At 41.3% G+C, this 51,575-nt stretch overlaps 1 long non-coding RNA gene across 1 annotated transcript; it reads right to left on the bottom strand.

Moving 5' to 3' along the window:
- Positions 1-12,603: 12,603 nt before the first annotated feature.
- On the bottom strand, positions 12,604-24,953 carry LOC138835965 (uncharacterized). Its single transcript, XR_011374824.1, has 3 exons — positions 24,752-24,953; positions 22,083-22,235; positions 12,604-15,141 (listed from the first exon to the last, which is right to left on the bottom strand). It is a non-coding gene; the product is annotated as an uncharacterized lncRNA (long non-coding RNA).
- Between the last annotated feature and the right edge of the window lie 26,622 nt (positions 24,954-51,575).

The following is a 51,575-nucleotide window of genomic DNA, read 5'->3' as shown; positions in this document are numbered from 1 at the left end:
GGAGCAGGGTTGGGATGAAGGTTTTAGGGAGCACTGTGGGATGAAGTGTCATTAAAAACTCAGCTCTGGGGCTGGGAAGTTGGCTCAGTGGTAGAGCGCTTGCCTTGCATGCCTGAGGCCCTGGGTTCGATTCTTCAGCACCACATAAGCAAAATGGAAAGCCGGAAGTGGCGCTGTGGCTCAAGTGGTAGAGCACTAGCCTTGAGCTGAAGAGCTGAGGGACAGGGCACAGGCCCAGAGTTCAGGCCCCACAACCGGACCCTCCCCCCCAAAATAAAACTCTCAGTTCTGACAGCACAGATCAAGTGTATGTTGTGGGAGTCCCCTGTTGTGCTGTGGCAATGCTCTTCCTGTGTATGTCTGCCTAGAGGGGGAGGTGTTTGCTCCTCATTTGTTATTAATTCTAGAGGACAGAGGAGCCCCATGAGTCCAGTAAACAGATGCTTTCTGGCAGCTTCTCACAGTGTTTCCTCCAGGCAGCACCAGCCTCTTTACTTGCTCTGATGAGGCAGCTGCATATGGGTCTGCAGGAATTTCTTGTCAAGAAATTAGAGAGTCATTCATTCATTACTCTAGAACAAAGAGTGGCAATGCCTAACTATAGGTTGCTTTGTTATTCCAATGTGTGTGCTACTGGCACTGGCTTGTCTCTTCAGTCTGCACAGGCTCAAGACAATACTATAGTCAGCTCGGACACACCAGCTTACACCCAGTCACTACTCAGAATGTGATGCCAAAGCTACTCCTGGTAATAGATGACAAGGCTGTTTAAATCAGAATAAGATCACAGCAGAATGCACTACGATATCTTTTTGCTCCTCTGATTTAACAGCTTCTAAGCTAGTGTTTCCTGGCTTCCTATCCTTGTGGCCTAGTATGAGAGCCATCTAGGTTGTTGCAATGCATCAGCCAGGAGAAGGGTGTCTATAGTCAGAGTATGACACAAAACATAGCATCTGTGGTGAGGTTAGACTTGGTGTTGGATTATAATTAAGCTCTTGCTGCAAAGCTGGGAACCATGGAAATGGACTGCCATTGTGAAATGGACATGGGATAATTTAGGAGACAACAAGGATCTGAGTAGCTCTCACCTGTAATCCTAGCTACTCAGGATGCTGTGATCTGAGTACTGAGGTTCAGAGACAACCTAGGCACAAATATCAGATAGTTTCTTTCTTCCAATTAACTAGCAAAAACTGGAACTAGAGCTGTGGCTGAAGTACTAGCCATAAGAAAAAGAGCTAAGGGTCAGCACTGAGCACATGCTAGCATGAAAAAAATGAGAAAGACATAAGAAGGGAAATTACAAGGGAAATTACAAGAAACTTACTGTGAACAATTAGACCTCTAATTATCTTTCTTTTTATTAGCAAGTATTGGTTGTACAAGAAGGAGGTTGTGAAGTTCCCATACATGGATACAATTTATCACAGTCATACCCCCTCCATCACCTACCCAGTCTTATTTCCAGTTAACACTAAAAAGCCAGAAGCAGTGAGGTAGCTCAAGTGGAAGAGTCCCAGCCTTGAGCAAAAAACTGAAGTGACATTACCAGGTCCTGAGTTGAAGCCCTAGTACAAGGACCACCACACCCAACAAAAATAAAACATTCCATGGGAATGAATGTAGATCTTGTAACATACAACTACAGAAAATAGTAATGTCTGGCATTGAGCTCCCTTAAATTATAAATAACATGAGGAAACAAAGGTCCAAAGTCTTTTTGAATAGCATTTTATTTTCTGAGGATAACAGAATAACAAGACATTGTTATTGTCTGTTCTGTCACATGGTGTTAGATATAAGTATGGGATACTCTGCAGGAAGAACCTCTGTGCAACTTCTGAGGAAACAGAAGTTGGCTGTTCTTTTAAGGGTGAAGGAAATACTTTGTATCTTTTGATGGCTGTGAATCTATGCGAAATCATCAACCAATTAAAAAACTAGATATAGTTATAGAATTATATCATCTTATAATAAGAAAGGTCATTAAAGGCACTTTAAAACTAAACAAAGAGGGGCTGGGAAGGTGTCTGAATGGTAGAGTGCTTGCCTCACATGCATGAGGCCCTGGGTTCAATTCCTCAGAACCACATAAGCAGAAAAACAGAAAGTGGTACTGTGGCTCAAGTGGTAGAGCACTAGCCTTGAGCTGAAAAGCTGAGGGACAGCTCCCAGGCCCTTTGTTCAGACCCCATGGCCAACAAAATACATACATACATACATACTTACATAAACTAAGAATAAGAACTTTAAGAGAGTAAACTAATAGAAATGGAATATAACTTAAATAGCAATCTACAAATTTATACTGTTAAATTCATTGAGTATTTAAACAAATGGGGAAATTCAATTCTTTCCCATAATAGATTGTTAACTGAAGAATATAATTTGAGTGAGGGAATTTTGTGTAGATGCCTATTACATATCATCTAATAGAAATGCCATGTAAGCCAGAACACATAAGCCTCCCACAGGACATAGTGCTGTCTGAAAATGAACTCATGGAAAAATGGTACAAAACCTCGTTCAGAAGTCATACTAAACTTTTTCTGTGTATATGCTGATCCTGGGGTTAGAACTGAGGGCTTGGGTGCTGTCTTTGAGCTAATTTTGCTCAGGACTAGTGCTGTGCCACTTGAGTCACAGCACCACTTCCAGGAGTGTTTTAGTAGTTTTTTGGAGATGAGTCTCATGGACTTTCTTTCATGGGCTGGCTTCAAACATTGGTCCTCAGATCTCCACCTCCTGAGCAGCTAAGGCTATAGGCATGATCCAGCAGTGCTGGGCTCCAAACTGACAATTTTCTCTCAAGAAATATCACTTCACACTGAAATAGTGAATCCAAATAGCTCATAATGGAACAAGGAATAATATTTCCAGAGCAACCTATAGTGGATCTATTCGCATATACTGTGACAGATACCAAATGTTCCCAAATCAAATCTACCCTAACCATTTTTCTCTCATAGACCCTTCTTAAAGCAATTTCAGCAGGTTTTGTTAGTTTGTTTTGTGCTTATTCTAGGTCTTGAACTCGGGGCCTGAGTACCATATCTATGCTCCTTTTGCTTAATCTTAGCATGCTACCACATGAGCTACAACCCATTTCCTTTCTTTTGGTAGTTTTTTGGAGATAAGACTCACTGATTTTTCCTGCTTACAACCTTCTGAATAGATAGGATTAAAGTTGTGAGCCACTTTCCCCCACCTTCATTGTTTACTTTTTTAGGAGCACATAAAGTACTTCCACCACATTTGTCCATTTGCCCTTCCCCTCACAATGCTACCCCCACCAAAAACCTTATAATAGCTTTCTTAATCCCTTGATTAAAGTAAACTAAGCAAAGAGACAATTAAAAATGATATGCTATGTCTTAGGTTGCCTTGATCTTAGCAGAGTATCACTTCAAGTTAAAAACTGATTAACAAAAATTAAAGAAAAATACCGAGGAGACTCAAAATTGAACAAAGTAAATCCTAATCTTCAAGTTTCAGGTCTCCAAGTAAAAGGAAAGCAGAAAATGTTGTTGCGAGTTCCAGGTAACCAGTGAGGCTTGATAGTCAAATGTGATGTGTGATCCTGAAGTCTGAGGGGAGTATGAGCAGTACTAATGTATAAGTGTTTAAAATCCCTCACTTCAATGGTTATGCTAGGGTGAAGTTGAGAATATCCTTGTTCAAGGTTTTGGGTATCATCATATTTATGACTTCATGAAATCCCATAACATCATGATGCCTCTTCCTGAAAATTCATTGAGTAATCCTAGCTACTCAGAAGGCTGAGATCTGAGCATCATGGTTCAGTTATCTCCAATTAATCACCAAAAAGATGGAAGTGGAGCTGCAGCTCAAGTGGAAAATCACTAACCTTGAGGGGGAAAAAAAGCAAACAAGAACAGATTCTAAGCCCTGAGTTCAAGCCCTAGGAGTGGGGGTGGGGGGAGTTTGATTGAGAAGGAAGACAAAAGACAGTCAAAGCCAAGAGTAAAGTAGCTCCTAAGAGTTCAGAGATTACAACCTAGAATGCCTTTAACCAAGGATGCTTGTCTTAGTTGGGTTTTTCTTATTGTGATTTTTTTTTTTGGGTCCAGTCGTGGGGCCTGAACTCTGGGCCTGAGCGCTGTCCCTCAGCTCTTCAGCTCAAGGCTAGTGCTCTACCACTTGAGCCACAGCGCCACTTCCGGGTTTTTTTCTTTTTGCTTATGTGGTGCTGAGGAATCGAACCCAGGGCCTCATGCATGCAAGGCAAGTGCTCTACCACTGAGCCAACTTCCTAGCCCCTTATTGTGATTTTTTTAATAGGCAAACAGCATTGAACTGGAGAAAAAAATAGCTTTCTCAACCTAAACAAAATGTCAAAATGAAGAAAAAGCCTATCTTGCGCAAGCCTATAAGGCAGGAGTTACTTGAGGGGAATGAAGAAAGCCTAAAGAAGAGCTCAGCATCCCAGAGAATAGTGTGTCAGACCAGGAAGGCAAAGAGGAGGACCAGGAGCCAGAATCATCATGTGACCTCAATTCTGTGGATATGTGCAAAGTCATGTGTTCACTCACTAACTCTTAGGATTTTGTCATGGCTAGGACACTAAACTTGCTCCTTACTCAAATTTTCCCTTTCATCTGCTTGATCTCAAAACTTCTTAACTTGGGCGGCATTTTTTGTGCTTTTGAAAATTTTATTATTTCTCAAAAACAGCCTTTGAAGTGTTAAAAGGACATCTGGGTGAATAAAGTGGAAATATTCGAGTTTTGTTAAAAAAAAAAAAAAAGAAGACCATGGGAAGAGGTGTAATAAGAATAGTCTCTTCCGTGGGAAAAGTCTTAGCAGTTTTACCTTCAGCTCCATCTGTAAGAAACCATTAACATTCTCTATTAGTAGTTATTATTTGTATAATTAAATTTGCAATTGGCACTTGATGATCCAAATATTAAGTACCATGTCCCCTGAGCAAAGTTTAGGTTGTCTGATATAAAGTTGAAGAGCCTACAAGTTTAAATTTTTCTTTAATATAATAAGTAACAGACTATTTTTCAAAATCTACTTGGTTTGGCAAACTTGAATTGCTAGGCCTGGTAATACTTTTCATTGTAGGAACAACTAGTTTTTCTACATAGCTCTTACCCTATACCCTGATGCCCTACTCTGCTTTGTTAGCCTTGTCCAATACTTTGGGATGTAGTCCTTTGGTTTATTTTTATCATTCTAAAGCTAGTCTCTATCATCATAGATATGTCAGAATTGGCATGTTGGTCTAAATATCTGGGAATAAATCTATTTCTTCCACTGTTCTCCCCACAGACATCTTTAGGTAGAAAAATGTTGTTTCCTGCTCTTTGCCTTAGCACCATCTTCCTAGAAAAAACAGCACCATGAGAGCCAAGTAGAGGAAGTGAATGCGCAGGCTGAAGGGCAAAAGAAGAAAGATGAGGCAGAGGTCTAAGTAAACCAGTCTGTGCACCCATCGAGGCCAGAGGAGCAGGAGGAATAAGGAATGCCATAGGCTGGGACACTGAGATGCTGGACTGCATGCCGCTGTGATTTCCCAGTGGATCCAGAACTTTCATTGCCAAGATCATCTCTGAAAGACACACCTTGCTCATAACCAAGCATCCCCTGATGGTCCTGTGCCCCAGACCTGTGACATTCTGGACTAGTTCTGTTCATAGTTGTGGCCAAGTGTGACACATGTACAATAAACCATCTCTTTTGCTGTTGCAAGAAAAAAAAGGAAAGAAAAATGTTGTTTCCTTATTGAAAATTCACCCATTTCAAATATTTTGTGGAAGTTTCTTTTTTGTTTATTGTTTTTTGTTTTTTGGATTTTGTTTTTTGTTTTGTCAGTCATGGGACTTTAATTCTGGGCCTAAGCACCGTCCCTCGTTCTTCAGCTCAAGGCTAGCACTCTACTACTTGAGCCACAGTGCCACTTCTGGTTTTCTGAGTAGTTTATTGAGATAAGAGTCTCAGGGACTTTCCTGCCTGGGCTGGCTTTGAACCATAATCCTCAGATCTCAACCTCTTGAGTAGCTAGGATTGCAGGCTTGAGCCACCGGTATCTGACTGGAAGATTTTTATATGTGGATTTATGGAGGGGTGTATTTGTTTTCTACTCTTCAAACCATTATTTAATGACCATTATTTTGGTATTGAGCAATTTTATTATTTCAATTTGGGGCATTGCTTTATTTTGTTTTGTTTTTGCCCATAATGGTATTTGAAATCAGGGGCTCATACTCACCTTACTTGAACCACTGCTCAAGTCCAGCTCTTTGCTTGTTGAAGATGGAGTTGCAGACTTTTCTGCCTGGCCTGGCTTTGAATCACCATTCTCCAGATCTTAGCCTCCTAATTAAATTTTATGTGTTCAATAGTGTGGAATGTAAGCCAGGCATGGGAAGCTAACAACTATAATCCTAGCTACTCAGGAGACTGAGATGTGAAGTCAATCCCAAACATAAAAGTTTGTAAGTCTCTCAACTCTAACAAACTTCTCAGAAAAGGCTAGAAGTGGTGCCATGGCTCAGGTGGTAGAATGCTAGCTTTGAGCAGAAGAAGCTCAAGACAGCACCTAATCCCTGAGTTCAAGCCTCTGCCTGTTGGGGTGGGGGGCAGAAGATTGGGTTTCAAACAGTCAATTGGAAACTCTTCTTCCCAACATTTCATGACCAGTCTTCCCTCTCCTCATTCATAAAGGCCACAGTATTACAGGTTTTCTACCAGAGGCATAGAAACTGGTAATATTAAGTGCTTTTTGTTTTACATTCAATTCACTTTGGAACTTTAAAAAACTTCTATAACTTATAATAAAGATTTATACTACTGAAAATTAACTGATTTTTTGAAAAGCATAGAAAAAAAATCTTTGTCAAGGGTCCCAGTGGATACTAAGGAACATTATTGGGAAATTTTTACTTGGTTGCTTGTCTGTTGCATCATTTAAACACATGTGGAATTTGGGGTTTTTCAGCATTTTACCACCAAATCTTCAACAAACTACATTGCCTCATTGGATTTTGCTTCAAAAGTTATAAAATATTTTGACATGTTTTTGGTTTGGTCTTTTGGGGATTTTGGCTTTTGGAGTGCTAGTGGGCCAGTACGTAGGCTTGAACGGAGGTCTGGTATCTTGCTTAGATTATTTTGCTCAATGCAGTCACTGTGTCATTTAAGTCACATTTCCACTTCTGGCTTTTTGCTACTTAATTGAAATAAGAATCTTGAGGATTTGTTTCCTTGGGTTGGCATCAAACTGTGATCTTCAGATCCCACCTTCATGAGCAGCTGAAATTACAAGTATGAGCCAAACCCTGGATATATTGTACTACCTATAAAACCAAAAGATGGACAAAATTCGGAAGCAAGTGTGTATGATATGTATTTTACATAATTATATAGACAAATATAACCATGTAAGTGTGTGTGTGTGTGTGTGTGTGTGTGTGTGTGTGTGTGTGTGTGTGTGATTTTAAATGTGTAGAGGGAAATGAAGATGTATTGAGGAAAGATTTCACCTAGGTTTTTTCACAGACTGGGCTACAATACAGTCATCATCCCATCCATCTGCATCCTTACCTAAGATATGCACATCCTGTGGTGGTATCATGGTTATTTTTTGTGTGTGAGCGCCACTACCGGGGCTTGGATTCAGGGCCTGGATGTTGTCCCTTAACTTTTGTTGTTGTTGCAAGGCTGGTAGTCTGCCTTTTGAACCACAGCTCAGCTTTCTGTCTTTTGCTGGTTAATTGGAGGTAAGGGTCTTTTTGCATGGGTTGGCTTTGAACTGGGATCCTAAGATCTCAGCCTTCTGAGTAGCTAGGATTACAGGCCTGAGCCTCCAGTGTCTAGCTTTTCATTATTACTTTTACAACCTACATACTCATACACATCCCTTGCATCAAAAAATCTGACAGTTCAGGCTAACTGACAAGATGTGAGGAAAGATGGCTGAGTGGATAAGTTTCCAAATGGGCATCTAGCCATATTAATATCATTTTGGTAGGTAACTTATCCTTTAGTGAGCACATATTTCCTCTTTCACTCTTTCTTTAGAAGTCAGTGAAATGTTTTTGATATATCTTTCAAATATTATCTCCCAAACAGGATATAATATTTTAATATATTTGACAATATTTCAGATGGGGGGTCTTGGTTGTCTGAAGCTCTGTGGGAAGAAGGCATCCAGCTGGGCTGTGAGCACAGAGCTGATGTTTCCAATCTGCTGGTTGCAGAGAAAAAGGTTTTCTTCCTGGGCAGGCTTTGAATCCAGACCCTCTGCTTTCAGGCTTCTGAGGATTGCAAGCATATAGCACCACCAACTGGCTCATTTTAGAAGCCTTAGTTGCTTTTCATTCATCCCATTTTTCCTGCAAGGTTGATGTAGGCAGCCTGGTTGTACCTCATGATAAAGTGATTTTTATAATACTTTGCCTCTGCCATTTCTGAAACTTATTTCCTCAGTACTGGGTATATGAAGTTGATCTAAACCCAGTAGCATTTTCCTTCTGAGATGTTAGGTAGCTTATTTAAATCATTTATTCTTTGCTTTGGCAAACAATCAAGATGTTTCTGTAAAACCCAATTTCATGAGAGTATTATAGTTAGAAATTATCATATGCACACTTCAGTATAGTCTATGCTTTTTTATTGATTGATTGATTGATTGATTTAGGTCAGTCATGGGCTTGAACTCTGGGCCTAAGCGCTTTCCTTAAGCTCTTCAGCTCAAGGCTAGTGCTCCACCTCTTGAGCTACAGCACCACTTCCAGTTTTCTGATGGTTTATTGGAGATAAGAGTTTCACGGAGTTACCTTCCCAGGCTGGTTTTAAACCATGATCCCCAGATCTCAGCCTCCTAAGTAGCTAGGATTACAGGCATGAGCCACGAGTGCCCGGCAGTCTCTGCTTTTATAAACTTATAAGATTGGGTGGAAGAATGGTGATTGTTGAATTAATTTAGTAACTATTCTATAGATTTTAATCCTTAAGGCTTATTAACTCAAAAAGGGATTAAATACATTCAGAATAGTGGAATGTGGCAAGTACTGATTTGATGTATGTGGACAAATGATCAGATTTCTTATGATTACTAAAAAGATTTCTTCAAATTTCCAGTGAGAGGCTGCTGTGCTAACTGGGAGGAGACAGTGGTGATGCTGGAGCTCTGAAAACTGGCTATGAAGCAGAATTTCAGACGAGAGCATTTGCTAAGGATATAATTTCCAAGGCTCAGACCAAATATATTGAACTAGATTGCCCAATGATGAACAACGGGGCACATTTTGTTTGTTGGTTTGTCTTGTGAAGATTTAAATTTTGAGCCTGGGTACTGTCCCTTAGTGTTTTTGTTCTAGGCTAATGTTCTACCTCTTGAACCACAGCATCACTTCCAGATTTTTGGTGGTTAATTGAAAGTCAGTCTTACCAAATTTCCTCTTTGGGCTTGCTTCAAACCTCATCCTCAGATATTGGCCTTGGGGGTAGTTAGGATTCCAGGTATGAGCCACCAGTACCCGGCTAGCACCACATTTTAAAAGTATTCTCTAGGTTAGTCCGGTGTGTCTGGTTACAATTTAAGAACATTGGTTCTGGTGGGTCATGTCAGATTTAGAGTAAAATCAGAACTTTTCTTCCTGTAACAAGTAGCACACAATATCTAATTTATTCCTGTCTTCATCTCTGATCTCTTTCTTCTTCCTTGTTCCAGTCCTTCCTTGTTCCATGAACCTCAGCATGTCAGTGCTGTCTTCCTTTTCTTAAACAAGTCAGGTCCGTTCCCACCATTGGGGATGTACTTGCTGTTCTTGCTACCTGGAACATCTGCCCCCAGAAAATTGCATGGATGATGGCCCTGCTTTCAGATCAAATGTCCCCTCCTCAGGGATGTCTCTTCCTATCCCCACTGTGAAATTGTACCCACAATACCACAATGACATTGTGATTATGATTTCTGGTTTTCTTCTCAGCATGAAATAGGCATGGAGGCAGCCACATTCACTTCTTTTTCTCCAACCCCTGCAACAGTGCTCAGGAGCCTTAGCATGGGAATGAGCCTGTCCCAGCTCAAGTAATCCTAGTTACCAGTCAGGACAGCTCATCAAGCTGTAGCCTGGTGTCTAGCAGTCATTTCCTCTCATGCTTTGTGCCTCTCTATGTAACTGAGTCCACCTCAGGGCCAGATCAGTGCCTGAAATTTATCTGCTGCCATGGCAAAAGTATCTGTGATGTCATAGAAGTTATGGCCATTGTTTTGTGAAGCTGTGAGGACACCCACCCCCATAAAAGGTCACCCAGACAGGGATCTCCCATGCCCAGGAGTACATTCAAAAGTTCAGCAACCAAACCATCCCTCGCCCCCTGATGCACTCAGTGTGTTTCCATTCTTTAAAAAAGAAAAGAAAAGAAAAATTCAAGACATGCCTTTGATGATTTGTCACAGAATTATTGAAACATAGTATATAATTTTATGTGAGTATTTGTAAGACTTTGTCCATCTCTGGAGCCATTGGCATATTTATATGTGTTTGCAGCTTGGGAACAAAAATAAGCTTTAATTCAGCATAGTCAGAGACTATAGTTCAGAAGGCTCTTTTGAGACCTTTTTGGAGGGAATGCTATCTTTCCATCTACAGGTGGCCATCTTGGTACAGGAATTGAGTAGATTATCATAGGATAAGAAGCTTGTCCTTATTTCTACTGACTTTTCTCTGGGGTCAGGGAGGGTGATCCCACGGCATATGTGTCTTTGCTATCCTGGAGGGACCCAGACTTCCTCTCAAAGTCTAATGCCATGATGGTAAAAGAGGCTAAAACTCAGAACCCACCTTCCTATACAACTAGGGTTATAGGCCTGGACCTTGTACATACAACTCATAGCTCTTTTTTGGTACATAATGTGGTCAACTTAATTATATTCACTTTGTAGATAGATGCACAAATGTATATACACATGTATTTATTCATCTATTTATAAACAGTGTTATATCTACACACACAAATATATATTTATATAATTATAATCAAAGTTATATCACCACTTTCCCCAATAATGTTTTACACTAGTTTGTGAAAAAATACCCCTGAGACTAAAAATGTTAAATGCTCTTATAGTTTGAAAAAATCATATTCAATCTTATATAATATATTATATATAATATAGTGTAAAGAATATAACATGTATTTACATATAACTAATTTAATTATGGATTTCCTTCCTGATTAATTATGGAACCATGTAGACAACGATAATTATCTAAATCTAAATCTATTTTACTGTTGTCAGGAAATACATTATTATAATAAGGCTTGGAAAATTCACATTGGTGAGTTACAAAGTTTCAATAATTAAAATATACAACTAGGATGATGATAAAAACAAAATAATAGAAAAAGGAAGAATGGGAGCTTGTGGGAAGAAAAAACCTCCACAACCCAAACCTCCACAACCCATGCCTTTTTCCCCCAAAATCTTTAGAGACTTAATATATTGGAATCAACACTTACAAGCTCTACCCAAACAGAAAACAATCACAAATTTAGAATTCAGCTATTCTAGTCTCAATCCATGCCTTCTGTCAGACAAGCAAGTATTCATCAGCAATCTCCTTTTTAAAAAAAAAAAATTCATGTGTATGAATCTTCTCCATTAACAATTTGATATACCAGAATTTGTTCAGAGTAGGTACTTGTGGCTCACACCCGTACTCCTAGCTACTCAAGACTGACATGGAAGGAAAACATTTGGCTTGTCATTCTTTAATGACAGAAGGGAAGCTCAGATGTGTTTAGTATGTAAAAGACCCTTAGTTCGTTACTCAGAAGCATAATAAAGAAATGGAAAAGAAGAAAAAGGGCAGAAATATATGTATATGTTCCATTGGGTAGGTGTGTGTACATATGTGTCTGTCTATATGTACATAGGCATACATATCCTTTAAAATGTGAATTGTATTGAATGTTTCCATTTTAATCCCCCTTTCTATCCTCTCCCTGCCCTGTACCTGCCATTACCTCTGATTTCACTGTTAGTTCCCTACTTTTGTCCATCTGGAGTCTGTCCAACCGCTTTTCTGGTGGACCTCTTGACATCAATCATTCATTTTCCTAAATTTTACAGATATGACATGCAATGTAACTATTTTAGAAATGATAGTGAGGGACAACTTCAAAAAATCAATTTCATGTATGCTGGAGACTCACCTGTAATCTAAGTTCTGAGGATGCTAGGATTCAAAGTCAGCCAGGACAGAAAAGCCTGTATAACTCCATCATATTCGCTTAATCAGTCAAAAACAGGAAATGGAGCAATAGCCAAATTGTAAAAAAAAAAAAATACTGTAAACCGAAGAAGAATCTTATAAGAAAAGCAATATATGCTGACCTCTGCAATTATGGAGTTGGGAGCATTTTGTGAGCCTCCAAGACTTGAGTTCTAATCCCAGTACCAGAGCAACAACAGCAACAAAAACCATTTTCTATTACCAAAATAATCCTGACAATTAATAACCTAAGTTGGTAATGTGTATTTAGTCCAGACGATGCTTAACCAGACTCAAGGGTAAATAGACTGAATTAGGAAAATTGAGTCAGAACTGGAGCTAAGGAAATAATACAAAAATAAAGGACTAAAATCTGAAATTAAAATTTAAACAAAATTATAGCAGTTTGAACAAGAAAAAGATATTTTTTTATGAATAATGGGGTTTTGTGTTTTTTTCTGACCAAGGACTTGTACTCAATGCCTGTGTGCCGTCCATTAGCTTTTTTGCTCAAGACAAGCACTCTAGTGCTTAAACCACAGCTCCACTTCCAGCTTTTTTTTGGATGGTTAGAGCAGATTATTTCTGCCCAGGCTGGCTTTCAATTGTAATCTTCAGAGCTCATCCTGGTATCTACGACTGCAGGTGTGAACCACAAGCACCTGGCTGGAATAATAGTTTGAAAGATTCAGTTTTAGAAGAGTTGGAAGACTAAGCCGAGTGAGCAGGTATGCTGAAGCCAAGAAGCTAGAGGCTTTATTATTTGTTCTGATGTAGGAGAAATTATCTTCAGATTGTTTTAATCCTGGACAAAAACACTGTGGAAAAAATATCCAATGTTGTAAGGAATTTTGTGTTCTCAATTTGGGAATCACTGAGAGAGAGAAAAAAATAAGAAGCTGTCCTGCCATAGAGCTCAGAAGTTTAAGTTGACTAGGCAAGTATTCTATTACTTGACCCCTGCCATAGGCAGGTGGTTTTCAGTTAATTTTCAGACGAGGTGTTCAGTTTTTGCCCTGGGATGGCATTCAGATTTGCCTTTTCAAAAGCTGTGGTTGATTATCAGTATGCAGCTCTACTACCAGATTTACAAACCAACAATTATATAAATGGAACAGTTGTGGAAACAGAAGTAGAAATGTAGAAGTCTTGTAAAACTTTGTGTTCCTTGGAAATGGAGGTATAGATGATGGAGAGCTAATATGTTATAGAAATCTTGCCCATGTAATTGTAACCCCTCTGTACAGTATTTTCACAATAAATTAAAAAAAAAGAAATTTGAATCTCTGGACTCAGAGCCTATAGCACAATTGAACAGTACTTTAGTAGGTCATAAATGTCTGATTTCTACTCCCAAAATGACAATAAATACCACCCAGGATATTAAATTGCCTCAAACTGGCAAATTTCTTTGCTTGTCACATTTAAGTCAGGTTTCAAAACTTTTCTAGGACCTCGTTATATGATTTTGTAGAAACTCAGATTTTTCCAAATATCACTGGCTGGGCACTTATTGATTCCCCTGAACATAGACTGGGGGCATTTTCCATTAGCCCCATGGGTAATACTTTATCCTGCACAACAAAACAAGTGCTGATTTGACTAATTTGGAGCTGATCTAGGTGGATTCTAAACATCAATGGAAGTCATCCTGGATCATGTTCTTCCTTGGTGGTTCATGCAGGTACACCTGCATCACATGTGGGGTTCAGAACCACTGGAATGTGCACAGGACTCAAAACCTGTTTGGGCTTTGCTACCAATGGAACAAACCCCTCTATGTTCACATGCTTTCTGGAGTGCAGGGATGGTTCCAGATCTCCATTGGTCACCATCACCAACATCACTAATAGATTCCTTATCTGGAGTTCAAGAGAAGCTTCTCTACAGTAATGCTAACCTGAGAATGGAAATAAGCACAGGATTTTAGAGTGGACTCTAGAAGTTAAGGTGCAACTAAACTTCCATGAGGATCTAATGGGGGATCAGTATAGTTTGAAGTTGGACTGAACACTGATGAGTGGCTATGTTCATGTATTTTCAAAAAGAAAAATTACCTGGCAGAGAATATCCATAAAAGAACATTTTGCCAAGCCAGGTAGTACTAGGGGCTCTTGGCCATTCAGGCCCATCCCTAGACACCCAGGTTCCATCCCTACTCACAGGCTTTGAGGCATCTAAACAAGGACTTCTTCCCTTTTTCTTGGACTCACTGGTCAAACAATCCTCCAACTTGTCAAGAAGAATATGTAAGGGGAAGACCAGTCTGAAGAGGGCAAGTTGAATTTGCCATACTGTGTAAGTTCTTTCAGGGTGTCATGGTCCTTACGCTCATAGAATTCATCGTTGTATAAGTCCATCCACACAGTGAAGATGAAACAAATGCTGCTGTGGGCAGATTGGTGACAAGGAAAGTGAGAGCCTGACCTCCCAATCTTGAGCCTTCTACCACAGCCCCTTTCTGCCAGGACTCATGCTGTGGCTGTCCATCACATATGCAGACTTGCCTGTTGAGAAAGGAAGGAGACTCCTGGGAGCAGAATGATCATCACAACATACTTCCAGGAGCTTCTGAAAGACAATTCTCCAAAATTCACCCTGTGATAGGCAGTGAGAATGTTGTTTCTGCACAGGATCTGATTTTCTGCACACTGCTTTCCCTGTCATCCACTAGAATCCACAATTGCAACCACATTCACAACTGTGTCATTTGGCATTCACTGAAGTGCCAAGCCTCAACCCTCATAAGTGGTAGACAAACAAACTTGCACTTTGGTTCAGAAGCCTCAAAGATACCCAGTTTTCAGGAACAGAACTTCTTTTTGTGTCAACATCCACTTACTGGTTTACTTGTTCATCTTCCTCCCAGTTATGGTGAAGGGATCTGTACCAATAAGAAGAGAGAAGGAAGTCAACTCTATGGTTCTCCTTTTCTGAACTAAGAGGACACCTATGGGACTGGCTAAGTCCTACATGGTAGTAGAAAAGTGATGGAGAAACTGATGAGATATGTCTCTACAATACTGTGAAAATTCTGTGAAGAGGCTTGTATGCATCTGTCCAAAGTAAATGTCTGTAATCCTAGCTAATATCTGAGGATCACAGTTGGAAGCCAGTCTAGTCAGTAAACTCTAAAGCCACTCATCTTCAATTAATCAGCAAAAGGACAGAATTGGACCTGTGGCTCAAAGGGTAGAGTGCTAGCACTGAGCATCAAAAGGACAGCACTAAGGCCTTGAATTCAAGTTCAAGTTGCAGCCTTTCCTCTACCTACATTACTTCACAGGCCTGCAAGATGGCTATTGAACCCTTATTTATTAATGGGAAATGTGATTTCATAGGGCCTCACTTAGATGAGGGTCATTGTTAGGTGCCACTGGCTCATGCCTGTCATCCTAGCCTCTCAGTAAGCAAACTGCTGAGGCTCCAGTATCTTCTAAGGAAAATGAAATGCCCTGGTGACCCAGTCCTAAGAAACTAGCCAGGGTGTACACTTCTTTGTCTTATGCCAACCTCCCATGAGAATACCCCCAAAAAACAGGAAGTGGAACTGTGACTCAAAGTGGTAGAGTGCTACCCTTGAGCAAAAAAGCTCAGGGACATGACCCAGAGCCTGAGTTAAAACCCCATGACTGACAAAAAAAGATCACATTTATAGAAAGTAGCAGAGCCACAAGTCAAACACAAGATGGTTGAGTGCTGGAGTTGAAGTTCTATAATGTTTTGGGGCATATTGTAAGATGTTATTAATAAGAAGATCAAAACACCACGGAGATAAACAAAAAATCATCAAGTAGTTGCTTACCTTTTTTTGGGTCAACTCCAGCTTTGCCGTGGGTGGTGTGCAGTTCCCCAGAAAAGGAGAAGAAAATACACCATAGAGGATTCCACAGCACAAGCAAGAAGCTATGGCTGGCATATGTGAAGCATGGAGAGCAGAATTTCCATGACTTGAGACAAACAGGACACAGGATACATACTACAGGTGCTCAAAGAAGTCCCAAATTTCATTCCCTAAGAAGGCTCTAGGGGGTGATGAGATTTGAGCTGCACCTTGAGAGACAGACTACAACTGTGTATAAAGAGAATAATAAAACCAGGCACCAGTGGCTCACTCTTATAATCCTACCTACTTAGGAGCTAAGATCTAAGGATCAAGGTTCAAAACCAGCCTGAACAGGAAAGCCTATGAGACTCTTATCTCCAATAAACGACTAAATAAAAAAGTCAGAAGTGCAGCTCAAGTTTTAGAGGACTAGCCTTGCCCCAGAAAGCTCGAGAACAGCACCATGGCCCTAAGTTTAAGCCCCAGGATTGGTACAAAAGAAGGAAGAGGAGGAGGAGGAGAAAGAGAAGATTCTAGTAGACTGGAAGGAAATACAAAGTTGAAATTTTCCAGGTATACACACTGTATAATTGGCCTTTCAAAAACTTAGATTAGTCACCTAAGACTCAGGAGGAAGCAGGCGGTCAGTCACTGCACTACATGTGTAGACGCTGGAAGTGAAAAGCAGAGATGCTATACCCTGGACTCTCAGAAAAGAGAAAACTCAGAAAGAAACTGGAATCTACCTATCCCCCATCTCTGTAGCAACAAGATGAATGAAAAACCTGGAAAAGGAGTGTGTGTGTGACTGTGACCCACACACCACTGTTTTGTTTTGGGCAGAGAAAGTAGGATTCCTGAGGTCTGGACACTCATCCACGAAATGGGACTAAATGTATTTTCCCCCCTAGGGAGATCAAATTAGATAATCCATTTAGAAAGCATTCTAGCCTATGAAACAGAATAACATGAACATTCCCAGGACTGGACAACCTCCTTCTATACAAGTGTATGCATTCTATTTGGGACCAACCTAAATTAAGCTAAAAGCTGTTTCTTGATCTTTTTTTCTTTAATTGTGCATTGATCTTTTTTAAAAAATTGTGTCTATATGCATGTGTGTGTGCACGCACGCGCACAGCACACCACACCACACACACACACACACACACACACACACACACACAGCACATGCACATGCATACTGGAATTATGCTAGAACTCAGGGCCTGGACACTGTCCCCTAGCTTTTGATTTTTTAAATTTTTTTCTCAATGTTGGTGCTCAACCACTTGAGCCACAGCACTACTTCTAGCTTTTTGTTGGTTAATTGGAGATGAGTCTCACAGACTTTCCTACCTGGGCTGTCTACAAACCACTCTCTTCAGATATCAGCCTACTGAGTAGCTGGGATTATAGGTGTGAGTCACCAGTTCCCAGTTTTGCACTGGTTCTGGTTTTATCTTCTCTGCTGCACATAAAAGTATCTATTCTATTTTCATATCTTAGTTCTCCAAGTATTTGCAGCCAATAATTACCACCATTTCCCCTCTCCCAACCAAAGTTCTAGACTATTCAAAACAATCCTTTGCCAGCTGCCAGCGGCTCACAACTGTCACCCAAGCTACTCAGGAGGCTGAGTAGTGGTAGGATTGTGGTTCAAAGTCAGCCCAAGCAGGAAAGCCTCTGAGATTCTCATCTCCAAATAACTATCAAGAAAAAAAGGCAGAAATGGAGCTGTGGCTCAAGTGGTAGAGTGCCAGCCTTGAGCAAAAAAAAAAAAAAAAAAAAGCTCAGACACTGCATCGAGGCCGAGAGTTCAAACCCTAGGTCTGTTCATGTATGTGCACATGCGCGTACACACACACAAGCATACACAAGTATTCCATCTCCTTCTGAGGCTCTTCAGGGTTTCACACAAAGACAGAACACCACCTTCTGTCTGACACTTTCTAGAGTTTTCCATATGATGACCAGTAAGAAACACGAGTTCTAAATGTAACCATACCTAGAAGCTAGTTGATCCTCCTACCGTTAATGGTTCTGAACTACCTTACTTTCCTTCTGTAGTCAATCTAATTCTTGCTGGCTAGCTCAACATTCAGCCCACATCCTTGAATAAATAAAGCTTTTTCTGATGAAAGGTAGTGCTCTACCTCTTGAGCTACAGAACCATTTCTGGCAATTTCTGAGTAGTTTATTGGAGATCAGAGTCTCATGGACTTTTCTGCTCTGAACTTTTCTGACTTTTCTGTTTTGAACTGCAATCTTCAAATCTCAGCCTCCTGAGTAGCTAAGATTACAGGCATGAACCACTGGTACCTGGCTTCAGTCTTTTTTCTTTGCTCCAGAATTCCTCTCATGTTGATCCTCATGCACTAAAAGACAATTCAATGTTACTGTCAACATGATGGCTTTTAAAATCAAATTTCTCTGCATACAGTCTAGACCCTTCTATATCACAAGCCACTAACAAGTTATCTGAGATCTGATCATCCACACAAGGCAGGTGACACTAGTAATATTTAGAAGAATTGTCAAAACTGCAAAACTGAGGATTAAAGAAGTAGTAAGGTGGGCACTAATGGCTTGTGTCTGAAATCCTAGCTATTCAAGAGACTAAGACTGAGAGGATTGTAGTTTGAGGCCTGACTGGGCAAAAATGTCTGCAAAAATCCATCACCAAAATAACCAACAAAAAGCAAGGCTGGAGAAATGGTTCATACAGTAGTGCACTTAGCCATAAGCAGCAAATTCAAGCCCAGTTACTGGTTAAAAAAATAATAATTTTTACTTTTCACTGTACACTTGAACCACTCAAATGCATATCACCAGAGAGCCCAATTTTAAGTGGTTTTCCTAGATAATTAATATATAGACAGGGATGAGAAGCTCTGAAGTAATGACCTTGATACTTAAAAGGTTTTTTTTTAATACATCATCGTTGTTCTATATTTTTAAATAAGAGTAGATTATTAAAACCAGTTAATCAGTGAGGTCTAGCTTTCACTGTCAACTATGTGTAGTTATTTCATTTAGCATAATCCATGAGCTGGACAGTGTTTGGCAGTGTCTTTATATTTCAATTTACATAACTTTCAGTATTTAGCTGTTCTGAGAAACATTATGTATGGGCTTAAGCATGTAAATATCTTCATAGCCACTCAACTGTTTACCTAGGATAAATTCTGAGATGAGGAAGTACTGACTTGGAGGGTAATACACACTTTTCAGACTTTTGAACATGTCAAATTGCTATCCTTAATGGAATGGTCAATAGCATTTGGGGCGCATTAGAGTTACAAATAAGAAAAAAGTACAGTTCAAATTGATTTAAACAATAAAGGGGATTTATAGGCTCATAGAACTGGCAAGTACAGCATTTAAATGAATTTCAAGGCTAGCAGGATTCTGCATTTTAATAATATCATGAAGGATCTGTCTATATCATTTCACCTCTCCCCTTAGCCCTGTGCGGTACCAGACTTTTTTGAGTTAAAATAGCTTTTTCTGTAGCCAGCAATTGCAAATGCCTATACAGGGAGAAAAGGAAGCTCTCTAGAAATGAATGGGCCTGGGGAAAATTATAGTTGTTTTTGTTTCTGTTGGATGGAGGGCTTGAACTTGGGTCTGAGTGCTGTTCCTGAGCTTTTTCTGCTCAAGGCTAGCCTTTGAGCCATAGTGACCAGTTTTCTGGTGGTTCATTGAGGATAAGAGTCTCATGGACCCTCCTGCCTAGGCTGGCTTTGGGCCGTGATCCTCAGATCTCAGCCTCCTAAGTAGCTAGGATTACAGGTGTAAGCCACTGGTGTCAGGCTAAAAAATTATGTTAAAGGAAGTAACTCTGGTCCAGAAAGACAAAAGATCACATGTTCTTTCTCATAGATGGAAGACAGACCTCATTTATAAATATATATAAGCACACACTGAGTCATGTGCATATATATATATATATATACACACACACACACACACACACACACACACACACACACACACACAGATACATACTACAAAAGAATTAACTAAAGTATATGGTATATCATTAACGGAAATAACATGGTATATGCAGGGGAGAATTCTTTGAAAAACTATAACAAAATGGATAACAGGAAGCTGGAACTTGAGGTGGGGGGTAGGTGGATGAGGTGGTACGATGTGGAGGGATGGAGAGAGGAAGGGTTGGAGAATGCAATCATCATATTCAATGTACATCTGTGAAAATGGAACTAGGTAACTTGGGTGGGGTTGAGAGATGGGAAGAATGATGGAAGGAATGGCGTGGATCAAGATGCATTGTACAGCTGATAGCTGATGGCTCTTGCCCATAATCCTAGCTACTCAGGAGGCTGAGATTTGAGGATAAAGGTTCCAAACTGGCCTGAGCAGGAAATTCCATGAGATTATCTCCAAATAACTACAAGAAAACCAGCAGGGGAGCTGTAGCTCAAAGTGGCAGAGGGCTAGCCTTGGGTAAAGAAGCTCAGGGACAGCGACTAGGCTCTGAGTTCAAACCAAAAACCAAATTTTTTTTTCAAAAGATGCCCTGCGCTTCTAAACTGATGTGTTGAATTGAAACCTCTTTGTACAACTACTTAAAGATAGATAAATAAATAAATCCCGGAGGAAGGCTCTTTCTTCCACATTAGGCCTCGCCTGGAATTGACTGATCAGAGATGGGATCATTCTAATTCACTTAAGCTCAAATATAAAGGAGCAGCCAGCTGCTCCTTCCAGACCTTATAGCTTTCAGGGGTGATGTTCAGATGTACTGGGGAAAGGAGAAGGTGACTAGAGGAGGCACCTACAAAGCCCGTACTGGATGAGCAACATGTGAGAAAATAAAAACTTGGTGCTGCTTACATATTTGAAAAAAGAAGGGAAGAAAATGGATTTGTGAGAAATGGGCCTAACATTCAATCAAAAAAGTCTACCGTAGGCCATTTCCACAGGTAGTGAATCCATTAGCAGGCCTTATGCCCAGGAATAGAAAGCACATAGACTATACTGTATGTAGTATGTTACATTCACACAAGTGCTGTGGATGTAAAGAACTGTAGTATTGGGAGCTGGTACGCCTGTAATCATAGCTACTCAGGAAATTGAGATCTAAGGATCAATGCTCCAAGCCAGCTCAGTTCTGTGAGACGCTTATCTCCATTTAACCACCGGAAAACTGGAAGTGGCACTGTCGCTCTAAGTGTAGAGCACTCATATTGAGCAAAAGAGCTCAAGGACAACCCTGAGGCCCTGAGTTCAAGCCCCAGGACTGACAAAAATGAAAAAGAAAAAGAAAGAAAGAAAGAAAGAGATATCTTGGAATAGGTAGATTAGTCAGGCAGAAGAAATCAGGAATAAGCCTGCAAGATTTCTCTTAAAAAAAAAAAAAAGAAAAATAGGGCTGGGAAGGTGGCTTAGTGGTAGAGTGCTTGCCTTGCATGCATGAGATCCTGGGTTTGATTCCTCAACACCCATAAGCAGAAAAGGCCAGAAGTGGTACTGTGGCTCAAGTGGTAGAGTGCTACTCTTGAGCTGAAGAGCTGAGGGATAGCACCCAGGACCAGAGTTAGGCCCCACAACCAACAAAAAAATAAATAAAAGAGAGAGAGAGAGAGAGAGAGAGAGAGAGAGAGAGAGAGAGAGAGAGAGAGAGGATGATCTGAGAAAACTTCCCAAGCATTCTAACTTCCCTTTGACCCAGATAGGTTGGATAAAATGAAAGTAGGATAGTCTTAAATGTCTTTAGGTAATTCCATGCCCCAAGAGCTAAAAGGGAATGACCAATTAAAAATATCATGGGTCGTGACCAATGAGCAAGTCACCTTCCAGCAAATCATTAGCATAAAAGTTAAATGACACCTATATACATTAAAAGAAAAGAACCCACCATAGATTAAACCAGTTAGTTGGCAAACCGCTATCATGACCCCTCTCACCCAGCAAGAACGTTTTCTCTCTCCTCTTCTCACATGCATAAATTGAAAACTTTTAACACTTACTCCTTGCTGTGGATTTCATTCCTTGAGTTCTCCAGGCAGTGACACAGCAAGATCAGGATCTGCTGCAGCTCTAGTGGTGGCCACTGGTGGGGTGAAAGCATTAGCAGGCATGGTTTGTTGCTGGGCTGAAGGCGGTGACATAATTGGGCCTCTCTGGCTATGAAGGAAACAGCAGGTAAGAAAAGTCAGTGTTCTAAGCTGTCAATATTCACGTGGCTAGAACTGGCCTTGTAGCTTTAAGTCTAAGGTTAAAAAACTTCTATGAGAACTTCTTGATGTTTATGGTACCTTGCATATTTCCCTCTTGAAATAGCAATTGCTCTTTCTTTGAGTTTATCATGTGTCAGAATTTTCTAGAAACATACACTTGGGCCCACCCAGTTCTATCCCCTGTTTCCAGGCAAGGTTGTTTAGGCTGTTATTGCCTCCCTTTGAGAAATGTTTCCACTGTGTATAGTTTTTTTTTTTTTTCAGTCCCGGGGCTTGAACTCAGGACCTGGGCCCTGACCCTAAGCTTCTTTATGCTCAACGCTAGTGCTCTGCCACTTGAACCACAGCACAAATCCTGGTTTTTCTGAGCAGTTTATTGGAGATAAGAGTCTTAAAGGACTTTCCTGTGCAAGCTGGCTTTGATCCTCATATCTCAGCCTTCAGAGTAGGTAGGATTACAGGCATGAGCCACCAAACACCTGGCCTATAGTCCTTTTATGACCTCATAGAATAGCTTTAGGTCCAGCTAGCTGCCACTGCTGCAGAGAACAAAGCATTTGCTTTTCCTGTCCCATTTCAAGGGCCTTTGACCAGGTCATTACTAGGTCATTTACATGGCTCAAATACAGCAAAACTCTTTTTTTTTTTTTTGGTCTGGTCATGGGGCCTGAACTCTGGGCCTGGGTGCTGTCCCTCAGCTCTTCAGCTCAAGGCTAGCACTCTACCACTTGAGCCACAGTGCCACTTCCGGCTTTTTCTTTTTGCTTAAGTGGTGCTGGGGAATCGAACCCAGGGCTTCATGCATGCAAGGCAAGCTCTCTAACACTGAGCCACTTTCCCAGTCCCGCAAAACTCTTTATTACACCCCTCCCCTTTCCCTCCCTTCCTTTCTCAGGGCTACTTTCCTATCATGTGTCATTTTAGGTCACATATCACTCAAACACAACAAAGCTCTGCTCTCTCTTTTTTCTCCATCCCTCCTTCCCCACACTCCTTCTCCTTTCTCCAATCCCTCTCTCCATTTCTTTTCTTTTCTTTTTTGCTGGTACTAAGATTTGAACTCAGGGCCGGGTGCTATCTCTTAGCATTTTTTACTCAAGGCTAGTACTCTGTCACTTGAACCACTTCTAGCTCTTTCCTGGTTGATTGGAGATAGGAACATTATAGATTTCCCTGCTGTAGCTGGCTTTGAACCATGATCCTTAGATCTCAGCCTCCTGTTTAGCTAGGATGACAGGAATGAGATGGCTATTTTTTGAAGAACCCTCAGTGCAGTTTCATTAGTACAATTTGATTAATATTCATCTTTTCACCATAGTGTGGGGTTCATAAGGGATCTTTTTAAACTACTGTGTCTTCAGTGTCCTTGACATTGTACTAACACCTGCTTTACTTATATCTTTAAATAAAATAACATTTGACTAAAAAAAAGCAACATATGTTCTTGAATTTTATTTTCATTACAACTGTTTCTCATTTGCAATCATGCTTAAACAAGTTTCTTGAAGTTAGGGAAAACAGGGTTTTGCAATTGCACGTATGAAATTCACTCCCAAATGGTAACAACTCCTCTCATTGCCATGAGTATTTGAGTACAGATTCCTTCGACTCACTTTCAGAGCTAACCAGGTTCACTGGTTCCCATTGATGGACAGGTAGACTTAGGAAAACATTCCCAATTGAGGAACATGTGTTTCTATAGCTGTCAGATGGAAGCCAGTGTGGAGATCCCATTTAAGGAAACATGGTGGACAGAGAAATCACAATAGCCAGGAGAAAATGACCAGGTGCACCAAGAGCAAGAAAGGGACTAAGTGGAAGATGCTCCCAAGATATTCCCCATGTATGCAACTTTCCAACCATGGTCTGTAATAGAGACAACCCATCAACAGGGTCCATGAAAAGGGAGACAGCCAATCAGCAAAATCCCCACTCCACCATACTGGCTCAGTAGCTAGAGCAACAGAACAAAACAGAACAGCAGCAGCAGCAGCAGCAGCAGAGTACTAGTAAAAGCAGCTCTTTTGATTTGTTGTCCATTAGTTTTTGGTATACATTTTTTTTTTGGTGGTATCCTGATGTAGATGCTCAGTTCTCCCATTGTCCTATCTGAGTACATGCTTTTCCCAACCTGGGACTCCAAAAAGAAACAGAAAATGCCACATGTCTGTCTCTGTTGGACGTTGGGCATAGGCATCAGGGAAAGGCCATAGGCTGGTTTGCTTTGAAAAACTTGGGTGGGGTGTGACCAGTTTCTAATTGAATTCCATCCTATCAGGAACGAGATCTTCATCTCTTCTCAGGGTGCCCTTGACTAGCAATTCCCTCTGCTAACATTGCAGTCGGCTACAGTTCTTTCAAACCCTGGGCCCAGAGGAGTCTGGGATGTGAAAGTATTAACCTGTAGATTAATTTCTCATGCCAGTTGTGTTATTGGATTTCTCTCTTTGCCAACTCACTTTAAATGGCTGTAACTACTGAGGTCTCCAGTGAACCTCAAAGTAGAAATGATGTTTGCAGAGAAGGACTGCATCCATTCCATCTACCCTCAGAGCTCCTGCACAGACCCTTTCTCTTCAGCAGAATGGAAGTGCATTTGTAAAGGTGTAAGCGTTTACATTCCCAGGACCTTTAAAGAGTATTAACTTCCTCCAGGTCTCTGAACGAAGCAATTACTTGGCTAGAGATAGAACCATAGTGATACATATGAGACTAGGTTTCCTTCCCTTCTTCTCTCCCTCTAACCCCCTCTTCTTTCCTCCCACCCTTTTTCTTTGTCCTTCTTCCTTCCTCCCTCTTCTTTACTTCCTCCCTCTTCTTTACTTCCTTCCTTCCTCCCTGTCCTTCCTTCCTTTTCTTTTTATTCTAGTACAGAGACTGAACTCCAAGGTCTGGCTGTCCTTTAGTTTTTTTTTTCCCCAAGGCTAGCATTTTACCACTTGAGTAAACTCTACTTTTAGCTTTTTGCTCATTAGTTGGAGATAAGAATCCCATAGATTTTTCTATCTGGGCTGGCTTCAAACCAGTATACTTAGACCTCAGCCTCCTGAGTAGCTAGGATTACAGGTGGGAGCCACTGCCTTTCTGTTCACATCAAATATGCATGGAACTGTTTCCAATCAAGGCCTCTGAAGAGAGAATTGGGAGAATAAATCTTGGGGCTTGCAGTGTGGCTATCCGATGAATGATTCTGAACTACAGAGTAGAGACTAGTTTGTGTGTAATCAATATGGATTTGGTTCCCCATCTTTAAGTGTAAGAAATAGCAAAGCAGTTCATTGCTCTATATCCAACTAAATGCAGTTCTGAGTCTCAATTTTCTAGTTGCCAAGTGTTGGAGTTTCCCTCCCTTTCTTTCCCAGGGAGCAGGGTATCCTATGTGACTCTGGACGCATGGGCAATAATGTCCACAAAGTGCAGCTGGTGATGGGGCTCCCTCTTCAAGCTTTAGAGTCCATCAGAAGAAGGCCATGGTGTCTCTGTGGACTGAGTACAGGTCTGGCCACCCCTGGGGAAAGTCATGAAATCACTCACAGGAGAACAGGCTCTTTTTCTGAGCACACCTAATGCTATTGTTTTCAATTTTGATGGCTGATTTGAGCATACAGTGACAAGCAGATGACAAAAAACACTCAAGAGTTAGATACAAGCTGGGCACTGGTGACTCACACCTGTAAATGTAGCTACTCAAGAGGCTGAGATCTGGGAACTGTGTTTCAAAGCCAGACTGGACAGGAAAGTCTGTGAGATTTATATCATCTCGAATTAACAATCAGAAAAACTGAATCAAAGAGGTAGAGTGGGGGCTGGGAAGGTGGCTCAGTGGTAGAGCACTTGCCTTGCATGCATGAGGCCCTGGGTTCGATTCCTCAACACCATATAAGCAAAAAGAAAAAAAGCCAGAAGTGGTGTTGTGGCTCAAGTGGTAGAGTGCTAGCCTTGAGCTGAAGAGCTGAGGGACAGTGCCCAGGCCCAGAGTTCAGGCCGCATGACCCGACCAAAAAAACCCAAAAGAGGTAGAGTGCTACCCTTGAGCAAAAAAGCTCAAGGGACAGCACCCATGAGTGGCAACAACAACAACAACAACCAAAAGAGAACTTGTTAGGGGAACCTTCTTGAAAAGCCTTGAGGTGAGACAGGCCATTTTTTGGGTTGCATACATGTCATCCTGTTTAGCCCCAGGAAAGTTTTGCTATAGAGAATGCTCACCTCTGATTGTTATCTTATATGGTTAGCTTGTGGTGAGCTTTGTCCCCACCCACAACATGGTTTTTGCCTTTAAAAGCTTTGTGCAAGCTCTGTTCTGGGCTGCAGGTCTTTGGGACAGGAGTCTACCTGTAGTCACCGACATTTTACTGAAGACTCCCAGCCAAGCGCTGATGGCTCACACCTATAATCTTAGCTACTAAGGAGGCTGAGATCTGAAGATCACAGTTCAAAGCTAGCCCAGGCAGGAAATTCCGTGACACTGTCACTGTGGCTCAAGTGGTAGAGCACTCATCTTAAGTTGAAGAGCTGAGGGACAGTGCTCAGGTCCAGAGTTCAAGCCCCACAACTGACCAAAAGAAAAAAAAAAAGATTCCCAATTTGACCTCTCAAGATGTGGCTTCTCTGTATCTTGCAAACTATTCCCATATAATAGAATCCAGTGACCTCCATCTCTTCCTTGTCTCCCCTCCCCCATTCACTCTTACCCATTTGTCCTCTAGGAAATTTAACTGGTCATGCATGCCACTACAGCCATCTCCACAAACAAAACCTGCAAAAGAAAATTCAAAATAATCTTCTATTCAGAAACCTGACATTTGACATATGTGGTTGTCCCTCAGGTATATCATTCAAGTTACAGCCTGATGGTAGAACGAATTGCTGGTGTACTACTGCATAGGAGACCCTAGGTCCAATTTCCAGCTATTCCACAAACCAGCTCCAGCCTCTTGTCCCTATAAACCAAATAAAGACACACAGTGAAGATGAGAGAAAGGAAATTTATTACCTTGTAGACAGGGGGGAAGACAGCACTTCAGCCCTTCTTCAGAAATATAGACAGGATCAGTAGCTTTGAATACATAACTGGGGGAAGGGGATATAAGAACTACAGTCTTCAAGCTATATCCTGGTACCTCATATCTGTAATCCTGGCTATTCAGGAGGCTGAGATCTGAAGATCAAGGGTTGAGACCAGCCCCGGCAGGAAAGTCTGTGAGACTTTTATGTACAATTACCCACCCCCAAATGAGGAGTTGACCTGTGGTTCAAAGTACTAGAATGCTAATCTTGAGGAAGGGACAATGCCCAGGCCCTGAGTTCAAGTCCTAGGACAAAAAAAAGAGTTACAATCTTTGGTCAAAATTTGGTTTCTTTCTCTCATACAACTTTGCATAACCTTTGAAATAAAAAGCTATTTTAATTAAGTCCTATCTCCTTGTATTAGTTACATCCTGTTACAAGTTCCTGCTTTGGCCAGCTTTTATGGCTTTAAATTTTTTCCTTTTTAGTTACATTAACTACTGAAGCCACATTGCTAAAGTTTTTTCCTCTTTTTAAAAAAATTTCTTTTTAAAGAATAATCTTTAGGTAGTTATGCATAGGAGCTTCCATTTAATAAGTAAATACAATACGTTTTGATCAGCGTTACCTCTTGAGACAAGGAGAGGGAGACCCCAACACGTCAACTTGAAAATTGAGACTCAGAACTGAATTCAGTTGGTTGCAGAGACATGAACTGCCTGGCTGGTTCTTACACTTAAAGATGGGAAACCAAATCCAAATTGATTACATATAAATCAGTCTCCGCTCTGTAATTTAGAATCATTCATCTGATAGCCACCCTGCAAACCCCAGATTTCTTCTCCCAATCTCTCCCTTCAGTGTACTTGACTTGAAACAGTTGCATGCTTATTTGATGTGAACAGAAATGCAGTGGCTCCCACCAGTAATCGTAGCTACTTAGGAGGCTGAGCCAAATTATAGGAGTCTTTATTGTCACCTCGGCAGACCAACAGATGCACAGGAGTATATATGTCTGAAATTGTGCTGTCCTGAGACATCTCAGAGTTAAGTCTTTCAAAGAGAAAAAACACATCTTTTTTGGCAAGCAATGCATAAGACTTTTTTTGTTTTATTTTACAAAGCATATACAGACACCAAACTTAGCATTATCAATAAATTTAGACTTACTTCCCAAATATGGGGTGGCTGGAATACTTTCAGGGAAGGGAAGGAGGAAAGGAGAGAAGAAGAATAGAAGAAGAATAGAAGAAGAAAAAGAGGAGGAAGAAGAAGAAGAATAGAAGAAGAAGGAGAAGAAGAAGAAGAAGAAGAAGAAGAAGAAGAAGAAGAAGAAGAAGAAGAAGAAGAAGAAGAAGAAGAAGAAGAAGAAGAAGAAGAAGAAGAAGAAGAGGAGGAGGAGGAGGAAGAGGAGGAGGAGGAGGAGGAGGAGGAGGAGGAGGAGGAGGAGGAGGAGGAGGAGGGGAGGAGGAGGAGGAAGAAGGAGGAGGAGGAAGAAGGAGAGAAGGAGGAGGAGGGAATGGAGGAATAGGTAGAGGAGGAGGAGGTAGAGGAGGAGGAGGGAGGAGGTTCTATCTCTGACCTGGCCAAGCAATTGCCCCATTCACAGACCTGGAGAAACTGCCCTTTTAAGGTCCTGGGAATGTAAAGGCTTACACCTTTACAAATGCATTGCCATTCTGAACACAGAGAAGGTCTGTGCAGAGGTGCTGAGGGAAGACGGAATGGATTCAATCCCTTCTCCCCAAACATTTCTACTTCTGGAGTTCACAGGAGACCTTAGGCGTTACAGCCATTTAAAGTGAGCTGGCCAGAGAGAGAAATCCGATAGCACAACTTGAGAAATTAATCTAAATGTTAATACTCCCACATCCCAGAGAAAGAATGCACAGATCAACACCCCTCTCCTAGTCATGGGTGCCTAGACACCTTGAGCTCTTCCTCTTCCCCAGTACCTCCCATGCCACTTCCTTTGTGGTCAGGGAGTGCTTACAATTCTAGGCCAGTTCTAATGGAAATTGAGGTATGTGTGTAGTGGAACCCCTTGTGCCTTTAGCTTGACCTTTGGGCAATAAAGTCCTACTAGGGCCTCATGCACACAGGTCACATCTCATTCATATACTTACATTATGGGATAACAATCTTACACATGCACAGATTCTCCTCTAAAAAAAAATCTTCCCAGTCATGATCCCCTCCTCTGCTATAGTTACTAAGAATTCCTCCCACATTCCCTGGGTGGTAGAAAGCAGAAAGTCCTCCTTGGGTTTCCTACTCTGATTCAGGAACAGATAGTTCCCCTATGGTCCTTTTTCAAATTGGAAAAAGAAAACATTTTATCTATTTAAATTTGAATTGTAACTACATGTTAGTTCCCACAGTCAAATACCATTTATTAGAGTTATTTCACTAAGCTGGAATTTCACCTCAGCCAATTCAAGCACTCTTCTGTCTCAGGAGTAAAGGCAATTATAACCACCATACCAAAAGGTCATTTTTTAAACAGTCAACATCATCATTCTAATTATTCAGTCAACAATAACAAAAGGCACACTTTCACAGTGGGCTTTTATAGCCAGGATATTATTAAATGTGAATCCCAAAAGGGCAAATTCATAGAAGGAGGAACATATGTTGTATTAAAACAACAGTAATTTGTTGACATATTCTGCACACAAATGATGTACATTATGCAAACTAATTTGGCTTTGGTGTTAGAAAAAGATTTTTGTAAAATGGGGGAATATTTGTTTTTTCCATAATAGAGTTTGAACTCAGGGTTTTGTATTTCCTAGACTGGCATGATACTACCCAACCTGCCTGCCCAGATTTCCTACTGGTTGCTGTGAAGCATTGGGTCTCACTTTCCACCCTGGCATGATCCATAGACAGATATGCCTACTTTTAGCTATCATCAGCTGTGTGCCACCACATGCAGCTTCTGCTTAAGTTGTCCTCAAATCACAATCCTCCCATACTCAGCCTCCCACATAGGGAACTTTTTCTGCCCCATAGATATTAAAATATTTAAAGACGCAATTTATTTCTTGCATTTCCTAAAAGTGATTACAGGCATATTAGATGTTAATTTCTGTAACATTATACTTCAAGTCTTCTAGAAAAGCTCCTTTGCAAAAGGAGAGAACACACCCAAATTAATAAACTCAGAGATGAGAATGGAAACATCACCACGGAAACAACCAAGATTCAGAACATTATAAGGGAATAATTCTCAAAACTTTATGCTAATAAGTTTGAGAACTTGACAGAAATGGACCTTTTCCTAGCAAATATTGACATGCCAAAACTGAACCAAGATGAGTTAAACCAGCTTAACAGGCCCATATCAAGCATTGAAATAGAAACAGCAATAAGAGACCTCCCAGCTGAGAAAAGTCCAGGACCAGATGGTTTTACAGCGGAATTTTACAAGGCCTTCAAAGCAGAGCTCACACCAATACTCCTCCAACTCTTCAATGAAATTGAAAGAGAAAGCTCACTATAGAACACATTCTATGAAGCCATCATAACCCTCATCCCAAAACCAGGCAGGGACTCATCAAAGAAAGAGAACTATAGACCCATTTCTTTGATGAACATTGATGCAAAACTTCTCAACAAAATTTTGGCCAATCGACTTCAACAATTCATCCAAAAAATCATACACCATGATCAAACAGGATTCATTTCAGGGATGCAAAGCTGGTTCAATGTCCGCAAATCAATTAATATTATTCATCACATCAACAGGAGCAAGAATAAGAACCACATGGTTATCTCAATAGATGCAGAAAAAGCATTTGACAAGATCCAACACCCCTTTATGATGAAGGTTCTGGAAAAATTAGGAATCCATGGATCATTCCTCAATACAATAAAGGCTGTATATGACAAACCTACAGCCAGCATTATACTCAATGGTAAAAAACTAAAGCCATTTCCTCTTAACTCAGGAACAAGACAAGGATGCCCACTCTCTCCACTTCTCTTCAATCTAGTATTAGAATGCCTAGCGACAGCAATAAGACAAAATGCAGACATAAAGGGGATCCAAATAGGGAAAGAAGAAATAAAACTCTCCCTCTTTGCAGATGACATGATCTTGTATTTAAAGAATCCCATAGACTCCACTCCCAAATTACTCAAGCTGATTCAAAACTTTGGCAAAGTAGCAGGTTATAAAATTAACCCCCAAAAATCAATGGCTTTTCTGTATGCCAACAATGAGAAAAGTGTGGCTGAAATTAGGAAAGCAACTCCATTTGTAATAGCCCCACAAAAAATAAAATACCTAGGAATTAATTTAACTAAAGAAGTGAAGGACCTCTACGATGAAAACTTTAAAATCTTGAAAAAGGAAATCAACACAGAACTTAAAAAATGGCAAGACCTCCCATGCTCCTGGATTGGCAAGATTAACATCGTGAAAATGGCAATACTTCCCAAGGCTATCTACAAATTCAACGGGATACCTATCAAAATTCCACCCTCATTCTTCAAGGAAATAGAAGAGGCAATCCAAAAATTCATATGGAACAATAAAAGACCCCGAATAGCAAAAACGCTCCTCAACGGAAAGAACACTGCTGGAGGAATATCAATACCAAATTTCAAACTCTACTATAAAGCCATAGTAATCAAAACAGCTTGGTATTGGCATAAGAACAGACCTCAGGACCAATGGAATAGAATTGAAAACCCAGAAATGAACCTACAGACCTATAGCCATCTAATCTTCGATAAGGAAGGTAAAACAATAGAATGGAAGAAAGACAGCCTCTTCAGTATATGGTGCTGGCAAAATTGGTTAACTACATGTAGAAAACTAAAGCTAGATCCTTATATATCACCCTGCACCAGAATCAACTCCAAATGGATCAAAGACCTTGAACTCAAAGCAGACACTCTGAAAACATTACAGGATGGAATAGGAGAAACCCTAGGTCTCCTTGGCTCAGGCCGAAATTTTCTGAATAGAGACCCGGAAACACAACAAATCAAAGAAAGGTTGGACAAATGGGATTGCATAAGGTTGCAGAGCTTCTGCAGGGCAAATGACATAGCTAGCAAGATCAATAGAAAGCCCACCGATTGGAAGAAGATCTTTACTAGCCATACAACGGACAAGGGTCTCATATCTAAAATATACTTGGAACTCAAAAAATTAAATCACCCAACAACAAATCCTCAAAGAAACAACTGCCCAATAAATAAGTGGGCGAAAGACTTAAAGAGAAGCTTCTCTGAAGAAGAAAGAAGGATGGCCAATAGACACATGAAGAAATGTTCAACATCCCTAGCCATCAAAGAAATGCAAATCAAAACAACATTCAGATATCACCTCACTCCAGTTAGAACAGCAAAATCAAGAACTCTAACAACAACAGATGCTGGAGGGGATGTGGACAGAAAGGAACCTTACTTCATTGTTGGTGGGAATGTAAACTTGTTCAACCACTTTGGAAAGCAGTATGGAGGTTCCTCAAAAGACTTCACATAGATCTCCCCTATGATCCAGCAATCCCACTTTTGGGCATTTACCCAAATGTTTACAAACAAGACCACACTAAAGCTACCAGCACAACTATGTTTATTGCAGCATTATTTACCATAGCTAAGATATGGAACCAACTCAGATGCCCCTCAGTAGATGAATGTATCAAGAAAATGTGGTATATATACACAATGGAATTCTATGCCTCCATCAGAAAGAATGACATTGCCCCATTTGTTAGGAAATGGAAAGGCTTGGAAAAAATTATATTAAGTGAAGTAAGCCAGGCCCAAAGAAGCATAGGTCCCATGGTTTCCCTTATTTGCAATATCTAGTATAGGTATGAGTCAAGCGGAAAAGGTCAGATAATGTGATATTAGGAAAATGAACCCTTAAATATGTATTTTAATGTTTTCGTTTCTTTCATGCATGTGTTTCTAACGCATTTATAAGATTATTTCTTTGTTGCCCTTGTATGTCCCTCCCCCACAGTGTAACCCCCGCTTTCACTATATTTGATGTCAGTATAACATGTGGAGGAGATGGGGACAAACAAGTCGTTTAAGGATTCAGGTGGACCTGTTGCAACAATGAGAAGTACAAAATGTCATGTCAAAACCAGCTTTACAATGTCGGTGTGGGGGGGGAGGGGGGTATGATTGGGTGGGGGGAGGGGGGAGGCTGGGAAGGGAGGTGAAGGGTAAACAAAGGAGGAGGCTGCAATGCTTGGTAAGAAATGTACACATTATCCTGCCCATGTAATTGTAACCCCTCTGTACAGTATGTTCTCAAATAAAATAAAATAAAAAAATAAAGAAAAAATAAAGAAAAGCTCCTTTGCTTAGCAAAAATAAAAATAAAAAAAATCCTTTCTTGTCATCCAAGCCTAGTTTGTCCAATATGGTAGCCAATAGTCACAAATACCTGGGGACATTTAACATGTGACTGAATTTTATTTTATTTTCTGTTGATTTACCTTAAAAGTTTTAAACAAGGGCTGGGAAAGTGGCTCAGTGGTAGAGCGCTTGCCTTGCATGCTTGAGGCCCTGGGTTCGATTCCTCAGCACCACATAAGCAAAAAGAAAAAAAAAGCCGGAAGTGGCGCTGTGGCTCAAGTGGTAGAGCGCTAACCTTGAGCTGAAGAGCTGAGGGACAGCACCTTGACCCAGAGTTCAGGCCCCAGGACTGTACCCAAAAAAAAAAAAAAAAGTTTTAAACAAGCCCGGAGCTAGTTTCTCATGCCTATTAGTAGTCCTAGCTACCCAGGAGGATTATATCTGAGGATTGTGGTTCACAACCAGTCTGAACAGGAAAGTCCATACAACTCGTATCCCCAATTAACCAGAAAACCAGAAGTACAGCTGTGTGTCAAAAGTGGTAGAACATTAGCCTTGAGTGAAAGAGCTAAGAGACAGTACCTCGGCCCTGTGTTGAAGTCCAACTAAAATAGAACCAATCTAAAGATTTTTATTGAACTTAGCTATGGTTTTCATAGTACATTATTTCTTTTAAACTGTTGAAGATTTAGCACCTAAATTAGGCTGCTGAAAATCCATTATCCGTACTGCAGGTTTATTGTAAAAATAATGAAAAGCATCTTAATGTTGTACTGGTAATTTCTAGAAATAGTAACACTTGCAATCAGTTGAGTTGAAGAAAATAGTCTACTGAAATTATTTTTCTATGTATCTTTTCAAATTTACAAAAAGGTGCTAGAAGGTTTAGATAAAATCTAATGAGACATGGTATCTCTAAGCCACTATTTCTGTTTAGTTCAGCTCATTTTACAACCTAGGAATACCAACTGAGTGATGTTCTAATCTTTATAATAAAGATTCTAACAAATTTACCCTTCCCACAGACAGTATTTAAACACTGAGCCAAATAGAGGATAAAAGATTTTAATTTGGGGCTGGGAAGATGGCTCAGAGGTAGAGCGCTTGCCTTGCATGCTTGAGGCTCTGGGTTCGATTCCTCAGCACCATATAAGCAAAAAAAGAAAAAAGCCGGAAGTGGCACTGTGGCTCAAGTGGCAGAGCGCTAGCCTTGAGCTGAAGAGCTGAGGGACAGCGCCCAGGCCCAGAGTTCAGGCCCCACGACCGGACCAAAAAAAAAAAAAAAAGAAAAAAAAGATTTTAATTTTTGTTCCCATACCGGGGCTTGAACCTGGGCACTGTCTCTTAATTTTTTCACTTTTTTCACTCAAGGTTGGTCCTCTACCACAGCTCCATTTCCAGCTTTTTGGTGGTCAACTGGAGAGAAAAGTCTCATAGACTTTCCTGCCTGGGTTGGCTTTGAATTAAGATCCTTAGACCTCAGCCTTCTGAGTAGCTGGGATTATAGGTGTGAGCCACCAGCATTCAGCCACAAAGGACTTATGAAGACCTTAGAAATGGCCAAAATGATATTTTTTTAAAGAGAGAAGTAGTTAGACTATGGGAGAAGGAACTTTTCTGGATTTAATCCTACCCAAGGCATCACTTAATCTGCAGGACTCTGACTGGACATAATTCAGAGAGTCCCAGGCAGGAGACCTGAAAGGATAAGGCTGGAGTAGGGGGGTGGGGACCAAGGGGTTGGGGGGGCTGGGGGGAGAGCCTGCCTGAGCTGCAAGAAGGTGACAGAAGCTGCTGGAACATAACATACAGGAAGCTGCAGGAAAGGGAGGCCTTCCCTCTGCATGTGAATGTCACACAGTGGGAAGCCCCAGGGTTCACAGACTAAAACATCTGTGAAGCTGAAGACACTAAGCAGAGATCTTACTGTCTATGCACTAGAAGAGACAGTTATATACTAATAAAGCTGAAGACAAAAATCTTGAGCTGGCTTCAATGTATATGTGTGATATTTGTTGTTGAACTGGGTGCTATCCCTGAGCTTCTACTAGCTAGCTCTCTACTACTTTGAGTCACACCTCACCACTTCTGAAAACATTGAACACTGTTTTGTGTGTGTGCCAATCCTATGGCTAGAACTCAGGGCCTGGGTGCTGTCCTTAAGTTTTCTTACTCAAGGTTAATGATCTACCACTTGAACCACAGTAAAAGCAAAGTCATTTCTGGCTTTTCTGATGGCTAATTGGAGATAAGAGTCTCATGGACTATTCTATGCCTCCATCAGAAAGAATGACATTGCCCCATTTGTTAGGAAATGGAAAGGTTTGGAAAAAATTATATTAAGTGAAGTAAGCCAGGCCCAAAGAAGCATAGGTCCCATGGTTTCCCTTATTTGCAATATATAGTATAGGTATGAGTCAAGCGGAAAAGGTCAGATAATGTGATGTTAGGAAAATGAACCCTTAAATATGTATTTTAATGTTTTCGTTTCTTTCATGCATGTGTTTCTAACGCATTTATAAGATTATTTCTTTGTTGCTTTGTATGTCCCTCCCCCACAGTGTAACCCCCGCTTTCACTATATTTGATGTCAGTATAACATGTGGAGGAGATGGGGACAAACAAGTCGTTTAAGGATTCAGGTGGACCTGTTGCAACAATGAGAAGTACAAAATGTCATGTCAAAACCAGCTTTACAATGTCGGTGTGGGGGAGGAGGGGGGTATAATTGGGTGGGGGGAGGGGGGAGGCTGGGAAGGGAGGTGAAGGGTAAACAAAGGAGGAGGCTGCAATGCTTGGTAAGAAATGTATGCATTGTCCTGCCCATGTAATTGTAACCCCTCTGTACAGTATGTTCTCAAATAAAAAAAAAAAAAAAAAAAAAAAAAGAGTCTCATGGACTTTCCTGTCCTGGCTAGCTTTGAATTATGATCCTCAGATCTCAGCCTCCTGAGTAGCTAGGATTACAGGTGTGAGCCACTGATGTCCAGCCTAAACTAAAAAACAAAAACAAGCAAAACACCACATACTCATTCTATTTTAGAATTAGATATTGATGATAGAAAGGTAGAAAAATTCAAGATCTGTGTCATTGTAAGGAGTTCATGTTAATGAACTGACTCTCACTTGGTTTGGAACAAAGAAAACATCCCTGCCCAGTCAGGATGAGAGAATGATGACCATGGAACATGTGATATGGAAGAGGAACATAAGCCAGCCTTTATCATGAAAGATCACACTTAGACATTGATGGAAGCCGAATTCATATTACACAATTTCAATCTTAATCATGCTTGTCCTCTATTTCCCTAGATAATAACAAAACCTTGCTTTATTATCCCCCACTCAATAAGGCCATCTAAGTTCCTATTTGAAGAGACTTTCATAGGTCTTTTGTTGTTGTTGTTGCCTGTAACTATGTATAAATATGAACCACATTTTACATAGAAAGACTTCGTTCAAAATGATGCAAAGCAGCAATGAGCAATTAGTGGAGCCAAAATTAGGATCTAGTTCTGATGAGCTCTCTATAGGATCTCACAATTTTGCCCTGGTAATTCCTGCATTAGGAAACTCAACACTGTCCTCTAGTGACAGAAAAGTCATTACAACCCAGAACTCCTGAATCACTAAGAGTAATTATCATCAGTGATTCAATTTTACTCTCCTTCCTTCTTTCCTTTGCTTCCCTAACTTCCTCTCCCTCATTCCCTTCTTCCCTTCCTTTATTTTGTCAGTAGTATGGCTTCAACTCAGGGTCTTATACTCTCCCTTAGTTTTTTTCTCAAGGCTGTCCCTCTACTACTTAAGCCACAGATCCACTACTGGCTTTATAGTGGTTAATTGGAAATAAGACTTTCACAGATTTTCCTACTTAGGCTGGCTTTGAATCACAATCCTCTAATCTCAGTCTCCTTAATAGCTAGGATTTCAGGTTGAGCTCCTGGTTCAGAAATCTCATTAATTGGCCTTCTGGAAATTAACCACACTGTATTTCCTTGTTACACATAACTTCAAGTGATTCTTTTCACACATCATGAGCTGTGAAGACTAGTAAGAGAACTCCGAGTGTCACTTTTTCTTCTCTTTCTTAACTTCCCACTACTGAGAAATCCTTTCTAGCTAGCTTACCTTCTGATTACTTTGGGAATATATCTCACTTTAAATGAGCCTTAAAGTGAGATTCTTGTTTGACTGAAGTCTTGGATTACATAAAGTTAATTGTTTAGGAAAAAAGATTATCCAATATGGTGGCTTTGATAATTTGGAGATTTCTTCTGGCTGCTCATGGAGTATAGAGGTGAGCTGCCTGTGATAGAAGCCCTATGATTATTCTGTGTGGTTTGGTTTGGTTTTCATGCCAGTACTAGGGCTTGAACTCAAGGCCTGGGGACTGTCCTGGAGCTTTTTTCCTTAAGTCTAGCACTCTATCAGTTGAACCACAGCTCCACGTTCAGGACTTCTGCTGGTTAATTTGAGATTTCTCATAGCTTTTTCTCCTCAGTCTGACTTTGAACTTCTACCCTCAAATCTCTGCCTCCTGAATAGCTAGGATTACAGACATGAGCCACCAGCAACAGTCTTGGTTCAGTATACATTGGAACCATAGGCCAAAAAAGCTCTTCCTCCACATAATTCCTATTAATGAGCCCATAGCTTCCTATATGCTTTTGTATATATGTCTATGTTTCTCTCTATATACATATACATATCTATATAAATGTATATATGTATGTGCATGTATATATGTGTGTATACATATATACACATATATATGTAGTATATATATACACAATTAGCCAGTCTTGGGGCTTGAACTCTGGGCCTGGGTGCTATCTCTGAGCTTCTTTTACTGAAGGTGAGCCCTCTATCACTTGGCCACAGTGCCACTTCCAGTTTCTTAGTGGTTAATTGGAGATAAGTATCTCATGGGGACTTTTCTGCCCAGGTTAGCTTCAAATGGCTATCCTCAGATCTCAGCCTCCTCAGTAGCTAGGATGACAGGCATGAGTTACTGGCACCTGGCCTTACATGCTTTTTTATACCTTCCCAATCATTTGACTTAAGTAAAATGACTCTTTAGACTGTAGAGGGACATTTCATTAAAAAAATTTGATCAAATATTAGCATCCTCACACTAGCTAATTCAGAATAGATGAGGACTCAGTAAAGATCAATTTTTTTTTTTTTTTTGCTGGTCATGGGCATTAACTCTGGGCCTGGGCACTGTCCCTCAGCTCTTTAGCTCAAGGCTAGCGCTCTACCACTGGAGCCACATCACCACTTCCGGCTTTTTCTGTTTATGTGGTGCTGAGGAATCGAACCCAGGGCCTCATGCTTGCAAGGCATGCACTCTACCGCTGAACTACCTTCCCAGCCCAAGATCAAATTTTTAACCCTTGTTACCACACTTCAGGTCCCTCACCATTGTCTTGCTATCTCTTCCTTGAACACACACAAAGGGAGCACTGTCCATCTTCTCTTCTGTAGCTACTGTGTCAGCAGTGCATCACATCCTTTCTGAATTATCCCAGTAAAACCTCATTGGTGTTCTCCCAGGTCAAGCCTCCCCTTCAACGACTCCTTCCCTCACAGATACACACAGAGTTTGTACCACATCAGGGAAATGTATTCTGTGAAAATATAGTGCTACTGACTTGTATGTTGGCCTAATATACCTCCCTCAGAGATGCCTACCATTCCTACTGGTATCAAGACAAGATGGAAGATTGGAGAAAGGAGTTTATGGAAGGGATGGAGATGCCACATAATTGTAGGTCCTTTCCTACCACTGCCTGAGGAACACATCATACAAGGTTTCACTGGATCCATGCAAATTCTTTCTAATAAGACAAAGGGGAACTGCAGATGGACTTGGTCAGCTCCATAAATGTAAGACATATCTATTATATAGCTAAGTCCCAAAGTAGAGCTTTCATGGATGATCTGTACAAAAAGATGCTATTTAAGAATGGCAAGAGGAAGTGTTGTATTGCAAAGTAAAACAGAAAATGATGCTCTTCCCTATAGATACACACTTGGAGATGTACTAGGCATGGTGTCATATTGACAATTCAGAAAACTCCAGCAATAGAGGGGCTGGGAAGGTGGCTCAGTGGTAGAGCTCTTGCCTTGCATGCTTGAGGCCCTGGGTTCGATTCCTCAGCATCACATAATCAAAAAGAAAAAAGCCGGAAGTGGCGCTGTGGCTCAAGTGGTAGAGAGCTAGCCTTGAGCTGAAGAGCTGAGGGACAGCACTCAGGCCCAGAGTTCAGGCCCCAAGACCGGACCCTCCCCCCCCCAAAAAAAAAGAAAACTCCAGCAATAGAAAAAGAATGTCACTTTGCCTGACATGATTCTCAGCACTTCCTGAGAAACTGATCAAAGAACTGCATTTCCCCTTTTATCTCTTCATAGACTACTCCCCAGGGAGTTCACAACACCTGGATTTGGACAGACTGAGAGTTGACACCAGAATGACAAGGGACCATTATCACTGCATTGACACCACCACTTGGATTTTGTCCCTATAGGACCTGTCCCCTTTCCTGCCAGGACTTCAGCTCTCTTGTAAACAGAATAAAAGGTCAGAATCATTGGACGTCCATGTAGCTTTCTTGGCCAGACTGGTTTTTGGGAGTTTGTGTTTCTGTCCATCCTGAAGAAAGAGTTACTATGGATGAAGTTGCCAACTCTGTTTAAATAACAGTTTTGTAATACAGCTTCATCCCACTTTATCTCTCAGAGCCAATCATGCCTTGCTCTCTTATGCCCTGTGAGCATTTTTTTAAAACCTGTGAGCATTTTTTAAAACATTGTTTTCACTTGCAAAGAAGACAGTTAATAACGGGATTGGCACTGTACTAACACAAGTCTTACTCCCACAGGAGAGAGGCTGCAAGACCATGCAAGTGGGTCAGAGATGGATGGGGCTCACTCACACGTTACTAGGCAACTGTGCAAATGGGATGGAAGTGATATTGATACCTAGGAATATGCCTTGGAAATTCACTTGTTTCAAATCTCCAAGGCTACACTTCTCCTTTGCAACAATAAATAAATTAAAAGTGTTGAGAGAACATTCTCCTGCTTTCCAAAACAATTCTGGGGCCAATGAAAACACGAGCCATGTTTCTGAATGCTGAAGGCTGCATTTAGGTTTATTTACTCCCCCTCTTTCTCATTCAACATAGGAGTCATCAACCTCTCTATTTCTCAAGGTCTTGAATATCTCCAAGCCCTACCTTTGGGAATCACGAGCAAGCTTGAGGGATGGATGGAAGAAAAGAAGAAAATTAGAGGCATGGTAGAGGCAATTGGGGCTAAAAGGCCATGGAAGAATGGAGGTTGGAGTGAAGATAAGAATAAGAGAGAGTAAGAGAAAGACTGATGAAGAAATATGCATATTTTAGAGGTAGAAAGATGGGATGAAGACTCATTTTTCCACCAATGTTTACTGCTGTTAGTTTGAAGAGACATTGGGGAGTTGTGGCAAATCTGCCTCTCTCTCTGTCCCTTTGTTTCCTAATATGGTAGCTACTTAAGAGGAGATTTTTCTCTTAGGTAGCTTTGTGTCTGAGCTTCCCTCCATATTCCTTCATGAAGGAGTTAGGCCTCCCTGGCTAGGTAAAGGATAACAGCAAGGACCAGCTCCAATATGGGAGAGAGATGATTCAACAAGATGCCTGAGGAGAAGGACCCAGCAAGATGATGCATGCAAATCTCACAATGCAGTAATGACTCAGTAGAGACAGAGAAACCAAGGAGACTCCCTACAGCACTCCCTACACCCTATCTAACCCTATACCCACCAACTGGACCAGGCCATGCCTCAGAGGGAGAAGCTAAGACCCTATACATAAGGGACAGGTACAGGCAGGATGGAGATGCGATAAGGCTCCCGGATCCATTCTATTTTTGTTGTTGTTGTTGGTCATGGGGCTTGAACTCTGGGCCTGAGCACTGTCCCTCAGCTCTTTAGCTCAAGGCTAGTGCTCTACCACTTGAGCTACAGCACCACTTCTGGTTTTCTAGTGGTGCAATGGAGATAAAAGTTTCTCAGACTTTCGTGCCCAGCCTGGCTTTGAACCTGGATCCTTAGATTTCAGCCTCCTGAGTAAGTATAAAATTACAGGTGTGATCCACCAGTGCCTGCCTCCAATTCTATTTTAGCAGGATTTCCTTATGATATTATGATATTATTTAGTTCTCATAATCACTGGATATTACAGTCTCCTAGTTTTATAACTTTGCCTTGGAGATGTTGTGTCTCAAAGATGTTAAAATTCTCAAGGTCTCACCCTGAAAAAGTCACTGCTATAGTTTGGGTATTGAATGTGCTAAGGATTTCATCTCTAAAACACCAGTACTGGAGATATTAGGGGCCCTTTAAGAGTTGAGTCTTTCTGGGGAGGTCTTCAGGTCAAGAGCTTCCTGCTCCCCTATTCTGCCTGTCATCTGAGCATCTTCTCTGACACATGTTCCTATCAGGATATGCAATCTTTGCCAGAGGCTCAAAGCAAGAGACTACTTGACCTTGGACTAGAACCCACAAACTGTGGGTAGCTAAGGGAACTTTTCAGTTATAAGCTAATTGCTTCAAGTATGTTACTGTAGTAAAGCAAAGCTGACCAATACAACCATGGTGATAAAACACACTCCCCTTCTTTTTGTTTGTTATTAGTCATGAACTTGAACTCAGAACCTGGAGTCTGTCCCAGAGCTCTTTTGCTCAAGGCCAGCTCTCTACCTCTTTGAGCCATAGGTCCACTTCTCTGGTGGTTTGCTGGAAATAGAGTCTCATGGATTTTTGCTGCCTGAGCTGGCTTCAAATAGTGATTCTCAGATCTCAGCCTCGTGAGTAGCTAGGATTACAGAATGAGCCATTGGCTCCCAGTTCTTTTTCAAGCCAGAGCTTTAGACTATGTTTTGTTTCCAACTCAAAGGAATCCTCTATACCTGCCCCTTGTCACTCTTAGCAATCTGTCCTCCAGCTAAATAAAGGATTGTGAGGAGAAGAAACTTGTGATTCACGTCAGAGTTCACCAGAAGACCATGAAGAATGGAAGATAGAGGATTAGAGACAAGGTTATAAATACTAACCTTTACCTTGCTCATGTAATTGTAACCCCTCTGTACGGTATTTTCACAATAAAAAAAAGAAATAGAAATACTAACCTTGTATTTCCCTACTTACTACTTTTTGCCTCCACAGCAATTTTTCTTTGTAAGTTTAGATGTAATTTGATAGCACTGTATCTTGACTCTTAATGATTGATCATTGATTTTTTTAAAAAAAGTCAAATGGACATCCCAGAGTTGTCAGAAGAGCTGAGGCTCTGTATTGAGTTGTAAAGGAGAATCTGTGACTCTGCTTGCCTTTGGTATTAAAGTAGGCAATCCTGCCATCTAGTGGACTTTGAATCAACTTCAGTTGAAAGTCTTCTGCAATTTAGGGGATTCTATTTTAAATAACAAGGGAAGCCTGGAGTTGCAGTTCATCTCTATAATCCTAGCTACTCAGGGGGCTGATCTCTGAGGATCATGGTTCAAAGCTTGCCTGGGCAGGAAGTCCTGAGACTCCTTATTTGTAAAGAAGCACCAGGAAAGTGGAAGCAGGGATGTAGCTCAAAGTAGTAGAGGGATACCCTGAAAAAAAAAAGGCTCAGGGACAATGCCCACGATCGACAAAACAAACAAAAAAGCCCCCAAAATGCCAGAATGGCCTTGTGGGAAAAATATCACTTCTTTCATGTTTCAGCTCTACAGGGAGGAGAAAATGTGAACCTGGCACCCTTGCTTGCCACTGGTAAACTTTGCCCATAATTACTAACACTCATGTTCGCTGGGCCCCTAAAATAAACACCAAAACAAAGATTATGTTTATCTTTCCTACAGACATTCCTAGTAACCAGAAAGAGTTTGCACATTACTAGTAGCAATCAGAAAATATTTGCTGAATAAATGTATGTGCTTAGGATAAGTAAATAAAAGAGATGGGAACAGGAGAGATTGCCGATGTCTCAAAGGGAAGAAAGTAAGTTTTGAAATTTTTGCTTTCTCAAACAGAGCAAACCTAGTCCCTGCAATTGCTGGGTGAACAGGGAGAAAAGAGCTTTATAAAGCAGCACCATCACTCACACCAAAAGCCCTGGGCTCACCAAAAGTCCCTGTCTCAGGTCTCCCAAGAGTCAGTTGTTGCCTATCTCTGACCAGCAGAGGGCAGTGCATGCTCGCTCAAGCCAGGGCTGAGTTCAGTCTGTACAATGTCATCTGACAGACTTTGTGTGCTCTTATTCCTTGGAGATGTCTTTATGGTGCTTATAACTGGGGAACAAGATTGCTTTCTAAGTATTGTATGGAAAACAAGTTGTGTTCTTGTTCTTTCTTTAAACAGTGATGCTGAGAATTGGGTTCAGTTCAATAGGGCTGACACTGATATAACACCCTGTAGTGGGAAGTCAGTTTAGAATGACTTTCAGATTGGCAAAATCATCTGTACATAGAAGGTACCAGAGGCTTCAAATAGAAAATGGAGACTAGAGTCTCAGGAGCCCAGCTAGAACTTTCTTCTAGGTCCTGAGGCCTCTCTCCCGACAACACATGTACATTTTTTTCTTTTCTTTCTTTCTTTCTTTTTTTTTTTTTTTTTTGCTTATGTGGTGCTGAGGAATCGAACCCAGGGCCTCAGGCATGCAAGGCAAGCGCTTTACCACTGAGCCACCTTCCCAGCCCTCACATGTATGTTTCTTTGGCTGTAGATCTTTCTAGTCATGTCTTGGCTCATTTTAGGGTCTTTGGAGTCAGGGTGGGTAAAGACCACCCCTCAGCCCCCACCCCTGCCTTTCTGTTGAAGGGTTGGTCACTTGCTTTGGAATTTAAATGTAGTCAATCTGAAATCATTTATATTATTTCCAAACCAAACAACAAAATGGGTAAGTTGTGTGAGGTTTGATTTTCACAAATATTTTTTTTGGAGGGGGGTGTGTTGGGTCTAGTCATGGGCCTGAACTCTGGGCCTCAGTGCTGTCCCTCAGCTCTTCAGCTCAAGGCTAGTGCTCTACAACTTGAGCCACAGTGCCACTTCTGGCTTTTTTTTCTTTTTTTCCCCCTGCTTATGTGGTGCTGAGGAACTGAACCTAGGGCTTCATGCATGCAAGCAAGCACTCTACCACTGAGCCACCTTCCCAGACGGTTTCACAAATATATTTTTAGTGATTTTGGTGGTGGTGGTGTGGGGCTTGAACTTGAGGCCATGATGCTGTCCCTGAGCTCTTTAGCTCAAGGTTAATGCTCAACTACTTTAAGCCACAGCTCAACTCCCAGGTATTTGGTCATTAACTAGAGAAAAGACTCTCATGCAAGTTCCTACCAAGGCAAGATTCCATGAGCCATCAGACTCCAGTGAAGGAATACTTGTTTTTTGTTGTTGTTGTTGTTATTTGTTTCTTTTTGTCTGCATGTACTTCCATTTACGGTAGCACCACTCACAATAAAGATAGGGAATCAATCAAGTGTACATCATTGGACCAATAAAAAGAGAGCATATACATTCAGTGGAATGCTATTCAGCCTTAAGTAAAAAAAAAATAAATAAATAAAATAAAATCAGGTTCACGCCTGTAATCCTATCAATTCAGGAAGCTGAGATCTGAAGATCAAAGTTCAAAGTCAGCCTGGGAAGAAATGTCCATGAGATTCTTTTCTCCAATTAACCTCCAGAAAACCAGAAGCAGATCTATGGTTCAAAATGGTAGAGTGCTAGTGAGACAGTGCCCTAGACCCATGTTCAAACAAATAAAAAGAAAACAATTTCAACAATATAAATTGCACAGTAGAACACTAAGCTTCAAGAAATAATGCAGAGCCGGGTGCTGGTAGCTCACACCTATAATCCTAGCTACTCAGGAGGCTGAGATCTGAGGATCACGGTTCAAAGCCAGCCAGGCAGGAAAGCCCTTGAGACTCTTATCTCCAATAAACTACTATAAAACAAGAAGTGGCATTGTAGTTCAAGCAGTAGAGTGCTTGCCATGAGCTGAAGAGTGCAAGGACAGTGACCAGGCTCAGAGTTCAAGCCCCACAACTGACAATAAAAGAAGAAAAAAAAATAATGCAGGTACAGAAACACCAATATCAGACACACCCTTTTATATTTGAAGATTAAGAAATGTGGCTTTAGAGCAGACAGAAAAACCATAGGACACTGCTGAAGCATTGCTCATAGTCCTCCTTCAGTGAAGGGCAGAGCCTGAGGCTCCCGTGCCTTCTCTGATCCTGTCTCTTACCACTGAGCGCAGGCTTCCTCGCTGCAGCCATACTGGCATTTGTCCTGTTCTGCAGCAGCCCAGGATAACCTGTGCCAGGCTGGGGGCCACTGTTATTCTACTGCCTGGAATGCTCTTCCCCAGACACCCAGCTGCTCATCCCCCATCCTCCCCCACTCCCACCCACCAAAGAGATCTACTCTATGATACCCTGCTCAAAAATACAACCTTGTGCACATGCATGCACACACACACATGGGTGCAGACACACACAGAATATTCCCACCACTCATCCTTTCTGCCTTACATCTTCCTTCTGATGTATTCTCTTTATTACTTATGTAAATCTGGGTAAAGTCTTTCTCCATGCTTGAGTGTAAACTCACAAGGAGAGATATTTTTGTGCTGTTCTCAGCATTGTGTCAGTCTTCAGCATGATGTCTCTCACCCTGTGGTCACTCAGCAAATGTCCATTGACTGAAGGCCTACCCATTCCCTCACACACTTATTTGACAAGTGTCCTGTTGCACATGGTCAAAGCTCTTTCCCACTGCTTTCTTATGACTCCCTTCCACAGCCCTTCTCACCCTTGCCTTGTGGTCTCCTCACCTGTGTTTCCATGCCCTTTGCCTGAAGCCTTGTGCACCTCAATCTCACACATGGAGATGGTGTGCACACACCAGCTCACCTGCTCCTCCTCTGGGAAGCTTTTCCATCCCACACTGGCTCCTCCCTCTTCAGTTCTTCCAAGTCTTTCCTCCAGCCCTGGTCCCATCCTGCTGGTTAGAAGCCTATGTAATGATCTGTGTGATATTCTAGCTAAGCTGTGGGAGCCTCATTCTCTGGGGCAACTTTTGGTCCTATCTCCTTCACCTACTGAGCCAAATGCACTCCAACTCTTCCACAAAGGTTTAGGAGTGTTCTAGCATGCGTGTGCATCAGACTATCCATTGAAAAGTCAAACATAGACCTGAGTTTAGGACAGTGAGCTCATCTTGCCCCTTAAGACAAGACTGGCATGGAATCATAAAATGACTTGCCTCCTGCTTGGGATACTGCCCCTCTCCCCCATCTCCACAATGCAACTCAACACTGAAATCACAGCAGCGAAGAGGCACACTCTCTACTGCACTAGGACTACAAGACACTAGCCTCTTAAGCCAAACCCACAGATGTGAATTGAAGCCCACTCCCTCACTCTGAGCCTCAACTGCAGCTTTTGGGGCAGCAAGGCCTTGTCTCCTGGCAGTCTCTGCCTCACTCTGAGGAGATCATTTGACACATCTAGCTCTGCATTGAGAGCTGAACTTGAAGGAAGAAAAGAGCACATTTTCCTTCCTAATTCCGTCTCGACGTGCACATCAGGTTGGGTTTGAAGGAGGCTGATTCCCAGAGGAATTCCTGAGCAGCCATCTGCTTGTGTGCTTCTGAGACATCTTGGTAAAGAGAGAAGGAAGCTGTTAATCAATCATGCAAAGGGAGCTGCTTGCTCTTTCACTAGGAAATGGGAGTGCACATGTCCTTGAGTGTGCACATGTTCTGATATTCTAAGGGTCTTGATACACTTGCACTATACATGTCCTTCTCTCCATGTCCATTCTGCACAGCAGACTAACACCACCTTCCTTCCACACCCATTTTAATGTGTCACTGACACAGCTGTCCTTCAGATAAGTACACAAATACCTTTCATAACAACAGAGAAACAAACCTGTGCCACAAGAGATTAGCAAAGTCAAGTGCACTGCCTGATGCTGGAGGCTCTGTAATCCTAACTATCCTAGAAGCTACCTGGATTGCAGCGACAGCCAGTCTAGGAAGACTCCATCATCAATTAACTAGAAAAATGCAGACCTGGAGGTGTGACTCAAGTGGTAGAGCACCAGGCATGAACATGCAAATTGAAAGGAGAGAAAGAAAAAGAAAGACTGAGACAGAGAGATGAAAGACAGAGAAATGGACAGAGTTAGAGACAGATTCAAGAACAGGAAGAGAGAGAGAGAGGTAAGAGAAAAGGGAGATGAGAGGAAGAAGATGAGGGGAAGGAAAAGTAGACTAAGAGACGGTATGAGGTAGAAGAAGAGGAGGGAAGAGATAGTAGAGAGGGGGAAAGACAGGGAAAGGTGAAAGAGGAAAGTGATGGAAAAGGAAGCAGAGAGAGAATTAAGAAAAAAAGCACAGAGATAAAGACTTGGTACGAGCAAACACTCACAAACATATACACACAACAAAGAAACAAAAGGAAAAAAATAAAAGGCATGGAAACATCATGGAATTTAACAGTACTTCCCTCCCCACGTACCCTCTTCACTGAACACTGGACCACGAGGAATTCAGGATTCCTCAGCTCCCTTCATGACCTTCCACCTCTCAGTTCTCCTTCAGCATTAGTGTCAACCCTGTCATTCACCAGGTGCCTATCCTTTACCCTCTTTAGCCCTCACTGCTTCTATCACCATAATCCCACCTCATTCTTTGAGGGGAGATCTGCTCCCCAAATAACCCTGAACTGCACTTGTCCACCAGGAGACCCAGTCCTCCTCTTGCTACAAATCTCATCAGTTAGCTCTGCAGGCTCAGCCTCCTAACCCCAATGTATACAGAGCAAAGTCCAGCTGTGCCCAACTCCTCCCCATCACACACTTGTCACCCAAGACAGCATCAGCCTTCAGCATTTCCTCTGTGTGGAAATCTAATAGCCCTGGATGAACCAACGCAAATAAGACAGTGGTGGAGAGTCACATCCAATCTTACTGAATCTCCACTCATGTCCAGAAGTAGTCATCCCAGGCAGGGTCCATCCTCAGATCAAGTCCACAGAGGCCTGGTCCATCCACAGGCACCACTATACCTCCATGTTCTCTCAGGTCTCCTGCTCCTTCAGAGGTTTCTCCAGCTCTCACTGAAAGGAAGAGAACATATTTTAATTAATATACTTTGTGATTCCAAAAATAGGCTCTACATGTTCACAGTGGTCTCATATGTGAAACTCAGCACTCACAACACTCTGTTTACCTGAGGAGAAAAATTGGGCTAACAGAGGAAGTTGCAATTACGACTTCAGGGTGTATGCATTAGGGTCTTTCAAATATGTGTTTTATCTTTTACCAATGTGAGCAAATAAATGAGAAATCGGGTTCTCCTGGATGATGGCTTTATGTTGGGATAGTGATGAGTAAAGGATTATAGAGAAAACACACACAGAAGAAACTGCATTGAAATGGAGAAAAGTGGGGCAGAAACCACTGTCATGGTACATGGAGACAGGTCTCATTTCTTTCCCAATGAAGACTTGCCCTTATGCTCCAACCCAGCCAGTGTAACTGGTGTGCTCAGGAGTTGGACCCAGTCATCTAGAGGCCACAGTAGGAGGAGCAGAGTCCAGGATGCCTCCTGACCCTCAGATCTATGGGCTTCAGCTCAAATGTAAATACAACAAATAAGTATATAAACATACAGGAAACCTACATGAAAGGTAAGGTGATTACCTGCTGTAGCATTTGGAACAAAACCACCTCAAGGACAAAGGTGAATGGTTGTCAGGTGAAGTCACCATGTGATCAAGCTGCAACCCCTACCACCTCTGAAGGTAAAGACACCTTCAGGCTACTTTTCCATTTTCCTTTCAGCCTGGGAAGGCCAGCTCAGTGTCAAATGTACTTTGACCAGAAGCTCGGCTGCAGAATCCTGTAGCACCAGGCACTTGGCCTGAGTGTGCTACACGGGGACTATGCCAGGCATGCTGGGCTCATAGCACTAGTCATGCCTCCTGAAATGAGTGAACTAGTGTGTAAAGGACTGGTAAATAGTCACAAAAATCAAGTCTGTGTGAGAGCTTGGGGGACTACTACTCTTCCATGTAGCCTAGGGGACCATTGCCAAGGCCACTGGGCACATGGGAGGATGCTGCTACTGCTACCTTGGCAACCATGTGGTAACCATGAGGACATCGACCAGAGACAGGGAGAGAAGGGGAGAGACAGACAGACAGACAGACACAGAGACAGAGAGACAGAGACAGAGACAGACAGATACAGAGCAATAGAGAGAATGGGTTGATCAGGCAGTTTGAATCTCTTGGCAAGTATAAATTTTACAGACATGACAAAATTTCATGAAACCAAAAAACAAAATTAAGAGCTAATCCCCAAATAATGTACCTATAAAAGCTTGTTTTTTAAAAGATGGTTTGACTGTAGCCCAGGCTTGCCTTGAACTCAAGAGCCTTCTGCATTTGCCTTCTAAATACTGGGATTACAGGTTTGCACTACCAGTCCATCATAAAAAGATCATCTTCCATCCTGAGGCTATCCAGGTGTACATCAAGGGTTGCACCTCTTAGAACATGCTCTTATGACAGGAAATTCCAAAGGATTTCATAGCTCTGGGTCAGATGCTACTATAACTCAGGAAATTACTAAGGTCTTAGGAGCTCTGATTGAGGAACCAGGGTCAATGACCAAATAGTAGAGCAAAAGATCCTACTACCACCCCTGTTACTCAGGAAAGCATGAGTGTTTTGGGATTTCTATGTCAGGAACCATAGAAAAAGGCCAAATACATTTACATCACAGGCAATCACAGGAGATTGTTTACAAACAGAATGAATTACTCAGTAAGTCATCCTATCAAGGGTAATAGGTTTCTTGGTAGTTACAAATATGGAAAAGGAAAAAAAAACTGGAAGAATATTTGGGGTGAGATTGCAGTTGGAGGTGTCAGTGTGAACTCATGATTTTGAGTATATATAGATGGATATATATACATAGATTGGTGTACAAATCAGAAGTTGAGACACTCAGGAGGCTAAGAGCTTGAACACTGAAGTTTGAGACTAGTCCAGGCAGGAAAGTTTATTAGATTTCACCTCCAAACTAACCAGCAAAAAGCAGGGCTTAAAGGGGGGCTCAATTACTAGGACCCAAGCAAAGCAAGCAAGAGGTTCTGAGTTTACATTTCTTTACTACTAAAAGAAATTAATATAAATTTAAATGTGTATATGTGTAAATATACATGTATGGGCTTGTATATATCAATGCACACCAATATACATGAATACATGTATTTTGTATATTCGTTTTATGTATTTTCCAGTTCTCTTCTCCAAAAGGGTCTAGGAACAATAACATCTCAAAAGCAAAGAACATACCTAATACTCAGATGTTGGTTTCTAAATGCCATCCAGCCACAGCTCCTGGATAATAGTTGATTCAAAGACTAGAGCATGGAAGGTACTAAATAAACATTGATCTTGTGTATGAGTGAAGAACAAAAGCACTAATGAGGGCTTAGGGGTAGAGTGCTTGCCTAGCATCCATGAAGCCCTGGGTTCTGCAGTGCCACATAAAGAGAAAAAGCTGGAAGTGGCACTGTGGCTCAAGAGGTAAAGTGCTAGCCTTAAGCAAATAAGCTCAGGGACAGTGCCCAGGCCCTGAGTTCAAGCCCCAGGATTGGCAAAAAAAATAAAATTAAAATAAAATAAAAGCACTAATAAAAGTCTGTTAGAAGGGGCTCGCACTGGCCAAGTCTGGAACCATCAAAACCATGACAGGAGTGGAATTACAACCCAATGCATTCAATAGGAATCCCTTAGCAAGTTCAAACATGAATAAATATGTAAATACATAAGCAAACTGTCAATGATGTGAGGAATGGGATATTTCCACAGCCTTATGTG

The sequence above is a fragment of the Dipodomys merriami genome, unplaced genomic scaffold, assembly GCF_024711535.1.
Source record: "Dipodomys merriami isolate MVZ:Mamm:240054 unplaced genomic scaffold, mDipMer1.0.p SCAF_2429, whole genome shotgun sequence".
Taxonomy (NCBI): Eukaryota; Metazoa; Chordata; class Mammalia; order Rodentia; family Heteromyidae; genus Dipodomys; species Dipodomys merriami.
Note: the sequence above shows the minus strand (reverse complement) of the source record. Positions and strands in the feature narration are given on the sequence as shown.